Genomic DNA, 72,089 nt, shown 5'->3' with positions numbered 1-72,089 from the left:
CTTGCTTGATTTTAGGATCACCGAGATCCATGGTGACAAGCATACCCTCATCAAGAACATACATCTTGCAAAATGCTTACCATTTTTTGCAACCAAAATGGGTTATGCTCTCAGAATTGTACAACTTTACTTCAAAATCCACATCATGATGAGTCCTTAGGTGAATTTTCTTTGTTTCAGAACTTTCATGGTCTTCAAAACCCATCCTCTCCAAGACATAGCGGCTTGCATGGCATGGGATAAGCTACTCGAATTGTAAAAGATGAAAATTACACGTTGAAATAGTTGTAGTCATGCTTAATTACAAAAAAACACTTGTCGTCGTTGCGTACCGTTTCAACATCGAAGGTCTCCTCAAGCTTAATGTTGAAGCGCTAATCATCGTCCAAGTGAGGCATGTCGCACATACCTCGCTCGTCGTGGCACGAGCTGCACTCCCCCGGGAGACTTTCGTCGTCTGATGACGACATTTCCTACGTTCATAATTCAAAACTACATCATCTCTATTGGGTCCAATAAGATAATCCACAGTGTGGTGAAAACACGCCCTTCGAACTGGTTTGAGCAATTGCTAGTCATGCACACTTGTGCATTTTCAGCCAGGCCCAGTGGAGTTGGCCTAAAAATATTTCTTTCTTTAAGCCTGCTACATCCATCTCAAGTATTTATGGTCAAGGGTTAGCAGGACCATCCAAATAGAATATGTGGTATGGGCTTTTTTAGTAGGTCATCCTACCAGATTAGGGTTTATCGATGACGAGCAACTGACATTAGTAATAACTATGAGTTGATATCACACTTCTATATGTATAACACAAGAGCCAGTTGATCCTACTTAATTAAGTACTAAGATACCCCGGCCCATGCATTTGTCGCAAGTACCCCATATGTCCTAATTTTTAGCAAAGTCATGCTAAAATTCACGGAAAATTTCAGCATGACCTTTGCTGAAAATAGGACATATGGAGTACCCGAATTTGCCGGAACGGAAGTTAATCGACATTCCGGCAAACTCAAGGGCCTCTTGGGGTACCTGCAAAATCATCACGACACGATGGTCGGAGACAAAACCCAGCAAACCCTTCACTCAGGGTACAGCAATATATCTTCTAGGGGTGAAACCATACCCTGATTCTCCTTTCTTCCTCTTGCCAAAGAGAAGTTGGCTGCAGAGGATGGTCCAACTCAGATCAGCTTGTAGAAGTTCATTGTATAATTCTGTTTAGTTCCAAGCATATACGAATACTCTTCAGAGTGGGCACAAAGATGGAAGCAAACTAATAGCACAAAGTGAATAGCAAATCGGCTACTAAAACTATACTGAAACCATGCTGAAACTTTACTGAAACTACTCCTTGCAAGCAAACTGAAACTACTCCTTAGAAGCAAATTGTCTTGGAAGGAGTACTGTGTGCACAAATCTACTCCAGCTAGTTGCTTTCACTTAGAGATTGTTAGTTAGCCGATAGCACAAACAACATGAGTCATTCTTCAGACCGTTACAAATAGAAACAATGGCAACCAAGGTTAAAAACCAACAATCCTATATATTATTCTGAAACTTCATATATTGAAATCACTTAGCAGAAATTCTTCCATCCATTCTATTCAGAAATTTTGGAGATAATATTGTGGACTTTGGTAGTTTTCTTAAATCATTTCATTTATATTTTAAATAACAATAGGAATTATTTCATAATAGAATTTACCCCAAAAACAAATTCCTTTAATGCCATTTTCCAACTCTGAGTTGCCTCTCTTGCACTAAAACTAATTCAAATATTTTTTTAAAAATTGCCACAAAATTTTTGGGAGACCCTATAATTCCTATAAATCATTTTTGAACAAAGAACCATCCTACTCTTTTGAAATTTTTGAGAGAAACACCCACTTTTCCATTCTGATCCATTTTCAGTTTACAACTACAACCCTATTTCCCCTGGCTCCTAAAAATCTACAAAATTATCCCAACACAAGAACAGTACCTACACTCCTTTTTCCCAAACATCTCCTGATCACAAGTTCTAAATTTTCAACATTTGCGGCTTGTGAAGAAACTTCATTTCCTACAATTCCAAAAATTCTAAAACTTTGCTAGCACCTTTGTTTTGATCCAAACCATCACCACAAGATAATTGTAGGATAGCAGCAGCAGCAAGATAATTGCATGAAGAGAGAGCAACTTACTTTGAGACAACGTCTTGTCTCCGCTCGATCTGCTGCTTCGGGGCGACGACGGCAGTGGCTTGCGGTCCAGTGGAGGGTGGTGGATGGTTGGGGGGGGGGGGGGGGGGGCGGCGCCGGTGGATGGTTGGTTGGGGGCAGCGGCGGTGGTGGTGGATGCTTGGGAGCGGCGGCGGCGGTGGATGCTGGGGGGTGGCGGCGGCTTGCGGTGGTGAGGGGTGGAAGAGCTGCAGTGGTGATGGGTGGAGGAGCGCTGGAGGTGGGGGTGGGGCGCGCTGGAAAGGGGTCGCCGGCGGCAAGGGGGAAAGGGCGGCGGCGGTGGATGCTCGGGGGCTAGGGATTTGATCGGCGCGAAGGGCGAGGGGGAAAGGGATGGAGGCAGGGGAAAGGTATGGATAGCAATGGCGCACCTCCCGGGGGTGCGCCATAAGTACATCCATAGCAATGGCGCACCACCGTGGGGTGCGCCATAAGTAACTTTTTTTTATTCATAACAATGGCGCACCCTCTCCCGGTGCGCCATTAGTAAATTTTTAATTATTTTTTTATTGATAAAAATTATTACACTATATAGAGGAGAGGAGTAGAGGAGGGAGGGAGGGAGCATTTACATTCGTTGATGAGGCGGTGGTTGCCATCGCATCGGAGATGCATACCGTAGAAAGGAGGAGGACGCCAGTCGTGGTCGTGGGCCGGCCTCGTCGCGTCGCGTCAGCGTTCATTGTCAGCCATCGATGGACTGCGAGTAGCCCCGCCAAAGTCTCCACCTCCGGGCTCCGGCTTCCTCGTCACGGCGGCGGAACAAGGTGCAGCTATCGGTGGGGTGGGGTGGGCCGGGCGGCTACGGTGAATGGGGTTAGGGGGCGCGACACGACGCGACCTAGCCTAACCAGGGTTGGAGCGGGGGAGGGTGCGGGGGGTCGGCGACGGCGGTGGAGCGGGGGAGGGTGCGGGGGGTCGTCGGCGGCGAGGGGGATCGAGATGGAGGGGGATCTGGCGCGGGGGGGCGCGAGGGGAAAGGGATAGAGGGGGGAAGAATAGTAATGGCGCACTGTAACAAGGTGCGCCATTACTAGTTTTGGAAAAAAAATTGTTAGTAATGGCACACGGGGTGAGTGGTGTGCCATTACTAGTTAAAACTAGTAATGGCGCACTCTGACCGGGTGCGCCATTAGTATTTTTGGAAAAATAACAAAAAAATATGTTAGTAGTGGCGCACCCTTGGTGTGGTGCGCCATTAGTGCCATTAGTGTGATAGACACTAATGGCGCACCAGCACATGGTGCGCCACTGCTATATAGTAGTGGCGCACCACATGTCTGGTGCGCCATTGGTGTCCATATTATCTATAGCCCTTTTCCTAGTAGTGCCCCCTCCTAGTAGGAAATCATCAAAGCGCCTTCGTCAAGGGACGATCAATCCATTATAAATTCATGCTTGTTCAATGCACTACGCGGAGGCTTCATGCCCTTCGAGAGCCAGCAGTTATGCTTAAATTTGATATATCGAAAGCGTTCGACTCGGTGCAATGGCCTTTCCTAGTGGAAGTGCTTCAGGCTATGGGCTTTGGGGCTCGATGGATGGACTGGATCTGCGGGCTACTATCGATGTCGTCCACACGCATCATGGTGAATGGAACTCCAGGAAGGCCAATCTCAAACCGCATTGGGATGAGGTAGGGAGATCCGGTATCCCCTATGCTATTTATCATGATCATGGAGTCGTTGCACCGTATGTTTGAGATTGCAACCTCAAGGGGGCTGCTAGCTCCTCTAGCAAGATCTGGGATGAAGCAACGTCTGTCAATGTTCGCTGATGATGTGGTCTTCTTCACCAAACCAAATGAGCTGGACTTGTCCACTTGTGCGTCGCTCCTGAAGATCTTTGGTGAGGCCTCGGGACTCAAGGTAAACCTGACAAAAAGTGCAGCGTTCCCGATTAGATGCTCGGCCGAGACTATGGAATGGTGGAACGGGCCCTTGGCTGCCCTAGCGGTTCTTTCCCCTGCAAATATCTGGGCCTTGTCCTGACCCTGAGAAAGCAATCTGCTGTGCAATTCTCATACCTTGTGGACCAGTTGGCTGGCACACTGCCAAGGTGGAAAGCAACTAAAATGCCCAATAGTGGGAGGCTACTGCTGATTCAATCGGTTCTTTGTGCAATGCCCCTACTGTTGGGTTTCGTAGTAATTTCAAAAAAATTCCTATGCACACGCAAGATCATGGTGATGCATAGCAACGAGAGGGGAGAGTATGATCTACGTACCCTTGTAGATCGCAACGGAAGCGTTGACACAACGTAGAGGAAGTAGTCGTACGTCTTCTACCCGATCCGACCGATCCAAGCACCGTTACTCCGGCACCTCCGAGTTCTTAGCACACGTACAGCTCGATGACGCTCCCCGAGCTCCGATCCAGCAAAGCTTCGGGGATGAGTTCCGTCAGCACGACGGCGTGATGACGATGATGATGTTCTACCGACGCAGGGCTTCGCCTAAGCACTACAACGATATGATCGAGGTGGAATAAGGTGGCAGGGGGCACCGCACAAGAGTGTCACTAGTATGCCTCTACTTGACTAGCTCGTTAATCAAAGATGGTTATGTTTCCTAACCATGAACAAAGTGTTGTTATTTGATTAACGAGGTCACATCATTAGTTGAATGATCTGATTGACATGACCCATTCCATTAGCTTAGCACCCGATCGTTTAGTATGTTGCTATTGCTTTCTTCATGACTTATACATGTTCCTATGACTATGAGATTATGCAACTCCCGTTTGCCAGAGGAACACTTTGGGTGCTACCAAACGTCACAACATAACTGGGTGATTATAAAGGAGCATTACAGGTGTCTCCAAAGGGAGATGTTGGGTTGGCGTATTTCGATATTAGGATTTGTCACTCCGATTGTCGGAGAGGTATCTCTGGGCCCTCTCGGTAATGCACATCAATAAGCCTTGCAAGCATTACAACTAATATGTTAGTTGTGAGATGATGTATTACAGAACGAGTAAAGAGACTTGTCAGTAACGAGATTGAACTAGGTATTGGATACCGACGATCGAATCTCGGGCAAGTAACATACCAATGACAAAGGGAACAACGTATGTTGTTATGCGGTCTGACTGATAAAGATCTTCGTAGAATATGTAGGAGCCAATATGGGCATTCAGGTCCCGCTATTGGTTATTGACCGGAGACGTGTCTCGGTCATGTCTACATTGTTCTTGAACCATAGGGTCCGCACGCTTAAAGTTACAATGACAGTTGTTATGAGTTTTATGCATTTTGATGTACCGAATGTTGTTCGGAGTCCGAGATGAGATCACGGACATGACGAGGAACTCCGGAATGGTCCGGAGATAAAGTTTGATATATATGATAATAGTGTTTGGTCACCAGAAGGGTTCCGGAAATCACCGGAAGGGGTTCCGGATGTTTCCCGAAATGTTTGGGTACGAGAACACTTTATTTGGGCCAAAGGGGAAAGCCCACAAGGTTTTTGGAAAGCGCAAAAGGAATTTTTGCGGAGTCCAGGGGCCAGACGCCAGGGTCCCTGGCGTCTGGGGCCAGACGCCGGGATCCCTGGCGTCTGGCCCTGGAGTCCGAGAAGGACTCTTGCCTATCGGGTGAAACCGAAGAAAGCAATAGCAACATACTAAACGATCGGGTGCTAAGCTAATGGAATGGGTCATGTCAATCAGATCATTCAACTAATGATGTGACCTCGTTAATCAAATAACAACACTTTGTTCATGGTTAGGAAACATAACCATCTTTGATTAACGAGCTAGTCAAGTAGAGGCATACTAGTGACACTCTGGTTGTCTATGTATTCACACATGTATTATGTTTCCGGTTAATACAATTTTAGCATGAATAATAAACATTCATCATGAAATAAGGAAATAAATAATAACTTTATTATTGCCTCTAGGGCATATTTCCTTCAGTCTCCCACTTGCACTAGAGTCAATAATCTAGATCACATCACCATGTGATTAACATCGATAGTTCACATCATCATGTGATTAACACCCATAGTTCACATCGTCATGTGACGAACACCCAAAGGGTTTACTAGATTCGGTAATCTAGTTCACATCGCTATGTGATTAACACCCAAAGAGTACTAAGGTGTGATCATGTTTTGCTTGTGAGAGAATCTTAGTCAACGGGCCTGCCAAATTCAGATCCGTATGTATTTTGCAAAATTCTATGTCTACAATGCTCTGCACGGAGCTACTCTAGCTAATTGCTCCCACTTTCAATATGTATCCAGATTGAGACTTAGAATCATCTGGATCAGTGTCAAAAACTTGCATCGACGTAACCGTTTACAACAAACCCTTTTGTCACGTCCATAATCGAGAAACATATCCTTATTTTACTAAGGATAATTCTGACCGCTGTCCAGTGATCTACTCCTAGATCACTATTGTACTCCCTTGCCAAATCAGTGCAGGGTATACAATAGATCTGGTATACAACATGACATACTTTATAGAACCTATGGCCAAGGCATAGGGAATGACTTTCATTCTCTTTCTATCTTCTGCCGTGGTCGGGCTTTGAGTCTTACTCAACTTCACACCTTGTAATACATGCAAGAACTCTTTCTTTGACTGCTCCATTTTGAACTATTTCAAAATCTTGTCAAGGTATGTACTCATTGAAAAAACTTATCAAGCGTCTTGATCTATCTCTATAGATCTTGAAGCTCAATATGTAAGCAGCTTCACCAAAGTTTTTCTTTGAAAAACTCCTTTCAAACACTCCTTTATGCTTTACAGAATAATTCTACATTATTTCCGATCAACAATATGTCATTCACATATACTTATCAGAAATGTTGTAGTGCTCCCACTCACTTTCTCATAAATACAGGCTTCACCGCAAGTCTGTATAAAACTATATGCTTTGATCAACTCATCAAAGTGTATATTCCAACTCCGAGATGCTTGCACCAGTCCATAGATGGATCGCTGGAGCTTGCACATTTTGTTAGCACCTTTCGGATTTGACAAAACCTTCTAGTTGCATCATATACAACTCTTCTTTATTAAATCCATTAAGGAATTCAGTTTTGTTTATCCATTTGCCAGATTTCATAAAATGCGGCAATTGCTAACATGATTCGGACAGACTTTAAGCATAGATACGAGTGAGAATCTCTCATCGTAGTCAACACCTTGAACTTGTCGAAGACCTTTTTGCGACAATTCTAGCTTTGTAGATAGTAACACTACTATCAGCGTCTGTCTTCCTCTTGAAGATCCATTTATTTTCTATGGCTTGCCGATCATCGGGCAAATCCATCAAAGTCCATACTTTGTTCTCATACATGGATCATATCTCAGATTTCATGGCCTCAAACCATTTTGCGGAATCTGGGCTCATCATCGCTTCCTCATAGTTCGCAAGTTCGTCATGGTCTAGTAACATGACTTCCAGAACAGGATTACCGTACCACTCCGGTGCGGATCTCACTCTGGTTTACCTACTAGATTCGGTATTAACTTGATCTGAAGTTTCATGATCATCATCATTAGCTTCCTCACTAATTGGTGTAGGAGTCACAGGAACAAATTTCTATGATGAACTACTTTCCAATAAAGGAGAAGGTACAATTACCTTATCAAGTTTTCTACTTTCCTCCCACTCACTTCTTTCAAGAGAAACTCCTTCTCCAGAAAGTTTCCAAATTTAGCAAAAAATCTTGCCTTCGGATCTGTGATAGAAGGTGTACCCAACAGTAACTTTTGGGTATCCTATGAAGACACATTTCTCCGATTTGGCTTCGAGCTTATCAGGTTGAAGCTTTTTCACATAAGCATCGCAGCCCCAAACTTTCAGAAACGACAACTTTGGTTTCTTGCCAAACCACAGTTCATAAGGCGTCGTCTCAATGGATTTTGATGGTGCCCTATTTAACATGAATGCAGCTGTCTCTAATGCATAACCCCAAAACGATAGTGGTAGATCGGTAAGATACATCATAGATTGCACTATATCCAATAAAGTACAGTTATGACGTTCGGACACACCATTACATTGTGGTGTTCCAGGTGGCATGAGTAGTGAAACTATTTCACATTGTTTTTAACTGAAGGCCAAACTCGTAACTCAAATACTCTTCTCTACGATCAGATCGTAGAAACTTTATTTTCTTGTTACGATGATTTATCACTTCACTCTGACATTCTTTGAACTTTTCAAATGTTTCAGACTTATGTTTCATCAAGTAGATATACTCATATCTGCTCAAATCATCTGTGAAGATCAGAAAATAATGATACTTGTCGCGAGCCTCAATATTTATCGGACCACATACATCAGTATGTATGATTTTCAACAAATCCGTTGCTCGCTCCATTGTTCCGAAGAACAGAGTCTTAGTCATCTTGCCCATGAGGCATGGTTCGCAAGCATCAACTGATTCATAATCAAGTGATTCCAAAAGCCCATCAGCATGGAGTTTCTTCATGCGCTTTACACCAATATGACCTAAGCGGTAGTGCCACGAATAAGTTGCACTATCATTATTAACTTTGCATCTTTTGGTTTCAATATTATGATTATGTGTATCACTACAATCGAGATCCAACGAACTATTTTCATTGGGTGTGTAACCATATAAGGTTTTATTCATGTAAACAGAACAACAATTTATTCTCTTACTTAAATGAATAACCGTATTACAATAAACATGATCAAATCATATTCATGCTTAACGCAAACACCAAATAACACTTATTCAGGTTCAACACTAATCCCGAAAGTATAGGGAGTGTGCGATGATGATCATATCAATCTTGGAACCACTTCCAACACACATCGTCACTTCACCCTTAACTAGTCTCTGTTTATTCTGCAACTCCCGTTTCGAGTTACTAATGTTAGCAACTGAACTAGTGTCAAATACTGAGGGGTTTGCTATAAACACTAGTAAAGTACACATCAATAACATGTATATCAAATATACCTATGTTCACTTTGCCATCCTTCTTATCTGCCAATCACTTGGGGTAGTTCCGCTTCCAGTGACCAGTCCCTTTGCAGTAGAAACACTTAGTCTTAGGCTTAGGACCAGACTTGGGATTCTTCACTTGAGCAGCAACTTGCTTGCCGTTCTTCTTGAAGTTCCCCTTCTACTTCCCTTTGCCCTTTTTCTTGAAACTAGTGGTCTTGTTGACCATCAACACTTGATGCTCCTTCTTGATTTCTACCTCCGCAGCTTTCAGCATTGCGAAGAGCTCGGGAATAGTCTTGTTCATCCCTTGCATATTATAGTTCATCACGAAGCTCTTGTAGCTTGGTGGCAGTGATTGAAGAATTCTGTCAATGACGCAATCATCTGGAAGATTAACTCCCAATTAAATCAAGTGATTATTATACCCAGACATTTTGAGTATATGCTCACTGACAGAACTGTTCTCCTCCATCTTGTAGCTATAGAACTTATTGGAGACTTCATATCTCTCAATCCGGGCATTTGCTTGAAATATTAACTTCAACTCCTGGAACATCTCATATGCTCCATGACGTTCAAAACGTCGTTGAAGTCCCGATTCTAAGCCGTAAAGCATGGCACACTGAACTATCGAGTAGTCATCAGCTTTGCTCTGCCAGACGTTCATAACATCCGGCGTTGCTCCTGCAGCAGGCCTGGCACCCAGCGGTGCTTCCAGGACGTAATTCTTCTGTGCAGCAATGAGGATAATCCTCTACGGACCCAGTCCGTGTAATTGCTACCATCATCTTTCAACTTTGCTTTCTCAAGGAACGCATTAAAATTCAACGGAACAACAACACGAGCCATCTATCTACAATCAAACATAAACAAGCAAGATACTAATCAGGTACTAAGTTTCATGATAAATTTAAGTTCAGTTAATCAAATTAATTAAAGAACTCCCACTTAGATAGACATCCCTCTAATCCTCTAAGTGATTATGTGATCCAAATCAACTAAACCATAACCGATCATCACGTGAGATGGAGTAGTTTTCAATGGTGAACATCATTATGTTGATCATATCTACTATATGATTCACGCTCGACCTTTCGGTCTCCGTGTTCCGAGGCCATATCTGTATATGCTTGGCTCGTCAAGTATAACCTGAGTATTCCGCGTGTGCAACTATTTTGCACTCGTTGTATTTGAACGTAGAAGCTATCACACCCGATCATCACGTGGTGTCTCAGCACGAAGAACTTTCGCAACGGTGCATACTCAGGGAGAACACTTCTTGATAATTTAGTGAGAGATCATCTTATAATGCTACCGTCAATCAAAGCAAGATAAGATGCATAAAAGGATAAACATCACATGCAATCAATATAAGTGATATGATATGGCCATCATCATCTTGTGCTTGTGATCTCCATCTCCGAAGCACCGTCGTGATCACCATCGTCACCGGCGTGACACCTTGATCTCCATCGTAGCATCGTTGTCGTCTCGCCAAGCTTATGCTTCTACGACTATCACTACCGCTTAGTAATAAAGTAAAGCATTACATCGCGATTGTATTGCATACAATAAAGCGACAACCATATGGCTCCTGCCAGTTGCCGATAACTCGGTTACAAAACATGATCATCTCATACAATAAAATTTAGCATCATGTCTTGACCATATCACATCACAACATGCCCTGCAAAAACAAGTTAGACGTCCCCTACTTTGTTGTTGCAAGTTTTACGTGGCTGCTACGGGCTTAAGCAAGAACCAATCTTACCTACGCATCAAAATCACAACGATAATTTGTCAAGTTGGAGAGACAGTCGCCCGCAAGCCACCTATGTGCAAAGCACGTCGGGGGAACCGGTCTCGCGTAAGCGTACGCGTAATGTTGGTCCGGGTCGTCTCGTCCAACAATGCCGCCGAACCAAAGTATGACATGCTGGTAGGTAGTATGACTTATATCGCCCACAACTCACTTGTGTTCTACTCGTGCATATAACATCAACATAAATAACCTAGGCTCGGATGCCACTGTTGGGTTTCGTAGTAATTTCAAAAAAATTCCTACGCACACGCAAGATCATGGTGATGCATAGCAACGAGAGGGGAGAGTATGATCTACGTACCCTTGTAGATCGCAACGGAAGCGTTGACACAACGTAGAGGAAGTAGTCGTACGTCTTCTACCCGATCCGACCGATCCAAGCACCGTTACTCCGGCACCTCCGAGTTCTTAGCACACGTACAGCTCGATGACGCTCCCCGAGCTCCGATCCAGCAAAGCTTCGGGGATGAGTTCCGTCAGCACGACGGCGTGATGACGATGATGATGTTCTACCGACGCAGGGCTTCGCCTAAGCACTACAACGATATGATCGAAGGTGGAATAAGGTGGCAGGGGGCACCGAACACGGCTAAGGAACGATCACGAGTATCAACTTGTGTTTCTTGATCTGTCTTTGGTGCTAGCCTATGTTTCCTAACCATGAACAAAGTGTTGTTATTTGATTAACGAGGTCACATCATTAGTTGAATGATCTGATTGACATGACCCATTCCATTAGCTTAGCACCCGATCGTTTAGTATGTTGCTATTGCTTTCTTCATGACTTATACATGTTCCTATGACTATGAGATTATGCAACTCCCGTTTGCCAGAGGAACACTTTGGGTGCTACCAAACGTCACAACATAACTGGGTGATTATAAAGGAGCATTACAGGTGTCTCCAAAGGGAGATGTTGGGTTGGCGTATTTCGATATTAGGATTTGTCACTCCGATTGTCGGAGAGGTATCTCTGGGCCCTCTCGGTAATGCACATCAATAAGCCTTGCAAGCATTACAACTAATATGTTAGTTGTGAGATGATGTATTACAGAACGAGTAAAGAGACTTGTCAGTAACGAGATTGAACTAGGTATTGGATACCGACGATCGAATCTCGGGCAAGTAACATACCAATGACAAAGGGAACAACGTATGTTGTTATGCGGTCTGACTGATAAAGATCTTCGTAGAATATGTAGGAGCCAATATGGGCATTCAGGTCCCGCTATTGGTTATTGACCGGAGACGTGTCTCGGTCATGTCTACATTGTTCTTGAACCATAGGGTCCGCACGCTTAAAGTTACAATGACAGTTGTTATGAGTTTTATGCATTTTGATGTACCGAATGTTGTTCGGAGTCCGAGATGAGATCACGGACATGACGAGGAACTCCGGAATGGTCCGGAGATAAAGTTTGATATATATGATAATAGTGTTTGGTCACCAGAAGGGTTCCGGAAATCACCGGAAGGGGTTCCGGATGTTTCCCGAAATGTTTGGGTACGAGAACACTTTATTTGGGCCAAAGGGGAAAGCCCACAAGGTTTTTGGAAAGCGCAAAAGGAATTTTTGCGGAGTCCAGGGGCCAGACGCCAGGGTCCCTGGCGTCTGGGGCCAGACGCCGGGATCCCTGGCGTCTGGCCCTGGAGTCCGAGAAGGACTCTTGCCTATCGGGTGAAACCTGAAGAAAGCAATAGCAACATACTAAACGATCGGGTGCTAAGCTAATGGAATGGGTCATGTCAATCAGATCATTCAACTAATGATGTGACCTCGTTAATCAAATAACAACACTTTGTTCATGGTTAGGAAACATAACCATCTTTGATTAACGAGCTAGTCAAGTAGAGGCATACTAGTGACACTCTGGTTGTCTATGTATTCACACATGTATTATGTTTCCGGTTAATACAATTCTAGCATGAATAATAAACATTCATCATGAAATAAGGAAATAAATAATAACTTTATTATTGCCTCTAGGGCATATTTCCTTCACCTACATGCAATGCTTGCCCTTGACTTGCCAAAGAAGACAATTGCATCCTTGAACAAAATTTGTCGATGATTCCCTTGGTGCGCTGAGGCAAATGCACCCGGTGGAAACTGCGTCGTAGCCTGGGAGAAAGTGTGCTCGCCAAAATGAGCGCGAGGTCTTGGCATCCCTAACCTTCAGTGGCTAAACACCTCTTAGCAAGCGCGGTGGCCGTGGCTACAAAAGTACGACAAGGAACGACCTTAGGCGGAATTTCAAATCCAAGTACTGCCAGCGGCACGACAACTGGTTAGCTCTATGGCGAGATCGACTATGGGCAATGGCCAGAGCACCTTGTTTTGGGAGGATATATGGTTGGACGGATGTTGTGTGGCAGACATTGCGCCCAACATTCATGCTCGAGTACGGGCCCGAACGCGATCAACCTGCATGGTCGCCAGGGCACTTCAAGATAATGCGTGGGCACGTGATGTGGACCCAGAGGTAAACTCAGCGACCTTACTTGAGTACCTTACCTTGTGGACTTGGATTACCGGCATGGAGTTGGACTAGACGAGGCAAGACGAGGTCGTGTGGTCCTAGGAGATGAATGGCACCTTCACCACAAGATCAGCTTATGCAGCAAAGTTTTGGGGCCAGGAAATTGATCCAAAGGAGGAGTTAACATGGAAAGCTAAGGCTCCGCTGCACTGCAGCTTTTTCGTGTGGCTGGCCCTGCAGAATAGGTGCTGGACCTCCAACCGCCTAGCGAGGAGAGGACTCGACCATCAGGACCATTGCCCGTTGTGCAATCAGGAGGAGGAAAGCATAGATCATCTACTCATACGATGTGTCTTTGCTATACATATCTGGGATGTGATTTTCCAGGCTATGGGCAAGCTAGGCTGGGTGCCCACGATGAATGACATGCTCGCGGGATGGTGCACGATCCAAAACACAAATGAGGAACACAAGCGGATGCTCAATGCTCTACATATTCTAGCCATGTGGGAGATTTGGAAACATCGCAATGCAATTGTGTTCGAGGGAGCTACGCCATCGATGAACCATGTGCTCCATCGCTTTGCAGAGGAAGGGAGGAATTGGAAACAAGCGGGACTACTTAAAGGAGATCTTGTCGGCTTCTTCAATCAGGTGGAATGGCGGGCTAGTGCAGCAAGTGCTGAGAAGTAGAGAGTAGAGAGTAGGGTGTAGGGGTGGTGATGTTGTTCATGTAATTTCGTGTAACAATATCGTGGAGGGGTTCTTCACTCCATTCCTTCTTTAATATATACTAGTAGACTGCTCGTGCGTTGCCACGGGCCGAAAATGAATATGTAAACAATGCTCAATTTATAGCTGCAATCATCTTCCGTTTTAAACGTTGTCGCGGGCCTCGTTGTAAGCTTTTTTCTGGTTTCTTGCTCCTCCATTTTGTAGCTGCAATTATCTTCTATTCCTACACATGCTTCCAATCCTATGTTTTGGATACCTCCAGATCGAATGCGGCCCAATTCTTTCTATCCTTGTCTTTCTTCTTGTGGAGGCAGCATCTCCTTAACCATCAGTGAAAAACAAAGCGACCTATCTCTTGTCGTCCCTCCTCCCCATTCACCTTTATCTCTTTTTTTGAAACGAGGCAAAAGACTTGCCATTTTCATTGATTAGAGAGTGAGAATTGCCCGTTAATTGACGGGAAACCATGCTAAAACTGATATATCCAACCCACATAACATGGGTACACCAGCCAACCTGGCTATCGACATATAACATAAAGCTACAAAGAGGAAAAGACATCTGGCGAGTAGTCGCAAGCGTCATCATCATCACCGGTTACCTCCGAACGAGCAACTCCGACTTCACCATAGACCTTCATTGTCGAAGCCAACCCCACAAGCAGCTGCACCGAAACCATGATGACACATGCCAATAGAAGGCCACACGTGCAAACAACCGATAACTCCGACTCTGATGACGAGCATCACAAGGGAAATGTGCATAACTTGTGGCGCTGCAGCTTTGACTTCAAAGCAACCAAACAACCAGTGAAAGAGCACCTCGGACACGTCGAGAAGATCTGAGTACCGAAGCCCGAGCCACGAACAAAGCTCCTCTTGACTCCAACATTGTTGCCAAACAAACACCATCTCCCCCGAAATGGATGCCTCAACAAACTACATGACGAAGATGCCGCAAAGCATGCGGCGAGCATGCCGCCATCCACCAGTCTCCGGGTAGTGGCCGACTCTGAGACGATGCCCCAAAGAAGGAAGAAGACGTGAAGGCCCCTTTGTCGCCTGATCCCGAGGATCTGAGCTTTCCCTCCGGAGACAAGGTCATGGGGACGGGCCGAGAGGAGCACCACACAGCAACAACGCTTCCAAGAAAGAGCACGACGCCCACGGGCATCGCCGTCACCAGACTCGGCAAAGGCCAAACATAGGATTTCTCCCGGGATACTCAACCATCAACTGCTTGCATCGGCACAACAAACAAACCCCATCCTACCGAGGCCGACAATGAACTTGTCATGGGGTCCCACGATGCACCACGTCTAGATGCACGCACCACCCCTCCCTCCCAGCCAAAGCCGCTAACACCAAATCTGGGGCCATCGCTCTAGCAGCATCCACCATGCCACAACCACGTCGGGCTAGCAAGATGGCCAGATTCATCGCACCAAGCCTGGAGGGGGCCTCCACCCCGCCCCATCCCACAGAGAAGAGCTGCCAGGCCATAGCCTGAGAAACCCGCAACAGCCACAACCCCACCCTTGGAGTGGGTAGCAAGTAGCCAACCGTCGGATCCACAGCTAGGAGCCGTCGGAGCACTACCAACCGCCACGCCGTCCCTGCCAGATGTCGTCGAGGCGCCCCAAGGCCGCTCCCCAAGCAACATGAAGAAGGACACCCATCTCCCACTTGCCTCGTCGTCGCCCACGCAGCCGAAGGGGACCGCCGCATCTGCAGTCACATCGACCAGACCAGTGTCGCGACCAACCTCGGGGCCGCAGCCGCAAGCTCCCAGCACTATTGTCAGAATGACGTATGGGTGCCCCGCCGCTGCCATGCAAGCGCCAACGGCAGTGGCGGCAGGCCGCTTGATTTGGCCTATCCTCTGGCGGCTAGGTTTGGTGCCCTGGTGCCGCCAGGAGCGGCACTCGAGCGGGGTCTTTTCTCTATGGGACCAAATTTTACCTCTATCTCTTCATCCACCCTTACTCTAGTATTGTTGTCAAATCCCAAACTTTATCTTCTCGCTTTACCAACATTTGACGTTTTTATTTTCAACTTTAGGAAATCAATAAAATGGTCCCCATGTACTGCGAAAGATGGCATATTGTCTGCTTTAAAAATGAAACAATTCTCACAGGCACTATTCAAGGAAGAAAAAGAATACAGTTAATTAGCAAATGCCATATGTGTAGACCGGAAAATGGTAAACACTCAAAGGTAGTTGCCGCACCCATTACTTCTTTTTCTTTTTTGCGCCTTGTCGCACCCATTACTAACCGCAAGGAAATTCCACATTACCTATAATGGACTGTATCGCCATGGGGTGGAACCTAGGAGCACAGGACGAAGGCCGGATGGGATAAGGGAGGGCGTGAAACCTAGTAGCCCTGTTCTGCGGAAAAGGGAATGGTAGAGAGAAAGGACATACCATTATGTATAGGAATTTGGACAAGCTTTGTGTAGGTAATGTTCAATATTAATGTGCGAACAACAATGTTAACAATTTCAACATGATAACTGCCATGGTGTACTGACCAGGAACTACTTACTGAAGACCACATAAGTGCGACTTTTGGCATTTAATGAAGAAGAATGTATTCACAATCAGAGAGGTATGTTCCGGTTCTTATATGATTATGGGTTATAATTTGACCGTTCTTATCATGGGTTATAAAACCGAAAACATTATTAATTATATGCATAAAATAAATAAATGTGAAACTTCATTGTAAATTCATCTTTGCCACTCCATGTAATCAGAAACAAAAAAAAATATAAACACGTTGATGCATAAGACAAATGATGGTCTTGAGGCAGGAGGGTGAGAGGAGGGTGACGGGACCTAGTGTGTCTCCACTGTGGTCTTCTCGTATGTTCCTATGGCGATACGACGTAAATTCAATGGTGAAAAGTAATCAAAGTGGGTTCTCCCTAAATCCAATTGTCCAAATCAGAATATCAAACAAATTTAATTACAAAGTTCTACAGATTAAAGATAACTGACAGACATTAGTACAAGAGCATACCTGTTTGCTGATGGCAACTATAATCTAAAATCCAAAAGCTTAAAAAACCTCAAAGTTGAAATACTGCATCCTTGCAGCTATGTCTCCACTGACAAATTGACTTCTTGCTAATAGAGTAGCCCAACGATTGGTGTTAAGCAACAAAAATGTCCGCAGTATGGTTACTGCACTGATACTTTCATTTTTATCGTATGCCCACATTATCATACAGTAACACACTGGTAGTATCCACTTCATCTGCAAATAACAACAATAAAATTTAGCATGAAAAAGCATAATTTATATATGACAAATTGTATCGGTTGTACAATCTTTTATTTTGAGGCAAACATTGTACAGTTTGTACTTTGTACTACTTGCCAATTCACAATATGTACAGTGTGGTAGCAGCAATCGATCATCATTCTCTGTTCATCCTCTTTCTCGGGACCAGAACAAGCATACCGCCAGTCAATCAACCTTATATAAGGCCCTAATGAAAAGTGAAAACTGGGAAGAAAGAGCATCACCTACAATAGTTAGTATTCTGATCATCTGATGCAGACTTGGGTATGAACCGTGGCAGTAGAATTATCAATGTCAACGTCGACAACAGCCCAACTGAAGCAGCATGACTAATAAATATATTTATTGGGTGTCATACAACTTAGAATAATTTTAAAGTATTTTTCATGTTTTCTTAACAAACCAAATGAAGCAGCATGAGTAATCAATAGATTTATTGGAGCTAGCAAAGCGGTGCATATATATCTGACACCAGCTATTTTTCACAATTGATGATTGTTTCTTGTTACTATTAATTAAACGATGTTCTCTCCTCCATTATCATGGAGAGTACGTACGTCAGTGCAATCTCAAGCAATCTGAGGATCGTGCAGAAATTCTCATCCACTTCTAGCTTGCGTGCCTGGTGTAAAATATAGTGCAAGGTCTACAGGTAAGCGATTATAGGAATCCAACAGATATAAACCATTGTCACCCACAAATCTGATGTACATCACTACTCCATGCTATGTCCATTGGACAATCTAATAAGCCGATCTAATTGGAATTTGGAAAGCCTAACCCCAGTAGAGCTGATATTCGTTGTCGATCCAGGCAGAGCCGGTCCTGAGGTTTTGGGGGCCCGAGGCGAAACTACAATCCGGGGTCTTTTTGGGCCCTTAATATAAATGTCTAATTGGTAATCATCATATGTAGATATAATTTTTATCAAAGAAAATAATTAAGTGCATACAAAATGATTGCGCATATCACATAATGTATTACATATTACGTTCAAAAATTTCTCCTAACATTCTGAGATGCAAAATTGCTAATGATAGTATCAATATCAATTTCATCAAGCAATTTTTTCTCAATGCCTAAAGTTGCCAAGCTATTTAACCTCTCTTGCGACATTGTAGATCTCAGGTAGTTTTTCAACAATTTTAACTTTGAAAAACTTTTTTTCACAGGCATAGTAAAGAAAATCTGATATGCAATAAAAATAAATATGAGCTCATGATCACTCACATTGCTATCATCCATGTTGACGTCAACATTGCCTTCTATAAGAGTATGACCATCATCTTCCTGATTGACATTAGTTTGGTCACCCGAAAGAATTATCGCCAACTCTTCTGAATTTCTTGGAGTGCTTGTATCGCTCTCTTAATATTTAAAAAGAGATCCTCTCAATTCTTCTATCTCCTCATCCGCCACATTCTACCTGAACTCGACATGACCCCTGCTGAAATTGAAAGGAACAAATTAGCTATAAAATTAGTGCAAAGCTAATTAAAATATTGTATAGAAAATCATCTAATGTAATGACAATCTACTAGAGCATAGTATAGTAAATTCTCTCTGTAATCTAATCTAGTTACCTGTGCGTAATGATTTGAGCGCCCTAATAATAATTCCCTGTTAACGGAGAAATTGGATCTTTACCCTAACAACAAGCGCAAATCATCAAACCCCAACGTAAAAGTGAGGCAAAAAGTCCAATCCCTCCTATTAACCTGTTCGATCAATCAACAAGTTGGGAATCAGGATTAGAAAGAAAAGAAACATGATTTACAGGTAGAAGAACATGCGAGTGAAGAGGGTGTGTGGAGAAGTACCTGCTGCAGTCATCGGGTTGTTCTGAGGAGGCTGTGTCGAAGAGGATTAGACGAACAGGAACAACGGAACAACCAAAAGGGTAGGGAAAGACCGATCCGAAGTTACAGGAAATCGTGATTAGTTTTTTGGACGCGTCTATCGGGCGGCTGGGCTCCCGCTAGCGCTCCTCGCTGGCCTGTTTTCTTTTCAAATAGTATACGTAATCATCTCTGTGATTAAAAAGGACACTGCTAATTAATCATCCCTACATAGTCTCTTCTCATGTGATAGATGTCTGCATGCCGCTGCATTAATGTTCCTTATATTCATTCTTTGTGCATTAATTTTTGGTTTTCAAAATTATAAAAGACATATCTTTTAAACCGTGTGTCGAAATTCAGATCTGTTTTCACCATTGAAACCCTCGCGATGTCCTCTTCAAAAGTAGATCCCGCATGGGGATATTTCGACGAACTAGTCTTCCTGCCAACTAAACATCAATGTGTGTGCAATTAGACTACATTGTCGCGCCAACTGAGCATATGTGTGTGCAAGTAGTCTTCCTGTCAACTAAACATCAATGTTTGTGCAACTAGACTACATTGCCACGTCAATTGCACATATGTGTGTGCAACTAGTGTCCTGCCAACTAAACATCAATGTGTGTGCAACTGGACTACATTACAAGCCAACTGATCATATGTGTGTGTGCAACTAGTCTTTCTGCCAACTAAATATCAATGTGTGTGCAACTAGACTACGTTACAAATCAACTAAACATTAATGTGTGTGCAACTAGACTACATTACAAGTCAACTAAACATTAATGTGCTTGCAAGTAGACTACATTACAAGCCAACAAAGCATATATGTGTGCAACTAGTCTTCCTGCCAACTAAACATCATTTTGTGTGCAACTAGATTACATTACACATCAAAATTGTCATGGTCGGGACAGTAGACTAGTTGAACATCAAAATTGTCATGGTTGCTAGATTACAACCTCATGGAAGTTGAATCATGCAGATCAAAAAATTGGTTTTGAAAAAAGTTGCACGATATAGTACTAAAGTTGCATAATACAGTACTAAAGTTGCACCATATAGCAACAAAGTTGGCATCAAAAAAATTTCGTCGAAACATACCCATGTGGGATCTAGTTTCAAAGATCTCGTCACGAGAAATCCAAGGGTAAAGACGGATCTGAATTCCGGCACGTGGTTTAAAAGATATGACTTTTAAAAAATTTGAAACCCAAAATAAATAGAGGTGAATCTGTTTATTCCGCTACATGTGACAAGTCTAACAGCATTTAATGCCAGCAGGCACATGCACTAGCAGACAAAACATGCATGTACGTATGCGAGTGACAGCGGCCACTCGTTCTCCCCAACAAGCGCGCGCCCACTTTTTAGATTTTAGGTAGTTTTTTAGGGAAAGAAATCGTGATTAGCGAATCAAACCATTTCTTTTTCTCTCCGGTCTCCACAATACATGCATGTACCAGGCCCATCATATCTTTTTTTAGTTTCCTAGGCTAGCACGCCAAAGGCTTAGCGAGGCGCTGAGATTGACTCCAATTTTTTTCCACTCCAAGACCTGTATGCCTGTACGTACGTATACCTGGAGGGGGCCCCTGACTTTTGGGGGGCCCGGGGCGGCCGCCCCGTTCGCCCCTCCCTAGGACCGGCCTGGATCTAGGAGAAGCATGCCAACACAGCGAAAGCAGCATCCATATTGGTTCGTGACAAATGGCGGCGACGTCACCCACCTCCTTACAGGATGAGGCAGCTGTCACCTCGTGGCAGTGGCCATCTGTCCTCAACAATGAGTCAACTCCGGTGTCCTTGCTAGAGGAGGTCCTCATATGCGGCGGATACATGGGAAATCAGTGCGCCATAGTGATAGAGAGGCCACCATCGACAACTGTCTACACGATTTGCGCGGCCATGGCCACATAGATGCTCGATGCGATAGAGGCAAAGGCGACCACGACTCTTAACCGGACAACGCCGGATCAGACCGAGCTCTTGGAACCCTTGATACCTAGCGAAGGTGATGATGATACGATGCCAAGGAGGATGGTGGCAGCCTGCGGGGAGTGAAGGAAATATGCCCTAGAGGCAATAATAAAGTTATTATTTATTTCCTTATATCATGATAAATGTTTATTATTCATGCTAGAATTGTATTAACCGGAAACATAATACATGTGTGAATACATAGACAAACAGAGTGCCACTAGTATGCCTCTACTTGACTAGCTCGTTGATCAAAGATGGTTATGTTTCCTAACCATAGACATGAGTTGTCATTTGATTAACGGGATCACATCATTAGGAGAATGATGTGATTGACTTGACCCATTTCGTTAGCTTAGCACTTGATCGTTTAGTTTGTTGCTATTGCTTTCTTCATGACTTATACATGTTCCTATGACTATGAGATTATGCAACTCCCGTTTACCGGAGGAACACTTTGTGTGCCACCAAACGTCACAACATAACTGGGTGATTATAAAGGCGCTCTACAGGTGTCTCCGAAGGTACTTGTTGGGTTGGCGTATTTCGAGATTAGGATTTGTCACTCCAATTATCGGAGAGGTATCTCTAGGCCCACTCGGTAATGCACATCACTATAAGCCTTGCAAGCATTGCAACTAATGAGTTAGTTGCAGGATGATGTATTACGGAAGAGTAAAGAGACTTGCCGGTAACGAGATTGAACTAGGTATTGAGATATCGACGATCGAATCTCGGGCAAGTAACATGCCGATGACAAAGGGAACAACGTATGTTGTTATGCGGTTTGACCGATAAAGATCTTCATAGAATATGTGGGAGCCAATATGAGCATCCAGGTTCCGCTATTGGTTATTGATCGGAGACGTGTCTCGGTCATGTCTACATTGTTCTCGAACCCGTAGGGTCCCCACGCTTAAGGTTTCGATGACAGTTATATTATGAGTTTATGAGTTTTGATGTACCGAAGGAGTTCGGAGTCCCGGATGAGATCGGAGACATGCTGAGGAGTCTCGAAATGGTCGAGACATAAAGATCGGTATATTGGACGACTATATTCGGACATCGGAAAGGTTTCGAGTGATTCGGGTATTTTTCGGAGTACCGGAGAGTTACGGGAATTCGCTGGGGAGTATATGGGCCTTATTGGGCCATACGGGAATAGAGGAGAGAGGCCAAAAGGAAGGAGGTGTGCGCCCCCCCCTCTGGTCCGAATTGGACAAGGGGTGCAGCCCCCTTTTCCTTGTTCCTCTCCCCCTCTTTCCTTCTCTCCTACTCCAACAAGGGAAGGAGGAGTCCTACTCCGGGTGGGAGTAGGACTCCCCCCTTGGCGCGCCCTCCTCCTAGGACGGCCGCCTTCCCCCTTGCTCCTTTATATACGGGGGCAAGGGGCATCCCAGAGACACAACAATTGATCATTAATCTCTTAGCCGTGTGCGGTGCCCCCCTCCACCATAATCCTCGATAATATTGTAGCGGTGCTTAGGCGAAGCCCTGCGACGGTAGAACATCAAGATCGTCACCACGCCGTCGTGCTGACGGAACTCTTCCCTGACATTCTGCTGGATTGGAGTTCGAGGATCGTCATCGAGCTGAACGTGTGCTAGAACTCGGAGGTGTCGTAGTTTCGGTGCTTGATCGGTCGGGCCGTGAAGACGTACGACTACATCAACCGCGTTGTTATAACGCTTCCGCTTTCAGTCTACGAGGGTACGTGGACAACACTCTCCCCTCTCGTTGCTATGCATCACCATGATCTTGCGTGTGCGTAGGAATTTTTTTTGAAATTTCTACGTTCCCCAACAGTGGCATCCGAGCCTAGGTTTTATGCGTTGATGCAATATGCACGAGTAGAACACAAGTGAATTGTGGGCGATATAAGTCATACTGCTTACCAGCATGCCATACTTTGGTTCGGCGGTATTGTTGGATGAAGCGGCCCGGACCGACATTACGCGTACGCTTATGCGAGACTGGTTTTACCGCCGTGCTATGCACACAGGTGACTAGCGGGTGTTAGTTTCTCCAACTTTAGTTGAACCGAGTGTGGCTACGCCCGGTCCTTGCGAAGGTTAAAACAGCACCAACTTGACAAACTATCATTGTGGTTTTGATGCGTAGGTAAGAACGGTTCTTGCTCAGCCCGTAGCAGCCACGTAAAACTTGCAGCAACAAAGTAGAGGACGTCTAACTTTTTTTTGCAGGGCATGTTGTGATGTGATATGGTCAAGACGTGATGAGATATAAGTTGTTGTATGAGATGATCATGTTTTGTTGAAGTTATCGGCAACAGGCGGAAGCCTTATGGTTATCTCTCTATTGCATAAGATGCAAGCGCCAAATAATTGCTTTACTTTATCCCTATGCGATAGCAATAGTTGCAAGAGCAATTGTTGGCAAGACAACCATGTGATGACACATTGATATAGATCAAGATGATGGAGATCATGGTGTCATGCCGGTGACGATGGAGATCATGACGATGCTTTGGAGATGGAGATCAAAGGCACAAGATGATGATGGCCATATCATGTCACATATTTTGATTGCATGTGATATTTATCTTTTATACATCTTATTTTGCTTAGTTCGACGGTAGCTTTATAAGATGATCTCTCACTAATTATCAAGGTACAAGTGTTCTCCCTGAGTATGCACCGTTGCGAAAGTTCTTCGTGCTGAGACACCACGTGATGATCGGGTGTGATAGGCTCTACGTTCAAATACAACGGGTGCAAAACAGTTGCACACGCGGAATACTCAGGTTAAACTTGACGAGCCTAGCATATAACAGATATGGCCTCGAAACACGGAGACCGAAAGGTCGAGCGTGAATCATATAGTAGATATGATCAACATAGTGATGTTCACCATTGAAACTACTCCATCTCACGTGATGATCGGACATGGTTTAGTTGATATGGATCACGTGATCACTTAGAAGATTAGAGGGATGTCTGTCTAAGTGGGAGTTCTTGAGTAATATGATTAATTGAACTTTAATTTATCATGAACTTAGTCCTGGTAGTATTAGCATATCTATGTTGTAGATCAATAGCTCGCGATGTTGCTCCCCGTTTAATTTTTATATGTTCCTAGAGAAAACTAAGTTGAAAATGTTAGTAGAAATGATGCGGATTGGATCCGTGATCTGAGGATTATCCTCATTGCTGCACAAAAGAATTATGTACTTAATGCACCGCTAGGTGACAGACCTATTGCAGGAGCAGATGCGGACGTTCTGAACGTTTGGCTAGCTCAATATGATGACTACTTGATAGTTTAGTGCACCATGCTTAACGTCTTAGAATCGGGACTTCAAAGACGTTTTGAACGTCATGGACCATATGAGATGTTCCAGAAGTTGAAGTTAATATTTCAAGCAAATACCCGAGTTGAGAGATATGAAGTCTCCAACAAGTTCTATAGCTAAAAGATGGAGGAGAATAGCTCAAGCAGTGAGCATGTGCTCAGATTGTCTGGGTACTACAATCGCTTGAATCAAGTGGGAGTTAATCTTCCAGATAAGACAGTGATTGGCAGAATTCTCTAGTCACCATCACCAAGTTAGTAGAACTTCGTGATGAACTATGATATGCAAGGGATAACGGAAACGATTCCCAAGCTCTTCGTAATGCTGAAATCAACGAAGGTAGAAATCAAGAAAAATATCAAGTGTTGATGGTAGACAAGACCACTAGTTTCAAGAAAAGGACAAAGGGAAGAAGGGGAACTTCAAGAAGAACGGCAAGCAAGTTGCTGCTCAAGTGAAGAAGCCCAAGTCTGGTCCTAAGCCTGAGACTAAGTACTTCTACTGCAAAGAGACTGGTCACTGGAAGCGGAACTGCCCCAAGTATTTGGTGGATAAGAAGGATGGCAAAGTGAACAAAGGTATATTTGATATACAGATTATTGATGTGTATTTCACTAGTGTTCGTAGCAACCCCTCGGTATTTGATACTGGTTCAGTTGCTAAGAGTAGTAACTCGAAACGGGAGTTGCAGAATGAACAGAGACTAGTTAAGGGTGAAGTGACAATGTGTGTTGGAAGTGGTTCCAAGATTGATATGATCATCATCGCACACTTCCTATACTTTTGGAATTAGTGTTGAACCTAAATAAGTGTTATTTGGTGTTTGCGTTGAGTATGAATATGATTTGATCATGTTTATTGCAATACGGTTATTCATTTAAGTAAGAGAATAAATTGTTGTTCTGTTTACATGAATAAAACCTTATATGGTTACACACCCAATGAAAATGGTTCGTTGGATCTCGATCGTAGTGATACACATATTCATAATATTGAAACCAAAAGATGCAAAGTTAATAATGATAGTGCAAAGTGCATGAAGAAACTCCATGCTGATGGAATTTTGGAATCACTTGATTATGAATCACTTGATGCTTGCGAACCATGCCTCATGGGCAAGATGACTAAGACTCCGTTCTCTGGAACAATGGAGCGAGCAACTGACTTATTGGAAATAATACATACTGATGTATGCGGTCGATGAGTGCTAAGGCTCACAGCAAGTATCGTTATTTTCTGACCTTCATAGATGATTTGAGCAGATATGGGTATATCTACTTAATGAAACACAAGTCTGAAACATTTGAAAAGTTCAAAGAATTCCAGAGTGAAGTGAAGAATCATCATAACAAGAAAATAAAAGTTTCTACGATATGATCGCAGAGGTAAAATATTTGAGTTAAGAGTTTGGCCTTCAGTTAAAACAATGGGAAATAGTTTCACTACTCACGCCACCTGGAACACCACAGTGTAATGGTGTGTCCGACCGTCATAACCGTACTTTATTAGATATGGTGCGACCTATGATGTCTCTTACCAATCTACCACTATCGTTTTGGGGTTATGCATTAGAGACAACTGCATTCACGTTAAATAGGGCACCATCTAAATCCGTTGAGACGACACCGTATGAACTATGGTTTGGCAAGAAACCTAGGATGTCGTTTCTTAAAGTTTGGGACTGCGATGCTTATGTGAAAAAGTTTCAACATGATAAGCTCGAACCCAAATCGGAGAAGTAAATCTTCATAGGATACCCAAAAGAAATTGTTGGGTACACCTTCTATCATAGATCCGAAGGCAAGACATTCGTTGCTGAGAATGGATCCTTTCTAGAGAAGGAGTTTCTCTCGAAAGAAGTGAGTGGGAGGAAAGTGGAACTTGATAAGGTAACTTTACCTTCTCCCGAATTGGAAAATAGTTCATCACAGAAATCAGTTCCAGTGATGTCTACACCAAAAAGAGAGGAAGTTAATGATGATGATCATGAAACTTCAGATCAAGTTACTACAGAACTTTGTAGATCAACCAGAGTGAGATCCGCACCAGAGTGGTACGGTAATCCTATTCTGGAGGTCATGTTACTTGACCATGACGAACCTACGAACTATGAGGAAGCGATGATGAGCCCAGATTCCGCAAAATGGTTTAAGGCCATGAAATCTGAGATGGGATCCATATATATAAGAACAAAGTATGGACTTTGATTGACTTGCCCATTGATCGGCGAGCCATTGAGAATAAATGGATTTTCAAGAGGAAGACGGACGTTGATAGTAGTGTTACTATCTAGAAAGCTAGAATTGTCGCAAAAAGGTTTTCGACAAGTTCAAGGTGTTGACTACGATGAGAGTTTCTCACTCGTATCTATGCTTAAGTCTGTCTGAATCATGTTAGAAATTGCCGCATTTTATGAAATCTGGCAAATGGATAAACAAAACTGCATTCCTCAATGGATTTATTAAAGAAGAGTTGTATATGATGCAACCAGAAGGTTTTGTCAATCCTAAAGGTACTAACAAAATATGCAAGCTCCAGCGATCCATCTATGGACTGGTGCAAGCATCTTAGAGTTGGAATATACGCTTTGATAAGTTGATCAAAGCATATAGTTTTATACAGACTTGTGGTGAAGCCTGTATTTACAAGAAAGTAAGTGGGAGCACCACAACATTTCTGATAAGTATATGTGAATGACATATTGTTGATCGTAGATAATGTAGAATTATTCTGCAAAGCATAAAGGAATGTTTGAAAGGAGTTTTTCAAAGAAAGACCTCGGTGAAGTTGCTTACATATTGAGCATCAAGATCTATAGAGATAGATCAAGACGCTTGATAAGTTTTTCAATGAGTACATACCTTGACAAGATTTTGAAGTAGTTCAAAATGGAACAGTCAAAAAGGAGTTCTTGCCTGTGTTACAAGGTGTGAAGTTGAGTAAGACTCAAAACCCGACCACGGCACAAGATAGAGAGAGAATGAAAGTCATTCCTTATGCCTCAGCCATAGGTTCTATAAAGTATGCCATGCTGTGTACCAGACCTATTGTATACCCTGCCCTGAGTTTGGCAAGGGAGTACAATAGTGATCTAGGAGTAGATCACTGGACATTGGTCAAAATTATCCTTAGTGGAATAGGTATATGTTTCTCGATTATGGAGGTGACAAAAGGTTCATCGCAAAGGGTTACGTCGATGCAAGTTTTGACACTGATCCAGATGACTCTAAGTCTCAATCTGGATATATATTGGAAGTGGGAGCAATTAGCTAGAGTAGCTCCGTGCAGAGCATTGTTGACATAGAAATTTGCAAAATACGTACGGATCTGAATGTGGCAGGCCCGTTGACTAAACTTCTCTCACAAGCAAAACATGATCACGCTTTAGTACTCTTTGGGTGTTAATCACGTAGCGATGTGAACTAGATTATTGACTCTAGTAAACCCTTTGGGTGTTGGTCACATGTCGATGTGAACTATGGGTGTTAATCACATGGTGATGTGAACTATTGGTATTAAATCACATGGCGATGTGAACTAGATTATTGACTCTAGTGCAAGTGGGAGACTGAAGGAAATATGCCCTAGAGGCAATAATAAAGTTATTATTTATTTCCTCATATCATGATAAATGTTTATTATTCATGCTAGAATTGTATTAACCGGAAACATGATACATGTGTGAATACATAGACAAACAGAGTGTCACTAGTATACCTCTACTTGACTAGCTCATTGATCAAAGATGGTTATGTTTCCTAACCATAGACATGAGTTGTCATTTGATTAACGGGATCACATCATTAGGAGAATGATGTGATTGACTTGACCCATTTCGTTAGCTTAGCACTTGATCGTTTAGTTTGTTGCTATTGCTTTCTTCATGACTTATACATGTTCCTATGACTATGAGATTATGCAACTCCCGTTTACTGGAGGAACACTTTGTGTGCCACCAAACACCACAACGTAACTGGGTGATTATAAATGTGCTCTACAGGTGTCTCCGAAGGTACTTATTGGGTTGGCGTATTTCGAGATTAGGATTTGTCACTCCGATTGTCGGAGAGGTATCTCTGGGCCCTCTCGATAATGCATATCACTTAAGCCTTGCAAGCATTGCAACTAATGAGTTAGTTGCGGGATGATGTGTTACGGAACGAGTAAAGAGACTTGCCGATAACGAGATTGAACTAGGTATTGAGATACCGACGATCGAATCTCGGGCAAGTAACATACCGATGACAAAGGGAACAACGTATGTTGTTATGCGGTTTGACCGATAAAGATCTTCGTAGAATATTGGGAGCCAATATGAGCATCCAGGTTCTGCTATTGGTTATTGACCGGAGACGTGTCTCGGTCATGTCTACATTGTTCTCGAACCCTTAGGGTCTGCACGCTTAAGGTTTCGATGACAGTTATATTATGAGTTTATGAGTTTTGATGTACCGAAGGAGTTCGGAGTCCCGGATGAGATCGGGGACATGACGAGGAGTCTCAAAATGGTCGAGACGTAAAGATCGATATATTCAACGACTATATTCGGACATCGGAAAGGTTCCGAGTGATTCGGGTATTTTTCGGAGTACCGGAGAGTTACGGGAATTCGCCGGGGAGTATATGGGCCTTATTGGGCCATACAGGAATAGAGGAGAGAGGCCAAAAGGAAGGAGGCACACGCCCCCCCTCTGGTCCGAATTGGACAAGGGGTGCAGCCCCTTTCCTTGTTCCTCTCCCCCTCTTTCCTTCTCTCCTACTCCAGCAAGGGAAGGAGGAGTCCTACTCCGGGAGTAGGACTCCCCCCTTGGCGCACCCTCCTCCTAGGCCGGCCGCCTCCCCCCTTGCTCCTTTATATACGGGGGCAGGGGGCACCCCAGAGACACAACAATTGATCATTGATCTCTTAGCCGTGTGCGGTGCCCTCCCTCCACCATAATCCTCGATAATATTGTAGCGGTGCTTAGGCGAAGCCCTGCGACGGTAGAACATCAAGATCGTCACCACGCCGTCATGCTGACGGAACTCTTCCCCGACATTCTGCTGGATCGGAGTTCGGGGATCGTCATCGAGCTGAACGTGTGCTAGAACTCGGAGGTGCCGTAGTTTCGGTGCTTGATCGGTCGGGCCATGAAGACGTACGACTACATCAACCGCGTTGTTATAACGCTTCCGCTTTCAGTCTACGAGGGTACGTGGACAACACTCTCCCCTCTCGTTTCTATGCATCACCATGATCTTGCGTGTGCGTAGGAATTTTTTTGAAATTGCTACGTTCCCCAACAGGGAGCGACCGAGCGGCCATCCCCTGCGTGAGCGTGCATGAGAGACAGAGAGTAAGGGAGAGGGAGGAATACGGGATGGGGTAGGGCACGAGGCTACGTGGTGGTGTCGGCGCTCGGACTCTTCGAGCGGTAGGGCAGGACGACGGAAATGAGATTAGGCGTCCACATTTGTTTGCTGCCATTGGATAATATTCGATTACAAATTAAATAGGTATATAAATACTTTAATAATAAGATAATGTTCCATTACAAATTAAGTAGGTACATAAATGCTTTAATAATGAGATTTCTTAAAATTGGTTATTTGTTTTCTAATTAATGTGATGAACTGCCCCGTAACGCAGTTCCCTGTGCAATACCTGGGTCTACCTCTCTCAATCCGCAAGCCGTCTTCGTCCAGCCTGCTGCCCATCGTGCTCAAGCTCGAGCGGAAGTTATCTACATGGCGCGCATCCATGCTCTCTCGTGGTGACCGGCTGGCTCTCGTTCGCCATGTCCTTTGCGCTATCCCTACTCACTTCCTCACGGCCATCGCCTTCAACCATACCATTCTCAAGAAGGTCAAGCGCATCATCCGTGGATTCCTCTGGGCCGGATGCAAGGATGCCAATGGCGGTCAATGTATGGTCAACTGGCAGCGAGTTTGCCGGCCTATTCATCTTGGCGGGCTGGGGGTTCGCGACCTACAGCGTGTGGGCATCGCCCTCCGTGCGCGCTGGCTTTGGCTTCAGGGCACCGATCCCTCGCGCCCCTGGAGCCACTTGCATATCCGGCACGATGCCACTGTCGGCGCCATCTTCCGTGCCTCGACCACTTGGAGCGTTGGCCGAGGTGACAAGTGCATGTTCTGGACTGACCACTGGATTGCCGGTCATTCAGTCTCCGAGATCGCTCCTCAGCTCTTTCAACTGATCCCGAAGAGATGGCGCAAGATTCGCACGGTCCGAGATGGTCTATCCCAACGCTCCTGGGTTCATGACATCCACGACGCTCTCGATCCGAAGGCCATGGTGCAGTATGTGCAGCTTTGGCGGGCGCTTCGGCACTTTCAGCTTACCGACTCTCCGGACACCATCCGTTGGCGCTGGACCTCTTCAGGCACCTATTCTGCCAGCTCGTGCTACCAGGCCCTTTTCCGTGGTGCCTGTGAGGAACCACACTGGAAGCTCACGTGGAAATCATGGGCTCCGCTTCACGTCAAGTTCTTCATGTGGCTTGCCCTCCAAGATAGGTGCTGGACGGCCGAACATCTCGCGAGACATGGCCTGCCCCATGAGCCCGCCTGTGCCCTCTGCGACCAAGAAGATGAGATGATGCAACACCTGCTGGCTGGCTGCTCCTTCTCCCGCCAGGTGTGGTACGATGTTCTTGCTTGGGCTCGCTTCCCCGCTGATCTGCCGACCGGAGACACCGACTTCCTTACCTGGTGGGCCTCCTCTTGTGCTCTCGCGCCCGCGGCCATGCGAAAAGGACTATCCTCCCTCATCATCCTCACCGCTTGGTGGATCTGGAAGCATAGGAACAGATGCACCTTCGACGGGGACTGACCCTCTGTCTCCCACCTGTGCTCCACCATCAAGGACGAAGCGCGCCTCTGGGCCCAGGACGGCGCCGCCGCGATCACCAACATCATCCCTGAGCGATAGGCTTGAGTTTTCTTGGGGATGAGCAACCCCGTCTGTTTGCTCGACGTCCACTTCCATGCCTCCCTTTTGTGTACATGGCATAGTGGGTCATCCTAATCTCATGCTGTAAACACTCTCCTTCTATCAATGCAAAGATACGCATCCTTAGCGTATTCGCGAAAAAAAATTAATGTGATGAAACGATTTAAGGTAATTAATTTAAATTTGATTTTTAGAGATTGATCGTGATTGATTCTTTCACATAAAGATATTACTTAAATAACTTACGTCGGTATGAAAAGTTCTGATCTGTTCAGATTTTTTTCGTTGTGTGATAGGACATGCGAAACTAAACAAATAGAGTAGGGAAAGGACGAAAAAAACCAGCGAAATAAAATGGTTGAAAATGATGAAACGAAAATAAACCATGAATACTATTGAACCAACTCAAACATTAGAAATTAGAAATAGAGAGCAGTACACACACTCATGGTACTCGAGAAAAAGCTCGTCCGCGCCAGCGAGTTTTCGTCGCAACCACACACTACACTCAGTGCATGTACAATAATGCTATCTTAGGAGTGCCACGTAGGATAAATAATGAGGTGAAGGAGAGAGAACTCGTAAGAAAAGACTTGTCTTCTCTTATTTAAAATAAGACAAGAAATGATCTTTTAGCATAATTTGTCTCACCATGTTTCAAGGAATTGCTAGTTATTGAAGATAAGGCTAAGATATAACCCATTATAGACATACTTTTTTGTCATCTCTAAATTACATGCAAGACTTAAGATAAGATTGTCTTATCAACCACAGCCTGTTTGGTAAACACTTGGGCAAGGGAATGGGAGTTTGCACAAGAGTGTTTGTGAAGGGATTAGGCATGAGAAGTAGATTTTTACTCCCATTCTCTTGTTTGGCATATGATGGAAATTGACGTGGGATAAACTCTCCTCACGAATTAACAAGGTACTCCCTGGAAAAAAATCGATGGAAATTGGCTTCCCAACTCCCAGTCCTCTTCCCACTTAAACTCCCATTCCCTCTAATCAAACAGTGATTTTTTAATCTCCTTACTCCTTAATTCTCATTCGACATCTCTAATTCCCCTGAACCAAACACGCTGCCCTCAGCCAGCGTCGCGTTTCCATGGGTGACAAATTACCGAGCTATCCCCGAGATCGCGGCACGGGGCGAAGCTCCTTCTCAACCGAGCATGGATCGGCGCGACGGGGCGGGCAATCGGGGCCGGAGCTACGCGCGCGGCAACGCCCGAGGCCGAGGATGGCCGGGCCGGTGTGAAGACCGCGGCCGCCCCTCCACACAACCTCCTCCCTCCACCGCCCCCGCCGCCGCGGTCATCCCCAGCGACGCCCAGCCGATCGTGGGCACCTGTCCCGACATGTGCCCGGGTAACACCCTTCGTCCAATTTCTCTCAGCCTGCACGGAGCCGTTGACCTGTTCGGAGAACCGAAGCTCCCCACCGGGTTCTCGCGGAGCTGACGCGCACCATCTGTTCGACGAAATTACGCGATCAGTGGTCTAGCTTCATCAATTGGTTGACGTTTAAACTCATTGTTGCTAATGTTTCTGTTGCAGCTACAGAGAGAGCGCAGAGGGAGCGGCTCCGAGATCTGGCCGTGTTTGAGCGTGTGAGCAGCGACCCCATGCGCACGTCCCATTCCCTCGCCGTCAAGAAGGTGAGCCGTCCATGATCTCCAATTATCCATATACGCGTGGAGGTTATTCCTGATTTATACATGCTGTTGGTTCAGCCTGATGCTTTATGGGTAGTCCCTTTTGGTCCTTATGTGCTTGGATTGTTTCTATGATGCAAATGGTGAGATTAGTTTTGTTCCATGTGGTAGTTAGCCTGGCATGAAGTTTTGCTTAACTGAAAATTAGCGTTGGCAATGATAGGCTGCAGGTGAACAGTGGACTCTTTATGTTAGTTGTGTACAATTGCTGCGCACACCTGACCCGCATTCTTTTTGTCCAACCACTGCCGGAATACACACAGGCTGAATTTGCGATCGTCCTGAGATTGCGCCTGTAACACAGTTAGACTTGTACTCCCTCTAAAGAAATATAAGAGCGTTTAGATCTTTATGGAGGGAGTATTGTTGAGGGAAGTGCACATTACAATCCTGAACTCAATGCCGAGTTTAAGTTACAACCCCAAACTTCAAGGCTTGTTAATGTTAAGTATATTATATCTCCTCTTCCTATCAGATCGGTCTTGAGAGCGGTTTTTTGTAGCGCGAGCTACGCGGTACCCACTATCTTAGGCGTTCAATATGGGCCTCGATGCATAGAGATGTGTGCCCAGGAACGGAAGTTTAGAAGCTGTGTCTGGCGCTCAGCGCTTAATGGTCTGGCGCGAGTCAGGGTACTGTACACGACATGACGGGTCCGTCAGACTAGTCTGGCATGCTTTTGTCCATTCTTGTGTTGTTTGGACCCGTGGATTCCATCACGCAGTAATAAATGGAGTTGATCCTAATAACGTTTCAGCGGGATCCTCTGTGAACCACATGAGAAGCCACATCGTCATCTAGAAAAAAATCATGGTCTCAAAATTACTGCTGCCTTATATCCCTTGCCTCCTCCCTCCGAGAGAGATATGTAGAGAGAGAGTTGGTATTGCATCATATATTTGACACAATAAATTGTGGGGATTTTATAATTTCTATTTAGCATATAAATTCAGTACATCATATATTAAGCATATAATTTATAATTTCTATTCGGGCATGTGGTGAGAGATGTAGAGGTAGACATTTGATTGTCAACATGAAACTTTTTTCCTCATTGTAATTTGCAACAAAATATTCAGATGATAACCTAGTCCAACTTCTCGTACAAAAGAATGAAGAAATGTGTTTTTCTTTTCTATAGAATGTGATACTCTAGTACAAAAGTATTATAATAGTTGCAACTTGCATGGGAGCTTGATGCTGGACATCAGGTCAACTAGTATGAGTTTGTCTCATAGCAAGAAAGCCTGCTGCTGCAGCAACGTTTCAGTTCACGGACATGACAAGACTGGACCGCATCAGCTAATGAAAGTGCAGCGAACAGCTGCGCGCTCGTGATTCTGCTTTCCTGCACAAATCCTGAGGCAAACGAACGGTAAAGATAAGAGGGACCGTGGAGGCCAAGCTAGGAAGGAACTTCGCGATCGGTCTTTCCTGCACATCGGCAAGCTCGACGACAGGAGCACTCCGGGAGTCTTCATCGGCTACGCGGAGGGCTCAAAGGCCTACCGCATCCTCGACCCAAAGACACAGCGTGTGCGCACGGCGCGAGACGTCGTGTTCAACGAAGGGCGAGGGTGGCAATGGGACAAGGCGGTGGACGACGGCGCGACGCCGACGTATGACGACTTCATTGTCGAGTACGCTCACTTCAAGGAAGCCGGGGGAGCAAGCAGCTCCTCTCCGCCGGGCACGTCTACCCCGGCCCCCAAAACTACATCGACTCCGGTGCCCGCTACGCCGACGGCACCACAACTGGCGACGCCGCATACTCCAGCCCCGGCGGTCACCACTCCGGGTTCATCTTCATCAGCACCAGCTCACGCAGAGCACAACCCGATGAAGTTTGCTTCCCCGCTCACTCACGACGAGGAGCGGGTCGACGCGTGGTATGGAGGCGAAAAGCTGCGGTATCGCACGATGGATGACCTACTCGGCGACCAGCCGGTGCCGGGACTGATGCCACGTGACCTGGAGGCGCAGCTACAACTCGCGTGTGAGGACGGCGAACCACGGTGCTTTGTAGAGGCCGAGAGAGATGCGGCATGGCGCGCCGCGATGCAGTTGGAGATGGATGCGGTCGAGCAAAACCGCACCTGGGAGCTCGCTGACCTCCCTCGTGGTCACCACGCAATCACCCTTAAGTGGGTGTTCAAGCTGAAGAGGGATGGAGCCGGCGCCATCATCAAGCACAAGGCTCGCCTGGTGGCCTGAGGCTTCTTGCAGCAGGAAGGAGTCGACTTCGACGACGCCTTCACTCCAGTGGCACGGATGGAGTCCGTGCGACTTCTCCTTGCGCTAGCTGCCCAGGAGGGCTGGCGTGTCCATCACATGGATGTCAAGTCGGCATTCCTCAACGGTGACTTGAAGGAGGAAGTCTACGTGCATCAGCCACCGCGTTTTGCGATTCCCGGCCAGGAGGGCAAGGTACTCTGCCTGCGCAAGGCCCTCTATGGCCTACGGCAGGCACCTAGGGCGTGGAACGCCAAGCTGGACTCCATGCTGAAGAAGATGGGCTTCGAGTAAAGCCCGCATGAGGCCGCTGTCTACCGACGGGGCAGTGGAGGAAATGCCCTGCCGGTGGGCGTCTATGTTGACGACTTGGTGATCACCGGCACCAAAGATGCAGAGGTGGCGACATTCAAGGAAGACATGAAGGCCACCTTCCAGATGAGTGATCTAGGGCTCCTCTCCTTCTATCTAGGGATTGAGGTGCACCAGGATCACTCCGGGATCGCGCTTCGACAGTCCGCCTATGCCAAGCGCATCGTTGAGCTAGCTGGGCTCACCGGCTGCCATCCAGCTCTCACTCCGATGGAGGAGAGGCTGAAATTGAGCCGCGACAGCACGACGGAGGAAGTGGATGCTACGCAGTACCGACGCCTTGTGGGGAGCCTTCGCTACCTCACCCACACACGGCCGGACCTAGCATTCTCCGTCGGCTATGTCAGTCGGTTCATGGAGCGACCGACGTCGGAACACCAGCAGGCAGTGAAGAGGATCATCCGCTACATAGCAGGGACCCTCGACCACGGCCTCCACTACCCTAGGTGTCCGGGGGCAGCACACTTCGTCGCGTACAGCGACAGCGACCACGCCGGCGACATCGACACCAGCAAGAGCACGAGCGAGATCCTCTTCCTCGGCAAGTGTCTCGTGAGCTGGCAATCAGTCAAGCAGCAGGTGGTGGCCCTGTCTAGCTGTGAGGCTGAGTACATAGCGGCCTCCACCGCCTGCACTCAAGCGCTTTGGCTCGCTCGACTGCTTGGTGATCTTCTCGTTCAAGACACCAGAACGGTGCAGCTCCTGGTGGACAGCAAGTCCGCCCTGGCCCTGGCAAAGAACCCCGTGTTCCACGAACGGAGCAAGCACATCCGGCTGAGGTACCACTTCATCTGCAGCTGTGTGGAAGAAGGGAGCATCGAGGCGAGCTACATCAACACCAAGGATCGGCTCGCAGACCTGCTCACCAAGCCTCTTGGGAGGGTCAAGTTCCTCGAGCTTTGCTCCAGGATCGGGATGATTCAACACTCCCACAAGACGACGTACAAGACTTAGGGGGAGAATGTTGGATAAGTCTGTGTACTAGGGTCGTTGTGGGGCTGCAGCACATGGTCCTTGTGGCAGTTAGGATAGAGTTCCTGACCATCAAGGACTGGCAGTTAGGATAGCATCTTAGACTGGCATCTTAGACTAGCATCTTAGACTGGCATCTTAGTAGCATCTCAGCATATGCTTGGCTGGCTAGCAGCCTATAAGTATGTAACCCCAACCCCTCAGGTTGGCATGGCATTGTGTAAGAAATAAACCAACGAAAATTGTCCCAACTCTCCTAGTGTCATCCACAACTATCAATGCTCAGGTTCAAAGGTCTAACATATAGCAGCAAGGTGGAGTTGCTCCTCCACAACCTTTGTGCTGCTTCATTATCTCAATATTACCTGCCATGCTAGTTCCCATTTGTTTGATTGCTAATTTTACTTATGGCAGATCTATCTCTGTCGTTGTTTCCATCACTTCCACACTGAACAGGAGCAACACCTCTGCACAGCTAGGGGGAATGTTATCGGCAGGGATCAACGGGTATTAAAAGATCGGTGAGCAGAGGGGGTGCGGAGGGATGTCAACGTGGCTCTCTCCCCAGCTTCCATCTTGTAAGCATCTGCAAGGGCTTTCCAACCAGGGCAACCAAAGCAGGTGCAGTTTGCATCGTTAGTGACAAGACAATTGAATTTTTGGGCCGTCAGCATCTTCATGAGGGTGCACTAGAATGTGATGGTGGCATCAACTGGAACTTTAAACTTCTCTAAGAAGTCATGCCTTGCCCTGCAAGGGATGACCTGAGCAAAATTGAAAGAAAGAAGTAACTAGCTAGTTACACAATTGTCTTGTCATGCATGAAACTCAATCAAAACATGTTCAACTAAAACATACCGTCCTAGTGAGGAAGTCATTCGGCTGATCTATGAAGAACTTCTTATCCCTTCGGCATCTCACCGAACCACAGGTCTCACATGGGGCATCCATCTACTGCTTTCATGCATGAAGTTGAGAAAAATAAGCATACATAATTAAGATGCACACAAATATAATGCAACATAATAAGCAGTTAGTACGAAACCAGCGCTATCCGCCCACTAGTTATTAACACATACGTACTTGTAATAAAACAGTTCTACAAACCATGCGTAGTTCAAACATAAAACATGCATAAAGTTAAACAGTTCATATGAAATAGGTAGCGCGCGCTAAGCTAGTGGCCAGAGGGACCGGCCTCGTGGTCGTGCCTAGTCGACCTACGACGACACCCCTGCTGACCCTCCTCACGCTCCAAGGCATCCTCCTCTGCGCTCTTCCTGGCTGCATACTGAAGTAACATCATCTTGTTGGCCTCCACGAGTTTGTCATCTCTCGCAAGCTCGCTCACCAATGGGTCGAAGAACTACATCTCGGCCTCTTTGCTCTCCTTCTCCTCAACCCTAGTGCATATCCTCATGTCCTTAGGCGCGAGGAACATCGCGAACTCACGACACTCAGGGAAGTTCAGATTCGCCCCTTCCTGAAAGAACTCTCCTGCCATGGCATCATAAGCGCGCGCCGCTAACTCCGTGGTGTCCCAATGGCCAAGTTCGTGGACGACATTGTCCTTCCTAATGGTGGCATAGTTCTTATTTCCCTTTTGTCGCACACCACGAAACTTCGGTGCCATCTGTGACGATGCATATATATATAACTAAACAAGTTAGTAAAAAATGGGCATATTAACGAGAAATACAATAGTCTACAACTACACTATACATTCTTTCACCACAAGTACACTACTAGAAATACAATAAAATTACACTATCTAAAATCATAGTCTACAACTACACTACATTATTTCACCACAAGTACACTACTAGAAATTTAATAAATTACACTATCTAAAATCATAGTCTACAACTACACTAAAATTTTACACTACTCGTATACACAAAATTCGATAATTTTCTACACTACTATTACACTACACTAAGTAGAACTCACTAGCGGCGGCGGTAGACGGCGAGGAGTGGATGCGGAGGCGACGACGACGGCGACGGGGACTTCGGCGGTGGAGGCGACGGCAATGGGGACTTCGGCGGTGGAGGCGGAGGCGGTGGAAGCAGGGGAGGCGAGGGCGATGGGGGCGGCGGTGATTTAATGGGGATCGACGGTGTGGGTGTTGGGGGGGGGGTGTAATTTAATCAATATCTCCTGCGGAGGGCGGTGGGGTAATTGCGGCTGTGGGGTAATTGCTGGCATTGGCCTACGAGGCCAACGCCATTACTATCTTCTACACATATTGTTTTTTATATGTATATGGATGTTTAGTTTATTATTTTATTGTTTTATTTTCCTATTGTTTATTATATTGTTATTTTTACTAATTATTTTATTGTTTTATTTTCCTATTGTTTATTATTTTATTGTTTTATTTTCCTATTCTTTATTATTTATTGTTTTATTTTCCAGCATCAATCGATCTCATTAATCTAGCATAGATACATAATAGTTGAAGGATGAAAATAATAACACACACACACACACACACACACACACATATATATAAACTTCTAGTACTACAGTGTACACACTCTTGATCTTAGACTAAGAACATCATCAGTGTAATGATTCCCATGAGAAAAAAAGCTGCCACCGATCCAGCAGGGAGAACGAGGCCAAGCATAACACTAGCTAAAAGGGCATATCGAAGCATCTTGAATTTTTGGATTTGGCCGCGCATCACATCAGTCTTCAGCTTGTCTTAGTTCACCAATGGAGTACTCGAGCAACTCACTCATATCCATGTGTAGCAATATTTTGTCCCTGACGCCTATGGATCACAATACACACACACACACACACATATTAATGATCGCGAGAATTGTGCAAATTAGCAGAATATCGAGGTATTTTCTGTCATATATATTACGTACCTTTCCACGGTTACCGCAGATGTAGAACTCTCGCTCTGGATTACTTTGTGTGTGCGACATATGCTTATTAGCAGGGCGTCCACAACCGCAAAAAAGCAGCACAGGTGCCCTCGCTCGATTCCTGGCAGCTTCGGCGCCGGTGGCATAGCTGCCGGATCATCGAAGGGACGTCGCGCAGCGGCATGATTCGCCAGACAGGGCTGGCCGCATTGGCCGTGACGAGCGCATGTCGTGGCTAACGGGGCCCGATGAGAGCTCGGCCAAGGCGGTGGAGTCCCAAACTTGCGAGCCACGCCGACGTGGGCTCGAATGGGTGGCTCGTGCCGATTCGACAAGCTCCGCTGGGTCCATTGTCACCAAAGCAGCCGACTAAGAGGGAGTAGAATTTTGTGGAGAATGGAAGTGAATGTGAAAAGAAGGGGCTGCCAACATATATATAGGCACAACTTAGTGCTGGTGTTTCGGGCGAAGACACGACAACACAATGTAAAGTATTTATGGCGTGTTTATAAATCACACGACACCAATATGCTGCAACTGGTCACGACAACTGGGCCCGCATAGTAGTGGCGTAGGATGTATTGCCAGCGTCAGCAATAGCAACTTATAGTTGGCGTACCAATTTGGCAGACACCAGCACTATTTGGAAAAAATAGTGCTGGCGTTGATGAAAAATGGCGCGCCACAAACAGAAGTTGTGGCTAGCCGTTTTTCCACTAGTGATAAGGCGTCGCAAGGCTGGGTGGGCGTCACCATTGCGAACGAAGAAGATGGGAATTGCGGGCGTCGGTTAGGACTGCACCAGGTGTCAGCTTTGAGCCCTTATCTTTTCGACCTGGTGATGGATGAGGTCACAAGGGATATACAAGGAGATATCCCATGGTGTATGTTCTTTACGGATGATGTGGTGCTAGTCGATGATAGTCGGATGGGGTTAATAGGAAGTTAGAGCAATGGAGACAAACCTTGGAATCCAAAGGTTTTAGACTTAGTAGAACTAAAACTGAGTACTTGAGGTGCGTTTCAGTACTACTAGGCACGAGGGGGAGGAGGAGGTTAGCCTTGATGGGCAGGTGGTGCCTCAGAAGGACACCTTTGGATATTTGGGGTCAATGCTACAGAAGGATGGGGATATCAATGAAGATGTGAATCATTGAATCAAAGCCGGATGGATGAAGTGGCGCCAAGCTTCTGGCATCCTCTATGACAAGAAAGTGCCACAAAAGTTAAAAGGCAAGTTCTATAGGATGGCGGTTCGACCTGCAATGTTGTATGGTGCTGAGTATTGTCCGACTAAAAGGCGACATGTTCAACAGTTAGGTGTGGCGGAGATGCGCATGTTGAGATGGATGTGTGGCCACACAAGGAAGGACCGAGTCCGGAATGATGATATACGAGACAGTGTTGGGGTAGCGTCGATTGAAGAGAAGCTTGTCCAACATCGTCTGAGATGGTTTGGGCATATTCAGTGCAGGCCTCCAGAAGCGTCAGTGCATAGCACACAGCTAAAGCGTGCAGATAATGTCAAGACAGGTTGGGGTAGATCAAACTTGACATGGGAGGAGTCCGTTAAGAGGGAAGGACCGGAGTATCACCAAAGAACTAGCCATGGACAAGAGTGCGTGGAAGCTTGATATCCATGTGTCAGAACCATGAGTTGGTTGCGAGATCTTATGGGTTTCAGCTCTAGCCTACCCCAACTTGTTTGGGACTAAGAGCATCTCTAGGAGACCCCTTAAACCGCAACCCTTATAACCGGGTTAAGGGCCGAGAAAAGCGCATTTTAATGGCCGAAATTGGCTGCGGCCGAACAGATCCTGCAAACCCAAGCGGTAAAAGAGAATATCGGGGCTCTGTTCCGCAAACCCGCTCTGGTTTGCGGGCTCTGTTCCGCACGCTGCCGATTTCGGCCCTCAAACCGTAAAACCACACAATGCAATTGACGGCGATTTTGACAAATAAAACAGAAATTTCGAGAATTCAAACACAATTTTGGCGACATTTGAACATAGTTTTCGCGCCACAACCCAAAAGATATCGCACCCATCATCACTCCATCGTCATCATCATCACAAGATGAAGTCTTCACCGCACCATTGCCACCACCACTTGCCGAACCACCGCCGAACCTTGGCACCGCATGGCCTCTTGCGGCTAGCCTCCTCATCTCCAAGATCTCCAACCTTGCCATCATGCCATTCTTTGGTGACCTCATTCATCTCATTTCGATTCATGATCATGATCTTGTTCTCCTCTTGAGGCTTTGTTTGGTAGGAGTGGATTTGAGAGGTTTGGGGAGGAGGGGATTTCAGGGGATTTGGTGAATCCCCCTCTTCTACTCATTCCCCTCAGATCCCCTTGAAACGTCAAATCCCTCTCCAGCCACAATCCCCTTCATATAAAACAGGTAGGCAGAGATCGCCCTATTGAGTTAAAATGGTGTAAAACAGTTAAAAATCCAATCTTTACAGGTTAATTAGCATCATAGCTAGACAAACTTGCTATAAAATTGTGAATGACACCTAATAAAAATGTGACAGCAGTTCTTCACATCAAGAACATAATCTCTCATAGCAGCATGACTTGAAACCAATAATATCTTCATAGCAACATGATCTTTCACAACACCAAACACAACGCTATACAGGGTACTTTTGCAATAGCTCACAATCAATTACATATTTACAGACCAAGCAAGGATGAGAATGATGTTGTCATACAGATGAATTGCTCTTACGATGTCATGATCATCGAGTTTTTGAATGGCCAAAAGTTTGTCCAGATTGCTTCTCTAGTTGCCAAAGAGCCTACTAAAACAAAAGGAGATGAGTTTTTTAAATAGGCCAACAAGTCAGACAGATGACTAGTACAAGAAAGCTAAATAGGCCAACCGATGTTCTAGTACTCTGCTCATAACAGTTCGCTCAGCGAATTACAACATACAAATACACACAGATGCAACGACTAGAAGTCATCGTTCAAAGCAAGAGCATTCCCATACCCAAAAATGAGCAGGATTATCCCTTCATATACGAAACATTGGCGAGGATAGCGAGGACCTGGACACGTGTGGCGCCACTAAGCAACATGATAAGGACATCTACAATAGTTCAGACAATTAATCTCTCCATGTCACCTACAGACAGTGATATATACAAATCATACAGTAATCTATCTATGAACAACAAGATATACTAGTACGTACGTGGAAAAAAATAAGTGCAGAAATCTTGCAAGCAAATATGCTTAGACACGAAACAACCAGATTAATTAATCATGTCAAACAGATATGGAATTTAAACTTAATATTCTTCTAGAAAATTGACGGGGTGCTCTGCAAGCAAGTGATAATGAAAAAAGTTACATGTATTATGTATTATCAAAAAGACCTCACTATTACATCCAGACTTGATGGAACAATAGCATCCATCAAGAACAGACTTGAGCTTACAAACTGCAATTGGTTCATATCCCTAGATAGGTCCAAAGAATCCATCAGAATAAAAAGCAAGAGTATTAAAACTACCTCTATCAAAGACATTAAGAAATACAAGAATCAGACCAACAACTTGACTACCACATGACAAGTAACAAAAACAGTAAATGTCTATATGACAAGAAATTGAAGAAAAGAAACAAGTAATTTGCTTACTATTGTTTAGTCCAAGAAAACTTACCTCTAGATACAAAGAAAGAAGTGTGCAATTACTACAAGTGAATGTTTAAGTCAAGTACTTTCTCCGTTGCAAGATCCGAATTCCGTTTCACAAACGGAAGCCGATCAGCCATTTAGATCACCGTAGTCTCTATTCAGAAGGAAATTAATTAAAAGTGCACATGCATTCAGAAAGACACATCCACACCAGTATCCATTCACTCAATCAGAAAGAAAGAAAAAGGGTCTGAAGAAGAATGAATCCTTTCTCCATTAATTTCATTCACACGTGATTGACAAATTCAGGTAATGATAATCCATGAATTGAAGACAATTAGACAGACAGTCACCAGATATATACATAGGGACACGACCAATTAACAGTATGAGGAACAGAGCAGTATACTCACAGGGGCGCGATCAATTAACAGGAGAGCAGATGGAGATGCAAGGGAATTGTGCAGCAGCAGCAGAGGCAGAGGGATGTGGACGCTGCTCCATGCTGCTCCACCTCTACTACAAGTCCGGCAACTCCGGCATCGAGCCCTACATCGTCGCCCACGACTTGGTGACGACCGGTTTGGACGAGGCGGGGATCAAGCACCTCGGAGACCGTGTGGCCGGGGAGGAAGAGGCAACAGCCATGTTCGATGGAAAACCCTAGACGACGAGGGGAAAGGAGGGGAGGTGAGGACTTACCACCGGGGAGAAGTCTAGTACGCCGTGGAGGTACACCGGCGTCGAGGCGTCGGGCGGCATCTTGGGGAGGCGCATGGCGGTGGAGTCTTGGAGAGGAGTCGGGCGGCGGCGGCGTCTTCACGAGTCGAGCGGCGGCGTCTCCAAATCCTCGAGCCCCCCCTCCCCCCCTCGAGGGTTCTGAAGTGCGTGGGAAGACGTGGATCAAACGGGAAGCGAGAGGGTTGGGCCCATGTAACGTCGCGGACCAAACAGGTCGACGAGGTTTTGTGGGGATTTTGGACTCGCGGGGTTAATCCCTTGAAAGCCCCTCCGACCCACACGAAACAAACGAGGCCTGAGGGAGCTTGGCCATGGCTCTTCTCTCATTGGCGGGCCTTGCGCACGGTCTCCTCCTTGAGTAGTTGCCACTTCTCTTGCTTCTCTTGAGCCTTCTTCTCGGCCAACTCCTTTCTTGCCTCCAATATCTTGATCATCAATACCTCATTGAACTTGATCATGTGATCTAGCTTGTCCCGCAAGCTTGATGCCTCCGCTTCCTTCTTGATCTTGTCCTTGGCCTTCTTGTTTCCATCGGGCTTGTTCTTGTTTTTGGGCCATCGTCATCTTCATCATCATCATCCATCTTGGTGAGTGCACCTCTCTTCGGTGGGGATTCTTTGTCAATCACCTTCCACTTCTCGCTATCTTTAAGAAGTTCCCAACCATAGTAGCCTGGTTCGCGGGTCGGTGGCGCGTCCATGTCCCGGGGTCGATCGACCCCGATCGAGGGTTGGGGACGACGCCGGGTCGAGCTGGATCGATTGCCGGATCACGACCCCGATCGGTGGACGCTGACCCAGACTGAGGTGCAAGACTCCAAGAAGCAGAATGCAAGATTGCTAGAAACACATACGAATTCATGGGGAACTGATGCTTACCAGGCAATCTCACTAGGCACTGCAAAATACTGAACTCCGCCAGTAACCGGCCTGCCGGAGTCCGACCTTCCGCGATCCCCTGCTCGCTTGCCGGCATTCGAGCTATCCGCCGCCGTATGCGCATCTCCTGTCTCGCACTTACGCAAGCTGCAAGCCGCTTGGATTCCGACGCCGACTAGGAAAGTTTGAGGCAGAAGAATGGTGGGAAGGGCAAACAGGAGAACGTGGAGGCGACGGTGGGAGGCTCGGATCTTGATCCTTGCCGGACCGGGATTTGGGGATAATTGGTTGACAAACTCTTCGTGGAAAGTAATAATGGCAGATGAGAAAAATCACGCCATAAGGGCTGACTTGGCTCATTTAGTAATCTTTTTGTTGCGGAATTTTTCCCTCCGCAATACAAGGAACCATATCAGATCGTAAAGGGGATTCTTTCCCTCCAACTTCATCGGGATTGTCTACCACGAGTCCATGACCCATGTATCGTACCGAGGTCATCGACCTGAATCCCTTTGGATTGCGATCCGTGTCCTGATGTCGCTTGAAGCTACGTCGGTATTTCCCCAAAGAAGAAGGGATGATGCAGCACAACGGTGGTAGGTATTTCCCTCAGATACGAAACCAAGGTTATCGAACCAGTAGGAGAACCAAGCAACACAACGTAAACAGCCCCTGCACAGAGATAATAAATCCTCGCAACTCGACGTGTTAAAGGGTTGTCAATCCTTTTCGTGGTACGACGCCTCAAGATAGGCAAACGGACGTGAGATAAATTTGTAGTAGATTGATAGATCGAACGCCAAATAAAATAAATTAGGGAAAATTGCAGCAAAGTATTTTTGGGTTTTTGGTTTAGTAGATCTGAAAATAAAAGCAAATAAAAAGTAGATCGCAAAGGCAAATATATGAGAAAGAAGACCCGGGGGCCGTAGGTTTCATTAGTGGCTTCTCTCAAGAAAAATAGCAAACGGTGGGTAAACAAATTACCGTTGGGCAATTGATAGAACCTCAAATAATTATGACGATATCTAGGCAATGATCATTATATAGGCATCACGTCCAAGATTAGTAGACCGACTCCTGCCTGCATCTACTACTATTACTCCACACATCGACCACTATCCAGCATGCATATAGTGTATTAAGTTCATGGAGAAACGGAGTAATGCAATAAGAACGAGGACATGATGTAGACAAGATCTATCTATGTAGAGATAGACCCCATCATTTTATCCTTAGTAGCAAAACGATACATACGTGTCGTTTCCCTTTCTGTCACTGGGATCAAGCACTGTAAGATCGAACCCACTATAAAGCACCTCTTCCCATTGCAAGATAAATAGATCAAGTTGGCCAAACAAAACCCAAATATCGGAGAAGAAATACGAGGCTATAAGCAATCATGCATATAAGAGATCAAAGAAACTCAAATAACTTTCATGGATATAAAAAGATAGGTCTGATCATAAACTCAAAATTCATCGATCCCAACAAACACACCGCAAAAGAGTTACATCATATGGATCTCCAAGAGACCATTGTATTGAGAATCAAGAGAGAGATGAAGCCATCTAGCTACTAACTACGGACCCGAAGGTCTACAAAGAACTACTCACGCATCATCGGAGAGGCACCAATGGAGGTGGTGAACCCCATCCGAGATGGTGTCTAGATTGGATCTGGTGGTTCTGGACTCTGCGGTGGCTTGATGAATATTTTGTTGACTCCCCCAGGGTTATGGGATTTTGGGGGGTTTTATAGAGCAAAGAGGCGGTCCGGGGGCACCCGAGATGGGCACAACCCACCAGGGCGCGCCTGGGCCTCCTGGCGCGTCCTGGTGGGTTGTGCCCCCCTCGGGGCACCCCCTAGGCGCAGCCAGGGCCCGTTGTGTTCCTTTTGGCCCATAAAAATTCTCCGTAAAGTTTCGTGGCATTTGGACTCCGTCTGATATTGATTTTCTGCGATGTAAAAAACACGGAAAAAACAGGAACTTGCACTTGGCACTATGTCAATATGTTAGTACCAAAAAATGATATAAAATGACTATAAAATGATTATAAAACATCCAAGATTGATAACATAACAGCATGGAACAATAAAAAATTATAGATACATTGGAGACGTATCACGTCCCTGATTAGCGTTCCGAAGATGTATACCCCTTGTCAAACCATGTTCCGGAGGGGTGTTGACCCGCGACCCTCGACCCCGTTCCTCGACCCGGGCGACCCGGATTCCTGGTAACTATGTTCCCAACAACGCTCTAGTTGAAATGCCTTTTTACCAGAAGCTTCCACATCCTTGTACCTTTCTTGCGCAATTTTGTCCTATACAAAATGAAAACAATGTCAAATTATGCAACCACTCCGATGACTACAAAAGATTTGCACAACTTGCGACATGAAAACAAACTCACATAATCGGATTCAATGGCACCACTTGGAGGTTCATTGCGGACTTGCGTCAAGCAAGCAGCCCAACGGCTACAAATCAGCTTGATCACGTCCCAACGACCTTGGAGAGACCGAAAGGTGCGTGGCGTCCTGTTGGGATACTTTGCCATCATGCGGAGGTACTGATCCTCTATCATTTGCCAATACCACTTGGCGGTTTGGTCGGTGTCGGTGCACGCATCAAGAGACACCGATTCCCAAGCCTTGATCAAGATTTTATCTTCCAATGGCGTGTAGTTCTTCATCTTGCGCGTGATTTTGCTTGCACTTCGTCGAACACCCCCTCATCAACCTCCTCCACATCATCTTCTTCCTCATCATGACCGTGCACGCCACCATCCATCTCATTGTAACCATAATCAGCGATCGGGGCTTGATCGATGTCGACGGTGTTGTCGTCCAACATTTGCACGAAATCGGCAGTCGCATCATGCAAACCAGCGCTACAATTTCGCTCAACAAGTCACGAACACGCGCAATGGAGAAAAGTGAAAGAAGTGCAAGAAATCGAAGCATCAGACCTCGCGCCCATTCCGTCGAACACCTCGGGGGTGGCGGCAGCAGCGCCGTCGGCGGGCATCCTGGGGGTAGTTCTTGCCGGGGCAATCGGGGGAGGTGTTGGCGGGGTAGGTCTTCTGGCGAGCTTCTTGCGTTTCGCATCGAAAACCTTCCCTTTCTTCGTCGGTGGGTGCCCGACCAAATTCGCATCGGAGGCGGCGGGTGCGCGTGCCTTCCCGGCGGGTGCTGTGGGAGCGCCGCCCTGGACGATGACGTTGCCCTGCCGCTTGCGGGGTGGCGCGGTGGACCTTTGAACGGCGACGGGCGCGGCATGGCCGACGACGAGATCTATCGTAGGGGGTGGCGCGTGGATGACATCCATGGTGACGGCCGACGGCTGGGAGGCTTCCATGGCGGCGGAGGGAAGCCGGTGAAGGTGCTTCTGAGCGGGCGGAGGGAGGTGGTTGGCGGCGGAGGGAAGAGGAAGCGGGACCAACTGCGTGGAAATGTCCCTCCCACCAAATCTCACAACCGATAGGGGTCGAGCTCGGATCGGCCTCCCCCTGTGAATCTAAAGGTTCAGGGCGAAGATTTTCCGCTCCTTGCAATTTTTTTTATAGGTCGCGGGCCGATACGGTGTCTGCTCGGGCCACTTTTTCGCCCGAAACTGTAAACGAGCGGTTATTTTGCGGGTTGGCGCGTTTTTAGGGGTCTGCTAGAGATGCACTAAAAACTTTGTTGTTGTTGTTGACTTGTTGTTAAGGGACAGAGGTAATGGGTAGAATGACCTGCTTTCCGGAGAGATAGAGGGAAGATGATTCCAATATGGCATGTGGGACTAACATTTTTTTAGTTCTTTGCTGACCGGAATGGTACGTCACAACAAAACCACCTTCCAATCACCTCAAGGGAGTAAAATAGATGGTTTCATTAGTTGGGACTGTGTCCTAATGTAACACCCAATATGCGACTATATCCCACACATGTTGAGGCACGACTTAGGGGCATAAGCGCATATTGAGCCCGTCACAAGAATGGTTATATCTTCGCACATATCATTTACTAAATAGATGAGAATACTAGGTAGAGGCTTACACTCGCCACATGTCTACACCATATAGTGCAATCATTCATACATCATCCAAATGAAGACAGGGTCCGACTACAGACGAAAACAAACGATAAAATGACATAACCGACCCTGCTACAGACCCCGAGATCTATCCGACTAAGAGCGACTACTTATCGTCCGAAAACGAGACGTACATACGCCCACGATCCTCGTCAAACTCCCACTGGAGCTCTGTGGCATCACCTATGTCTGTCTCATAGGTACCTGCAGCTGTATTTGTAGTAATCTGTGAGCCACGAGGACTCAACAATCTCATTCCATGATATCAAGACTACCAAAGCTTATGGGTATGGCAAGGTTAAGTGGTGAGGTTGCAGCAAGCACTAAGCATGTATGAGTAGTTAGCTTACGAGTGCAAGAATAAGATGAGTGACTACGCATATCGGTCGCAAATTAACATGATCAAGAAGTGATCCTGAACTACCTACGTTTCAATCATAACCCCACCGTGTTCTCTTCCCGAACTTCATCGAAAAGAGACGATCACGGTTACACACACGATTGGTGTATTTTATTTGATTTAGTGTCAAGTTCTCTACAACCGGATATCATAAATTTCCAAGTCGCCCATAACCGCGGGCGCGGCTCTCGAAAAGATTAAACCCTGCAGGGGTGTCCCAACTTAGTCCATTATAAACTCTCACGATCCGCGAAGGAAAATCTCCATCTCGGGACAACCCGATCAAGCTCGGAATCCCGGTGCACAAGACATTTCGACAATGGTAAAACAAAACCAGCAAGACTTCCTGACGTGCCGACACCCCGATAGGAGCTGTGTGTATCTCGTCTCAGGCCACGATCGGATGGGACAAGCTACGAGTAAAACCAGACCTCGAGTTTCCCCGTGGTGGCCTGGCAGGCCGCCCGTTTTGGACCTGGCCCGGTTTGTTGATTAACAATCCTCGGGTTAATTACTCCCTATGCAAATTTTAGTTGTTATTAGGCAAATGGTAAAACCAAAGTTGGGCCTTGTTGGAAGAGTTTTATTCACATCGAACTGTCAAGGGGGGCCCATAAACCTTGTCCGTGTAAGGAACGCAAATCAAGAAACATAACACCGGTATGACGGAAACTAAGGCAGCATGAGTGGAACAAAACACTTGACAGATGTCCGTGTAAGGAATGCATCTACCGGATCCTGCGGGCCTAACCGTCCCAACAATCCCGAGCAAAGGGTCACCGGAACTTCGCCGGAGACCATGCCATGGCGGAAGTGCCTCGGGCTCCGGTCGATTCACACGAGATAGGGAGAAAACGAGGGGGAAAAGCGGTGCATGGGAAGAGCATGCTCACCACAGGCACGCCGTGCGCCTGGACTGACGAGAGGTGGTCGGAGGCGACCGGAAACGATGGAGAAGGTGCGGCGTCCGACGGGGAAGAAGAGGATGACAGGGAGGTAGTCAAACGAGGTCGTGGAGGTGTCGCGGAGCGTGTGGAGGAAGAAAGGGCCGGCGTTGAAGCTCTCCTCGGCCATGGCGCGGGCGGCGGCGGTAGAGGATTTGGTGTGGCTTACCTTGGCGGCGGCAGGAGGAAGAGAAGGGTGGAATGGAGGGAGGAGGAGGTCTAGGGCACCGGGGTGGTCTTATAGCAGCCTAGGGACGCCTCCGGCCGTCAAATCAGAGGAGGTGCCGACGTGTCCCTGCTGGATGCTCTGCCGTACGAAGGGAAGAAGAAGAACATGGGATCGGCGCTGGTGGGCTGCTGCGGGCTGAGATGAACAGGTAAGTGGGCAGGTGCTATCTGGGGCTGGGCCGGCTAGGGAGCAACACAGGAAGGCCCAGGGTGCTGTAGAAGGATGCCCTCTCTCCAGTCTGTTTTCTTTTTACACATTTTCTCTCCATGCTGTTGTTGAGGAAATCGTTAACTGGTAGCTGCTCGGTTGGCTAGCGAGTAGGGGATTAATAGGCTAATCGGCAAGTTAATCAATTAGTTGGATGATTAATCAGTTTATCGGCTACTCGGTGACCCTACGAGTAGGGATTAATCGGCAAGTTAACTGGTTAACCCGACGAATTCTTAAACAGAGCGTAACGCATACAAAGTTAAGTGACACATTGTTGACACTGGCTAGAAAATCATGAACTGTCTACTATGTGAACATTGTAAACTATCTACTGTAGAAAAGCAACATGGAGCCAATCTAGCCACCAACATTCTTACAAACCTTATCTATGCTTTTTTCTGTTTGTCTGGATGACTTTGTTGATTATATGTAAAGAGGTTATTAATAAAAAAAACTAGCAGGAGTCTGTGATTTTTAATCCCCTTCTAACCCTTGGTTTCCTGCTAGTTTTGCAGAACTATCTCCTCTACCGGCACACAGGCATCAGATATACGCCCTCTTCCAGTCTTACGAGAAACGATGGATTATCTTTTGCATTTACTAAATTCTTCAGAGTACCCATTTGAGATTGTTCATGATTTCATATTTGATAGAACAAGGTCTGTGAGACAAGATCTTAGTATACAGAATTTGGTGAATGATCAAGCTATTCGCATATATGAGGACGTGGTACAGTCCAATCCCGATTCCTTCCTCACATCTTTATCTTGTTACTTTTACCAGTTTTCATGGTACTTCGGCTCAAATGTTCAATTATGTAACACAAGATTTTGATTAGTTTAGATTATTATTCCTAGAAGCTAATTTTGGTGTGGTAAGGTGGAACTAGTTTTGCTTTGTGTGATCTTTCTTAAATTAGATGTTCAGTGCTTACAGAGCAACCATCTTTTCTTCCGTCTAAAATGGCAGCCTTGTTTACCTAGACTTTCATATGCAAAGGAATCAGATAGAGTACATTATCCAGCCAAATGATTGTTTAGATTCTCTTTATTTTCCAGAGTTGTTTAAAAAAATATATGTTCCTTCTCCAACTATGCTTAGATTAGTTCTCATGCATTTTCTTCATTTGTCTTAGCAATTAAGTGTCTTTTTGTACTTTAGATGCTACTATCTTCCATAGCTATGTTTCCGGGCATCAGTTCTGTTTCTAGCTGGAGGAATATAGTTGTGTGAATTGTAGACGATAGTATTCTTGCTCACAGCATTTATCTAATGCTTGCCCACTTCTGCAGATAAAGTTTCATATTCTGTCCCATCAAAGACTTGCGAGGTCTTGCCAGAATTCTGATGCATCTTCCTTGTGTTACCTGAACACGGAACAAATGATGAAATGCCTTCTTTCTCTGTTTGATATGTATCATACAATTCATAAAATCAATTCCCAAAGCAATAAAGAGGCCGGGTATTATTCCTTCTTTGTGCTTCTACATTTGGGTTGCAAGATACCCAATATGGTATGTTTTTCATTCTTATGCCAGCTAGATATCTGATTTGCATTATTCGCCTATGCATGATCGTTATGCTTTCCGTTACCCTAGCCTAATTTTCTATTTATCTCCAGGCAAACTCACTCTCTTTTTGGTACAGCCAATTACCAGCTTCAATAGTACGATCAAAGGAAATGATATTTGCTAGAACTATATTGAGGTAACTTACACATGTTATGTCTCATTGTGTATGACCTTTTTGGTGCATGCTCCCATATCTGTTCGTGTAACTCGGTTCAGGATCTTCATGGCTTTCTTTTCCTTTTCAATCTCCATTATATGATTGTGGACATCTAACAAGTGTCAATTTCACATTCACAACTAACTTCTTTCATGTCCTTTTTGTAAATAACTGAAATGATGCACGTCTCTTTTGTTCCTTTCTGTAGATGCTACCACCTTGGGAATTTCAAGCGTTTCTTTTGCATGATAGCAGCTGAAGCAACCGAGCTTCAGTTGTGTTTGGTAGAACCTTTCCTCAATGAGGTAAGTACAGATGAATCCTTATTCTTTCCCATCTGCATTGACTTCCGGACCCGTTTTATTGATGCAGCATTCATTTCTAACTTTTAGAAGCATGTTTACTTATTACTAAGATATGCATTGCTGTGGCTTTTGATGCCTATTTACATTTCTGTTTTCATCCTTTCAGCAAGGAAAAAAAATACATTAAGTTTGTCGTTGTGTCATTGGGAAAGGCATATCAACATGCAAGGCTGAGTGTTTGAGTTTTAAGTTGTAGGTACTTGTGCATTTTGTAAAATTCTCAAAATTTTCGTGAATGTGCACCATGTTTAAAAGAAAAGGCTTTGCAGCCTATTACATAGGTTCAAGTGAACCAGAAACACAGGGGGGGGGGGTGTCACTGTAGCACACCTCTGGCGGCTAGAGTTTACAACCCAATTTACATAAGCATAATCTGAATGGAGGGGAAGATGAGGATTTATAGCCATTACAACCAAGAGCAGGTGATAAAGCGTGCCGGACGTTGAACGGCGACGTGGAAGCTTCAGGGAGACGCCCGATGCAAGATCGACGGTCGAGAGTGACACCAGTTGGCGATCCCCAAAGTTCATGGATCCAAAGTCAACTAGAGGAAATAGCAAAAGGTAGTTGTTCCCAATCCCTAGAGGAATTGAGGCCTTGAGAGGTAGTCTTCTCCAATCCCTAGGGGAGGAGGCCTTGATATCCACTTGGGTGTCTTCTCCTAGGTCTTGATCTCCAAGAGGAGTAATAGATGAGCAAAGCTCTCTCAAGATCTAATAATATGCTTTGCTAACCCTACTAGAGTATTTATAGTCTAGGACTAGATGGGAGGGGGGGGGGGAAGAAAGGGGAAAAGGGGGCCTGGGCCGAATTGCACGCAGGCAAGCCCGGACGATCCAAGTAGGTACCCAGATTGTCCGGCAGGGTCGTAGCCGCAGACAGGAGGCCGGACGTCCGGGCATCTTCCAGATGATCCAGGCAGGTTCCTGGATGATCCGGCTTCGGGCTCGGCCTCCGGGTGCCTCCGGGTCGTGTAGCCGGATCATCCGGACAGGAGTCCGGATCGTCCGGGAAAGAGTCTGGACATCCGGGCATGTGCAGGAGATTTGCCCAACTTGTTGTTCTTCTTGGCGTTCCGCTTGCGTCAATACTTGGCCTTGGTCCTTAGCTTCTCCATGGTTGTTTCCTTGGTACCTGAGCATGCAAAGTGTTTCCGCTTGAGGTAGTAGCCACGTCCCAAGTGCATCGAAGTGGAAATCACTAAGGAGAGAACTCACCTCGGTCTCGATAGCTCTTGCACGTGCTCTTGTCATCGGTCCACTTGGTGCTTGGAGAGTTGGTGTACTGTCCATGGGGATGACCGTAGGGTGCTCCGCACGAGTAGGTTCCCACCAGAGCCGCCCTGGGAGATAATGCGGGGGTTCTCTCCAAACTTTCCTGGGGGAGACTTGTATGAAAAACTCATATTTAGACATTTCAAAAAAAATCTGAAATTATTTGACAACATTCATGTGGGGTATGTTTACAGCTCTGAAAAAAATCAGCTCAAAACTCAAATGTACATTTAGGATTCAAAAAAGACAAATTCGTATGTGAATAATAGCAGCTTTGGGTGAATAGTACTTTGACACTATTCACATTTGATTTTGTCCTTTTTGTTTCTATTAATGTAAGTTAAATTAGAAACTGAAACTTTTTAAGGTTGTACATCAAACATTGATGTGTGTCTACAAAAAATTTGAGAATGTTTGGACATGTATTTTTTTTTTCAAAAACATTGATCTCATAGATCTCATCTGAGAGCTCATGATTGATAAGTGATGATTTATCAATGTGCACCATGTTAAAATTCTCGACCTGTAAAAAAGTGGTGCGGGTTTACTTGGTCATACTTTTGCATGATTGTTTGTATGTGCTGATGTTATAGCATGATGTGTGTTTCTGCAATTAGATGTTTCTAATTAAGGAAAAGCAAATGTACATGTTTGCTCCACCTCCATGTTGCCTTGTTTATCGATTTGTTTATAATACTTTATGTACGATATTCCTTGTGTATAAAACGGAAATGGGTGCTGCATATTGCCTTGTTCACAAGCCGACATATTGGTACATGCCTGGTTATGACATATCAACTTGTATTTATCCTGCTTTGCTGCTGAAGGTCCGTGCTAGAGCATTAATACACCTCAATCATAGCGGCTACAAACTTCAGCACTATCCTTTGACACATCTGTCAGATATCCTGATGATCGAGGTATTAAGCTGGAATATCCAATTTCTTACTGCAGCTGAACATTTAGCAAAACACTAAAGGTGTACTCCTACCATGAACTGACCATTGAAGCTTATTGCCTTCCTTTAGGAGTTGGAGCTGGAAGATCTCTGTAGAATATGTGGGCTTGAAATTAGCAGAAGCGGGGATACTAAAGCGTTTGCTCCCAAACAAACAACCTTCAGCCTACCTACGCCATTATCTAAAAGTACTGGCATTTACATCTCGAGGGAGATCGAAAGATGATAGAGCATTGTTATGTATGTTTAGTAGAGTGCACATCGGATATACAGTGCATGTGGCACTTGTTCTGCTGTAATTCTGCTGCGTGTAAAAGTTTGTAACAAGAACACGAAGGCAATTAATACAAGAGAAATAGAGGCTAATAATTGCTCTGCTGCGTGTAAAAGTTTTTATGATTTTACTGTTCACCGGGATCAGATGAGCCCGGGAGTAAATGTGTCGGGTGTAAGATGTGTATTGGCCTTCGGGCTTCGGCCATGTATCAGCTGTGGTGTTAGTGTTGTTTTGGCTGGATACCTAGTGCCTGTTGGGAAGCTCTCCAGTCTTGTAACTCCACTCCGCATGAGGAGCTGGGTTCGATCCGCTCCCTGCAATTGTGCTGGTGCTCCCTCCGCTCCGGGAGCTGCAGTTGGGGAGCTGGGTGTATCCGAACAGGGCTCTAGACTCGGTTGGTGTGCGCTGTGTTCTGTGCTCTGTGGGGGTGCCTATAAAGGCGGTATGGTTGCTCTGTATGTGCTCTGTAGGTGTACCCCAGTGTTGCAAAGTTGTGGACAATGTTACTGCTGCTTCGGTTGCTTCTGTTCGGTGGCCATGCTCCAGGGTGCTTCTGGTTAATTTCCCGAGCTGGAATGTTAGGGTCTTGCCTCCAAAAGACAAAGCTCAACAATGTCGTGTGCCTTCCAAGAGAAAAAGCTCGACAATGTTGATCAGTTCACAGCCGCCTTCTTGGGTGGGCATAGGCTGTGTAGCTACGCGCAACGGCCGGCAGATGATACTAGGGGAGGAATCTTGCTGCTTTAGGATGATCTCCTGGTTGAGGTATCCAACATCACCAATACATTGTAAAGACACTTTCTTTGACGAGCTTCTAAGCCAGAAGCCGCCTTCAGGGATGGCTTGGCTTCCCTTTGGAGATTTCAATCAAGCTAGCCATACCCGTGTGGCGGCACGCCGCGCCCGCCGTTACGTTATGTATTGATACATTATCCTTGAAAAACATCTCTTTTTTCTCACGTGGTAGTAGTGTCTGCTTATATGGTAGTAGTAGTGTCTGCTTATAGATGATAGTATATATGTTATTATATCTATATATATTTCTATGTTGATGTAGTGTCTTTGTTTATGTCTTGGACGATTCAGAAGGGGTTGGTTGGATGTATGGCATCGTACCTGCTAATGCTGCACCTGACCACGGTGCCACGCTCCTTGGACTAAACAATTCAAATGGGTAAAAAAATTGTCAGGAAAATCTGCAAATTTCTAAAATTTGCCACTGAAAATAAGAAACTTTGCTAGTTGCATATATTTTAAAGCATGAGCATTAATAATAATACCTCTCCGTATTCTCATCCAAGTGGGCTGCTACACCAGTGCGTGTTCATTCAAAATATTCAGATAAAAACTTGACAACACATTGCAAAACAGAAGGAATTTTTCAAGGAAAACTCCTTGTCAATAAGACAAACAAAATACAAAACAATCATAAGATGTGGAGTCATAAAAGTAGCAAAGGGAAAAAGAAGAAATATGAAGAGAACAGGAAATTTTACTGGGTGGTACTCGTTGATCCATGCTGAAAATGAAGACATGGGAACTTCGAGCTTCATGAAGAAATTACAGATCATAAGACTGTGGATCAGTAAGCACCAACCATCAGTTTTTGTACAAAAAGGGCACTATCCTGTAGCAAAAACAACTCAAAAAAAGATCATATCAAAAGGGGAGGAGGACATCTTCTAAACTTCAATTGTAGATGCAGCAAAAGGAGAGGAGGATATCTTCTGTACTTATTGAGGTGCCCATGCCCGAATAAGCAGCAGTGCATGTAAAAAAAAGGCATCTAATCTACTTTTTGCATACCATTTCATACCAGTCAGATCTCTAAACCGATTTAATTTAGAGTATAATTTTCAAATTTACAGCGGAATTTCAAAGAACATGTGGCAATCTGGAACCCAAAACCTGCATTATGACTCGTATGTATCGCTTCTGGCTTCATACAGTGTCTTATTCCACAAAAAGGTATGTCCTGGAATTCAATAAAATGACTTCACCATGCATATGAAATGAACATAAAGAAGATATAAAACATGACTTCACTTGAACTTGCATCCCAAACAGAGAAGACATGAGTATCACACCAACCTCCAATCCACATCTAAAAAAAATGTATCTAAATCCACAATAGTATTTCGCCTACTACGATCTAGAAACATCCTTGGCTTATCTAATCTGAAAATAGTGAAACCGCCTCTGGGAGTAAGCAGTCCCTTGCACCTGATATCTCTTCTTCACTTTTTCTGCTAAAACCTTCTATTTTTAGTTGATCATTAATGGATGGAATATTTATATATAAGCATCTTCTTCACTTTTTGTTTGCTAAAACGAACAGTTTCTAGCTGATCATTAACTGATGTGAACATATTAACAAACAGATAGAGATCATGAAATAACACCATCAAGAATACTACGTGTATATCTCTACTCCTAATGTCTCACTTGGTAGGACTAGTTAGCGTGCACGTGCAACGCACGCCTTCACAAATCACAATACATGTATTTAATTTCTACATTTTTGTTGAGTTATATTTGTATAGCTTTTGTTCATCACTATCCTTTTTTTGATTCAAAATGCTAAAATTTGGTCCTAAAGATGCTCATATTTTCTCAATAAAACCGAGCATATTTTTGTCCGCCACTCTGCAATGTATGTAGTACCATTTTACATATGGTGAAAGCCAGAAATTATCAATGAATTTGCAACGTGCAAAGTTGTCCAAATCCAAGATATTTGGTGTAGAAGGAAATACAAAATGTTTCATTAAACGTAAGTGTTAGTCCAAACAATATGAATGGTAGAAAATGTCCAGCACAGTTAGTCAATATTGTCTGATAAAAAGAAATAGTTAGTCAATATTAACCAAAAGTCACGCAAAAAAAGTCATGAAAATGTCCAACAATATGAGTAACATAATTTTAATGGATGAGCGGTGTTGTGATGTCACTCAAGTTGTGTGTTCTTAAAAGTGGGAGTCAATGGCGTAGCTAGGGGGTGGAAATTTTCCTCATAGCCTATATATTGGCTAGGAAAAAAAAGTAATTCTTGCAAATACATAGATTTACATAAAAAAAATTCTTTGTTGGACCACCTCGACTCACCGAGCTAGCTACGCCACTCATCATTGTGATAATATAGCTGTATAAAGATAATTGATGTTTCATTCGGCCTGTGTACTGATAGGTTGTAAAAGAAGATTAAATGTAGTTCCTATTGGAAAGCCGCTTTGCATTATCCCCAAATCGTGTCCGAATGGTGATCTAATCCTGCAAATGTTAGCACCGAAAACCATATTCTCAAAGCACATAATATTCGTTACAACTACTGCGCCAATATAAACATCTTTAAAAGTTATTAAAATTCTCAAAAGTTCTCTCATTAAGGTGATAAATGCTAATGAAAAAAAATCATCAATCCAGGTCGTCCATCTTGTTGCCTGGCTCAAGGATTTCGCCTCTCCGCTCCAGCAATTGCACCATCAGTAGGCTTGCAATGGGCGTGCTGACACAAGCAGGGACGGGGCTGACAGCGCGGCCATCAAGGCAGGTCAGATCCTAGTTTGCACCATTGTCATGGAGTAAATTCACATCAAACATTACAGAGAGGCGATAATCTACAAATTTTTTTGAAAAGGAGGATATACCCCCGGCCTCTGCATCTGGACGATGCATGCAGCGATAATTTACATGCATTAAGAAAAGTCATTGTTGATTTTATACTACAGTGTGGTAGTATATTGAGAGCAATGAGGCCAGCAGTATCATAAATATGGAGTACTAACCAAAATTCACATGAAAGCAATTGCCATGTGATTTCTAAGTTATATGTCTGGAGAGTCAGAAGCATGGGCCAGAGACATCATAGAGTCACAAGCATGGGGAAAGGATGCCCAACAAATGACCGAAAAACAAAGTGCAAGGAAGAAAGACGAACAGACTAACAGATGACTGGATCAGCTATCCATGTTGATGTTGTGAAAATATCTAGAATTGGGGAAATTGTGGTTAATACCCACCGGCATGTACTCAATTTATATGGTGTTAGACTTGTACATCAAGCATACACAGCCAATCAGATCAATCTCTGATTGATACAATCAGATCGTAGGATCTCTGATTGATACTACATATCATCTAATAACTACAGCAGATCGACAAGGGATATGTTAACAATCTGCACAACATGATAATCTTAACACTCCCCCTCGATCTCATCCTGCAAGATTGAGATCGTTACAGAGTCGCCTGAGTTGTTGTGCATTGTCGGTTTTGTCAGTCCATCAGCTAACTGATCATGAGTTGAGACAAACCGAATCTGAAAGTCCTTCTGAGCCACTGGTTCTCAAACAAAATGGAAATCGACTTCCATGTGTTCTGTTCGAACGTGGAACACCGGGTTGACTGACAAGTACGTAGCACCCAGGTTATCACAATAGAAGACGGGTGTCTGTCCTTGAGCAACGCCTAATTGACGAAGTAATGACTGAAACTAGATAATTTCTGCAGTGGCCTTGTGCCTCTTGGTCCTGCTGGCAAGCATCGGTTCGGGAGCAGCCGTGTCGGCGAACTCAAACGCTGGCTCCGGATGTGGCCAGCAAAACGCCGGCGAAGGCAGTGACAAAGCAAGGGCTGGGATCCGGCGAAGGCCGGACTCACCGAGGAGGTCCGTGCAGTCCACCGACAGGGTGAATCCACAGGCCCCTGGGTGGACAAAAAGGTACGACTGCAGGATATTGGTGCTGTATGAATTTAACGTTTATCTCTAGTACCAGCCCATTACTGTATGTCGAGCATATATTCAGCGCAAACACCATTACTGTATGAGGTCCGTGCAGCCCATTACTGTACTTCCTTCTAATAAAGATCGGCCAAGAGCCCTTCGAGTATTCAGCGCAAACACCTAGTGCTGTAGGATTTAAACTTTAATGTCTGGTGCCTACACATTACTGGGTGCTGAAATAAAAAGTTCAGAGGTAGATTAGAGTGTCTGGGTTTCAGTCAATGTAGGGTTAGTACAAATGGATCGTGTGCATCTGAATCGTTTGGAGCCTTGGGCTATCATTTCAATTCTGAGTTGTGCTGTCCTGGTGTCTGACTTTGGTTATATATAGAACAGAGAAAACCGCAAACAGATTGAAGACTGCTAATGGCGTTGTCGAGAACTACAGGTTATGGCTGGGTTGTGCACCACCAGATCGGACGCCATGCCCTTCCAGAATGATTGCTATGGAGAAGACCATTCGCAAATACAGGGAGGAGCTAGCAAAGAGTGTAATAAGGCCTGAGCTTGGAGCCAACAAAGAGTGTAATAAGGCTTGAGCTTGAACTGAATTGAAGCGACGGTGTACAATGTCACGGAAGTAGAGAAGATGAGGAAGTATGTCACAGTGCACAACAACGCAGCAAAAGGGGAGAAATGGAGCAGGGTTGAGTACGAGGTGAACATAAGTGAAGACAAAGAAGAATTTATGAGTGAATGTAGACAGTTCGAGCACACTGGAATGTTGTGCTGCCATGTTTTAAGGGTAAATTGACTTATCAACTCCGTTCGTTCGAAAAGAAAATGTATCCGTGAGCAAGAAAACTAGAATGTTTTTGCACTTTCGCAGGTGATGGAAATACTTCATGTTGAGGAGATCCCTGCTAAGCATATATTGAAGCGGTGGACATACTACCCGTACTAGAGAGATAATCCAGTTAACCTGTCATTCACGTGTAGGCACTCCACCTTGTACTTGAAAGCCATGGAGGTAGTACGTTTGGGTGATGCAAGTGCAAAGGCTTTCGATCACATTTAGGCTTCGTTTGGTACGAGTGGATTTGAGAAGTTTGGGGAGGAGGGGATTGTTAAACCAGAATATTGGGCAACTGCTCGACACCCTTAGGGGGGTGCGGCTATGTCATTATATATAAGTACCAAAGGGTACAAGTACAAGGTGTATACACAAGTCTACGTATAAACAAGTCTACGTATACATATACAGTCTAACACCACCCCTCAATCTTAACTGTGGCCTGAAGTACAAACTAGGTTAAGATTGTGCCTGCAGTCTACAAACTGTGGTTGTGGAAGAGGCTTCGTGAAGATGTCAGCAAGTTGATCCTTTGATGAGATGAACTTGATGCTAAGTAGCTTCTGTGCAACACGCTCTCGAACGAAGTGATAGTCAACCTCAATGTGTTTCGTTCGAGTATGAAACAATGGATTAGATGACAAGTATGTAGCACCAATGTTATCACACCAAAGCACTGGAGAATGAGCCGAAGGGACTCTCAACTCTCTCAAAAAAGACTGAACCCAAATGATCTCAGCCGTCGCATCAGCAACTGCTTTGTACTCGGCTTCCATATTGCTGCGAGACACCGTAGCCTGCTTGCGAGCATTCCAAGCGATCAAGTTAGAGCCAAGAAACACTACATACTCCCCCGTGGATCGCCGGTCATCAGGACTACCAGCCCAGTCTGCATCTGAAAAGGCTGAGATCTCATAAGACGGCGCAGGTTGGAGGAGCAAACCATAAGATGCAGTGAGACAGATATAACGCAGGATACGCTTCACAGCTGACCAACGAGATGTCCTGGGTGCATGGAGAAACTGACAGACACGATTGACTGCATAAGAGACATCTGGTCTGGTGATAGTAAGATACTGCAGGCCTCCAACAAGACTGCGGTACTCAGTGGCATCATCAGGTGGGAGAGGATCTCCATCAAAAGCAGACAACCGATCAGTGACAGACATCGGAGTACTGGCAGGTTTACACTTCAGCATACCAGCACGACGCAACAAATCCAGAGAATACTTCTTCTGAGTAAGAGTTACGCCAGCAGAAGACCGTGAAACCTCCAGACCAAGGAAGAAGTGCAGAGCACCTAGATCCTTGACAGCAAAATCACCACTCAACGCAGCCACAAGACGATCTGCCGCAACATCTGAGGAACTGATGAGGATGATATCATCAATATAGACCAGTAAGTACATCGTAACCTCAGGACGCTGAAGAAGAAACAACGATGTGTCAGCAGTGGAGGGAAATAAACCCAAGCGCCCTCAAAACAGAGCCAAGACATGCGTGCCAGGCACGGGGAGCCTGCTTAAGCCCATAGAGCGCCTTAAAAAGACGACAGAGATGATGAGGACGTGCAGGATCCACAAACCCTGGCGGCTGACACATATAAACCTCCTCCTCCAGGATTCCATGCAAGAAAGCGTTCTGCACATCAAGTTGACGGAGAAACCATCCTCGAGTAACAGCAAGGGACAGCAGCAAACGAATGGTAGTGGGCTTGATAACTGGACTGAACGTGTCTTCATAATCAAGACCATACCTCTGTTTGAAGCCCTTAGCCACTAGCCTTGCTTTGTAATGCTCGATGGAGCCATCAGCATGTCTCTTAACTTTAAACACCCACTTAGAATCAATGATATTGACCCTAGATACTGGGGGAACAAGCTGCCAGGTGTCGTTCTTCAGCAACGCTTGAAACTCTGTTCCATCGCGGCACGCCAGTGAGGAATGCCTAGTGCAGCCTGAAAATGGCGAGGCTCAGCACTGGGATCCTCAGCAGCATGAGCCATGCACGTGGCGAGCCACGCGACAGTCCCATCGGTTCGGATATTAGGCTGAAAGACACCTGTCTGGCTGTGTGTGCGAGGTCGAGGAGCAGCAGGCTGTGGTTGCAGCGTCGGGCTTGATGCAGGCAACGACAGAGGCGAGGCTGAGTCGCCCAGGCTCACGCCAGAGCCATCTGGCGCTGGAGAGGCGGGCGGTGTTGGGCCCGGCGAGGCCGGCCCATCAGGAGCCGAAGCCGGCGCGCGTGGGACAGCCCCTGGGCCAGGAGAGGAAGTGGCCGGCCCAGGAGAAGCCACCCGCGAAGCAGCCTCGGGCGACACCCGCAAGGCGGGCGAGGGCGATGCCCGCGAGGTGACTGCGGGTGAGGGCGATGCCCGCGAGGTGGGCGAGGGCAATGCCCGTGAGGCGGCTGCGGTGCAGTTCCCGCGGGTTGCTGGGTACCGCCCGGTATGCATGCCCCATGCACGCGATCATCCTCCAGATTCGGAGCGTGCGTCGGTGCCTGTTCCTCAAGGAGCTCAAGACGAGCACCACGTCCAACACCTGTAGCATGGTTAGGAAGCAACACAGGAGCATTTGCAACATCCACAAATTGATCAGGCGTAGGTGTGGTAGAAGAAACGTCTGACATAGGAGTGATAGAGGTGTTCGGAAGTGCATGAAAGGGAAACACATTCTCATCAAATACAACGTCACGAGAGATGTAGACGCGATTGGTGGGAACATGTAGGCATTTGTACCCTTTGTGAAGGGAACTATACCCAAGAAAAACACACTTTTTCGACCGAAACTCTAGCTTAGGTTTGTTATATGGACGCAAATGAGGCCAACATGCACACCCGAAGACTTTGAGAAAGGTGTAGTCTGGGATTTCATTGAGCAAGAGTTCAAGCGGAGTTTTCATATTCAGTAGTCGTGAGGGCAGCCTATTGATCAAAAAACAGGTAGTGGAGAAAGCATCACTCCAGAACCTAAAAGGTACGGAGGCATGAGCTAATAAAGTAATGCCAGTTTCTACAAGATGACGATGCTTACGTTCAGCAGTCCCATTCTGCTGATGTGTATGAGGACAAGACACACGATGTGCAATCCCAAGTTTGTTAAAGAACGAGTTGAGGTTGTGATATTCACCCCCAGTCGCTTTGAACATGAATAATTTTCTGGCTAAGGAGACGCTCAACATGTGCTTGGAACTGTAGAAACATATCAAACATATCAGATTTTTTCTTAATAAGATAAAGCCAAGTAAACCGACTATAAGCATCAATGAAACTGACATAATAATTGTGGCCACTGACAGATGTTTGGGCATGACCCCATACATCGGAAAACACAAGTTCAAGAGGATGTTTCACAACACGACTAGACTCTGAAAACGGGAGTTGGTGACTCTTGCCCTGCTGACAGGCATCACAAATAGTTTCAGCAGTTTTATTTGGCACAACCGGTAGTTCATAACGATGCAACACATGACGGACTATGGGAACAGCAGGATGACCAAGTCGCGCATGCCAATGTGTGGGTGAGACACGAACACCACTGAACGCCTGAGGAGAAAACTGCATGGGAGGTGCAGTCGGCGCGTCAAGTGCATACAAGCCACGGCGAAGACGACCGCTAAGCAGAACGGCCCTCGTGTCCCGATCCTTGATAAAGAAACAAAAAGGGTGAAATTCAGCAAGGACATTATTGTCACGAGTAAGTTGTGGAACAGACAACAAACTATGCGTAGCAGTGGGAATACGAAGAATATTAGAAAGATGCAGTTTTCGCGAATTGTGTGCAAGAAGGGATGCCTGACCAACATGGGAGATGCGCATACCTGCTCCGTTTGCGGTGTGCACCTGATCATGGCCGCGATATGGCTCCTGAGTGGAAAGCTTGCCCATGTCGTTGGTGAGGTGGTTTGTAGCTCCCGTGTCCATGTACCATGTAGGATCAATCGAGTAGGATGGAGTACGTCCGTGCTCATGACTCACGACCGCAGCGGCCGCCTGTTTTTCATTCCCCTTGCCATTGTTGCCTAGGCCAAGGAAATCTTGCTTGTAGCGGCGATGACAGCGAGAAGCTATGTGGCGCTCAATGCCACACAGTTGGCAGGCCCGCTGAGCGCCGCAACAGGGGCAGCAAGCCACCGGTCGTGATCCGCCTATGATGGATGGCGCGGTGCCCCGCGAAGTCTGCTGAGATGGAGCCGCCGGCTTGGCAGGGAGCGACGGCTTCTGTGATTTGCCACGGGTCGCGGCGTTAGCGGAGGCAAAACTCGAAGCAGTCCGACGCGCTTTGATGCGCTGTTCGCGACCAAGAAGACGCGCGTACAGTTCCCGTGGCGGGATAGGCGCCTCGCGACCATGGACGTTCTCAATAAGATTATCATAGTCATCATCGAGGCCATTGAGCACATGGGTGGTGAAATCCTCATCTCTGAGGGGCTGGCCAATTGAGGCCAACGTATCTGCAAGACCGGACATCTTGTTGAAGTACTCCGTGATAGTGAGGGCATCAAGCTTGGCCTCCCCCAACTCAGTGCGGATAGAGTGAGCACGCGCCTGAGACTGAGAGGCAAAACTGTTGTGAAGCGCAGACCAAGCATCCCAAGATGTCACAGCGAAGATGACAAGCGACGATACGCTCGGAGTGAGCAAGGACTGAATGGCAGAAAGTATCGCCTGGTCTTGAGCCACCCACACATGATGAGCCGGATGATACGGCGGCGAACACGGGATGGAGCCATCAACATAGCCCTCCAAGTAGCGACTCCGGAGGAGGGGTAGCACCTGCGCTCGCCACGACAAGTAGTTTTCCGGCGTAAGCTTCACCGGAAGGAGATGCGAGAAGTAAAACGGCGATGGCGCCGGAGCATAACCCGCAGGAGCATGTGTCGGTGGCGCATGAAGGCCCATCATCGGATCAGCAACATGAGGAGCAAGCGCCAAAGACGCCTCATAGCCAGGAGCAGCTGGGGCATCGACCGGATCGTGCGGGATTCCCGAGGACACGACGGGCGCAGCACCGTAAGCCGCCCCATAGGGCTGCAGATGCGACGGAGCCACCTGAGACGACGGAAGCGCCGACCCGTAGGGTGATGCCGGCCAGGCAGGGGGCAGCGGTGGCGCAGCGCCATAGGTTGATGCAGGGGCGCCGTACCATGGGGCGTAGGACTGGGGCGTGCCATAGGGTTGAGGGGCGCCGTAGGGCGGAGGGGCGCCGTAGGGCTGAGGGGGAGCCACCCCATAGGCAGTCGGCGCAGGGCCACGAAGCGGCGGCGGCGCCAAGGCGATGGTCGAGGGAGTAGCGCCGCTGGCGGCGATCGGCGACTGCAGATTGCCCTGCCAGCCCTGCTCCTGCCCGCCCTGCTTGACCAGAGGGCCCGCGGAGGGTCCGCCGGGCAGCGGAGGCTGCCGCCAGGTTGTGGCGAGCGGGGGCGATGCAAGGAAGGGTGATGAGGGGGCGATCGGCGCGCCGGCGGTGGAGGCAGCCGGGGCGGCGGGGTTGGAGGAGGCCATCGCGGCGGCGGCGCTAGGAGGTGCAGCGGAAGACACAAAAACCTTAGTCTGATACCATGTTAAACCAGAATATTGGGCAACTGCTCGACACCCTTAGGGGGGTGCGGCTATCTCATTATATATAAGTACCAAAGGGTACAAGTACAAGGTGTATACACAAGTCTACGTATAAACAAGTCTACGTATACATATACAGTCTAACAGGGATTTCAGGGGATTCGGCTATCTCATTTGGAGGAGGCCATCGCGGCGGCGGCGCTAGGAGGTGCAGCGGAAGACACAAAAACCTTAGTCTGATACCATGTTAAACCAGAATATTGGGCAATTGTTTGGTAGGCAGAGATCGCCCTATTGAGTTAAAAAGGTGTAAAACAGTTAAAAGTCCAATCTTTACAGGTTAAATAGCATCATAGCTAGACAAACTTGCTATAAAATTGTGAATGACACCTAATAAAAATGTGACAGCAGTTCTTCACATCAAGAACATAATCTCTCATAGCAGCATGACTTGAAACCAATAATATCTTCATAGCAACATGATCTTTCACAACGCCAAACATAATGCTATACAGGGTACTTTTGCAATCGCTCACAATCAATTATATTTTTACATACTAAGCAAGGATGAGAATGATGTTGTCATACAGATGAATTGCTCTTACGATGTCATGATCATCGAGTTTTTGAATGGCCAAAAATTTGTCCAGCTTGCTTCTCTAGAGCCTGCTAAAACAAAAGGAGATGAGCTTTTTAAATAGGCCAACAAGTCAGACAGATGACTAGTACAAGAAAGCTAAATAGGCCAACCTATGTTCTAGTACTCTCTACTCACAACAGTTCGCTCAGCGAATTACAACATACAAATACACACAGATGCAACGACTAGAAGTCATAGTTCAAAGCAAGATCATTTCCACACCCAAAAATTACCAGGATTATCCCTTCATATGCGAAACATTGGCGAGGATAGCGAGGACCTGGACACGTGTGGCGCCACTAAGCAATGTGATAAGGACATCTACAATAGTTCAGACAATTAATCTCTCTATGACACCTACAGACAGTGATATATACAAATCATACAGTAATCTATCTATGAACAACAAGATATACTAGTACGTATGTGGAAAAAAATAAGTGCAGAAATCCTGCAAGCAAATATGCTTAGACATGAAACAACCAGATTAATTAATGGGGGTGCTCTGCAAGCAAGTGACAAGCTGAAAAAAGTTACATGTATTATGTATCTCTACTCCTAATGTCTCAGTCCGTAGGCCGTTCGTTGGTTTCGTTCGTTTCCCACCAAGCGATCTCCCTCCCACCGATTTTCCCCCTCCCTCCGAAAACCAACAGCGGTTTTAATTCATCACCAAACCCACACGTCCCATGTTAAAAAAAACCAAACCAACCCTTCCATCCTTCCAGCGATCGCACCCTTCCATATAAGGCACCAATCAAATCAAATCGAATGGTGGGTTTAAAACCTTCCATCCAAAACATATCGCATCACGAAAAGCTTTCATAAACAACAACAATGAAATCGCATTGCAATCAAATATTTTCGCTGTTTCTGTAGAGAATGATTTGGTGCGTCGATAATTGATTGATCGTGCACTAGGCACATATATATAGGTACAAGGGGTGCGACCGGTATCTTATCTCCTAAGATACACGTACATACAGAGGGAGACAGATACAATAGGCACTGCATACAGGACCCAGACCTACGTACATGTACACATGTTCAACACCCCGCGCAGTCGAAGCGTCGCCGGTGACACAAAGACTGGACCGAAAGCCCTCGAAAGTCGAGGTGGGTAGTCCCTTCGTCATTACATCGGCGAACTGCTGATCGGTGGGCACATGTAGAACACGAACACGACCAAGTGCAACGTGCTCCCGGACGAAGTGGATGTCGAGCTCGATGTGCTTCGTCCGTCGGTGATGGATAGGGTTGGCAGCGAGGTACACCGCGGAGACGTTATCGCAGTAGACGAGCGTCGCCTTGGTGACCGCACATAGCAACTCCTGAAGTAGCTGTCGTAGCCATGAACACTCCGCGACGGCGTTGGCTACGGCGCGATACTCGGCCTCGGCGCTCGATCGTGAGACCGTGGGTTGTTGTTTAGATGACCACGAAATCAGAGAGGGCCCGAGGTAGACACAGTAGCCGGAAGTGGAGCGTCGAGTGTCGGGACACCCAGCCCAGTCGGCGTCGGAGTAGGCGACAAGGCTGGTGTCCGGCGAGGCCGTCAGGGTGAGACCCATGGCTGTGGTGCCACGTATGTACCAAAGTATACGTTTCACGAGAGCCCAATGGGTGTCACGAGGAGTGTGCATGTGAAGGCACACCTGCTGGACAACATACTGAATGTCCGGACGCGTCAGTGTGAGGTACTAAAGCGCACCGACGATGGAGCGGTAGAAGGGAGTGTCGGACGCTGGAGAGCCCTCGACGGAGGACACCTTAGCCTTTGTATCGACAGGCGTGGAAGCAGGCTTGCAGTTAAGCATGCCCGCTCGCTCTAGAAGCTCATAGGCGTACTTCTGCTGGTGCAGGAAGAAGCCAGTAGCCCGACGCACGAACTCGATGCCGAGGAAGTAGTGGAGAGCCCCCAAGTCCTTGAGGGCGAACTCGGTGCCGAGGCGAGCTGTGATCTGCTGAAGAAGCGCTGGCGAGGACGCAGTCAGGATGATGTCATCGACGTATAGTAGGAGGTACGCGGTGGCAGGGCCCTAGTGGTAGACAATCAGGGAGGCATCAGACCTTGTGGACCGGAACCCCTGCTGCTGGAGGAAGGCCGCGATCCGCTGGTACCAGGCCCGAGGCGCCTGCTTCAACCCGTATAGAGAACGGGAGAGCAAGCACACGTGGTCCGGATAGGCGGTGTCGACGAAACCAGTCGGCTGCTAACAGAACACCTGCTCGTCGAGATGACCATGCAAGAAAGCATTAGACACGTCGAGCTGGTGAACAGGCCGAGCGCGAGAAACAGCAAGCTGGAGAACAACGCGAATCGTGCCCGGTTTGACAACCGGGGCGAAGGTGTCGGTGAAGTCCACGCCGGCGCGCTGGCGAAAGCCGCAAACCACCCAACGCGCCTTGTAGCGCTCGAGAGAACCGTCGGGGCGAGTCTTGTGGCGGAAGACCCACTTGCCAGTGATGACATTGGCACGGGGTGGCCGCGGGACAAGCTGCCATGTGCGGTTGCGCTGTAGGGCGTCAAACTCCTCACGCATCGCAGCTAGCCAGTTCGGATCCCGAAGGGCTGCGCGAGCAGAGGTGGGGAGCGGGGACGGTGTCGAGGTAGAAGTCGCGCACGCGTACTCGTCCGACGGGTGGCGCGTGCTAGGACACAGCGTCCCAGTCTGAGCCCGAGTGACCACACCGGTGAGGGGTGCGGCCGCGGTGCCGGGGGCCGCGGCGACGGGAGCCACGATGGGGGCCGCGTCGGGGGCAGCTGCGGGAGCCGCAGCGGGGCCGACCGAGGGGGCCACGGCGACGGGGGCCGCGACGGGGTCCGCGGCGGGGGCGGCCGCGAGAGCCGCAGCGGGGCCGTCCAAGGGGGCCGCGGCGACGGGCGCCGCGACGAGGTCCGCATCGGGGGCCGCGGCGGGGGCCGCTGCGTCGGGGGCCGTGGCAGGAGCCAGGGGCCGCCGGCGCGGGGAGCGCGGGCAGGGCCGGACCCGGGGCGCGGCTGGGCGGTCCGCCAGAGGTGGGGGCAGGGACGAACCGCGCCGCAGAAGACTCCAAAGGTGACGGTACCTGCTGAAACGGGAACACGTGCTCATCAAAGTACACATGCCGCGAAGTGAAAACGCGGTGGGAGACTGGATCATAGCACTGGTAACCTTTGATGTTGGGAGGATATCCAAGAAAGATGCAAGGAAGGGACCGGGGCGCGAGTTTGTGAGGAGCAGTGGACGCGGTGCTAGGATAACAGAGACACCCGAAAATGCGAAGACCATCATAAGATGGAACCGCACCAAAGAGGAGCTGATGAGGGGTGTAGTTCCAGCGGGAACGACAGGGGCGAATGTTAATGAGTAGGCTGGCGGTCGTGAGCGCGTCCGGCCAGAACCGAGGAGGCCCATAGGAGTGAAAGAGCAACGTGCGAACACAGTCATTTAGCGTACGAAGGACGCGCTCGGCGCGACCATTCTGCTGAGACGTGTAGGGGCAGGTGAGGCGAAAGATGGTGCCGTGGGACGCAAGTAAATTGCGGACGGCGACGTTGCCAAACTCCTTGCCGTTGTCAGTTTGCAAGGCGAGAATAGGACGACCAAACTGTGTGGTGACATATGAATAAAAGGCGGTGAGTGAGGCAAGAGCGTCGGACTTACAACGGAGAGGGAAGGTCCACACATAATGAGTAAAATCATCCAATATCACCAGATAGTATAAATAGCCCGTGTTGCTAGCAACCGGGGACGTCCAAACATCACTATGCAATAACTGAAACGGAAAGGTGGAAATGTTTGTAGACTCGCTAAAGGGAAGACAAACGTGCTTGCCAAGACGACAAGCTTCACAAGTGTGATCGTCGACCTTATTACATGAGAAGGAAAAACTCTGAAGAATCTGACGCATAACGGTGGAGTTGGGATGACCAAGACGGGCATGCCAAAGATCGACACTGGCGGCGAAGGCGGCGGGGCGACGGGTGGTGGCGGCGCCGGAGGGATGCACTGGGTAAAGCTCGTCCGGGCTATCACATCGGTGGAGCACCATCCGTGTACGGGCGTCCTTCACAGAAAAACCGATATCGTCAAATTCAACAATTATAGGATTCTCACGAGCAAGGCGACGAACAGAAACGAGATTGGTGACTAAGTCAGGAGACACAAGAACATTAGACATATGCACAGGAGTGGAAGTAGAAGGAAAAGACATATGACCAACGTGAGTAATGGGTAGGGAGGAACCGTTACCAACGGTGATACGAGTGGGAGTATGAACGGGAGTGGCAGACGTGAGGTTACCGGGATGAGCAGTCATGCGAGCAGTGACGCCCGAGTCCATGTACCAGTCACCACCGCCACCATAGGAGCTCGGTGACGGGGCGGAGTGCAGGGCAGCGAGCAAGGCCGGGTCCCACGGCGGCGGCACCCGAGGAGGGTAGGACCCTCCGTAGGCCAGCGCGGGAGCAACCTCGAAGGCCGAAGTGGCGGCGCCATAGGCGGGCGCGGCCCCATAAGCCGGCGCGGCGGCGGCACCATAGGCCGGCGCTGGCGGGGGATGGCACCGTAGCCGCTGTAAGGAGCGGCGTTCTGCGCGGCGAATAGGGCCTGGTGGCCCGCCGGGCGGGGCCCAAGGATGCCCGGAGCCGGAGCCCGAGGGACCGGCATGGAGTACGCGTGGACGACGTCGGTCCACGGGTTGGTGCCGTACATCCATGGGGAGTCACCTGCTGCTGCTGCTGACGAGGCCCCCCCCGACGCCTGTTGCTGCTTGCGGCCGCCCCCGCGGCGGTTGCCGCGGCGCCCGCCACCCGACTGT

General features: G+C 46.6%; 1 protein-coding gene and 1 non-coding gene across 3 annotated transcripts; both read left to right on the top strand.

Annotated features, from left to right (window-relative positions):
* The first annotated feature begins 32,666 nt into the window (after positions 1 to 32,666).
* Positions 32,667 to 55,609, top strand: LOC125551566 (SAC3 family protein C-like). 2 transcript variants are annotated; one of them, XM_048714817.1, is made up of 8 exons: positions 32,667 to 32,963; positions 33,152 to 33,252; positions 51,412 to 51,633; positions 52,197 to 52,418; positions 52,526 to 52,611; positions 52,841 to 52,937; positions 55,099 to 55,191; positions 55,300 to 55,609. In XM_048714817.1, exons 1-8 carry the CDS (start codon positions 32,768 to 32,770, stop codon positions 55,453 to 55,455), a joined length of 1,173 nt encoding a protein of 390 aa, XP_048570774.1. In that variant the 5' UTR covers positions 32,667 to 32,767; the 3' UTR covers positions 55,456 to 55,609. The 2 variants fall into 2 exon arrangements, with proteins under 2 accessions (XP_048570774.1, XP_048570775.1); XM_048714818.1 differs by lacking the exons at positions 32,667 to 32,963; positions 33,152 to 33,252 and adding an exon at positions 37,369 to 37,506 and having other exon boundaries at positions 51,420 to 51,633.
* Positions 55,610 to 57,699: 2,090 nt separating this feature from the next.
* LOC125555163 lies at positions 57,700 to 57,800 on the top strand. Its single transcript, XR_007304593.1, has one exon. It is a non-coding gene; the product is annotated as a small nucleolar RNA snoR99 (small nucleolar RNA).
* The last annotated feature ends 14,289 nt before the right edge of the window (positions 57,801 to 72,089 follow it).

The sequence above is a fragment of the Triticum urartu genome, chromosome 4 (genome assembly GCF_003073215.2).
Source record: "Triticum urartu cultivar G1812 chromosome 4, Tu2.1, whole genome shotgun sequence".
NCBI classification, from domain to species: Eukaryota; Viridiplantae; Streptophyta; class Magnoliopsida; order Poales; family Poaceae; genus Triticum; species Triticum urartu.
This window is presented reverse-complemented; position numbering and strand designations above follow the sequence as displayed.

Excerpts from the sequence above, each read along its gene's own strand:
- LOC125551566 (XM_048714817.1), top strand. The coding sequence starts at position 32,768 with ATGGATCGGCGCGACGGGGCGGGCAATCGGGGCCGGAGCTACGCGCGC. Across the intron at positions 52,419-52,525 it reads GTTGCAAGATACCCAATATG|GCAAACTCACTCTCTTTTTG; the intron begins GTATGTTTTTCA and ends ATTTATCTCCAG. Across the intron at positions 52,612-52,840 it reads TTTGCTAGAACTATATTGAG|ATGCTACCACCTTGGGAATT; the intron begins GTAACTTACACA and ends TCCTTTCTGTAG.